Here is a 71333-nt window from a genome sequence, read left to right on the forward strand (position 1 = left end):
GATGATATGAGGAGCACCTCAGGATATGCCTTCACACTAGGTTCAGGCATGTTCTCTTGGGCTTCCATCAAGCAAAACACAGTTGCTCTATCTACAGCCGAAGCTGAGTATGTGAGTGCTGCAGAAGCAACTTCACAAGTTAAGTGGCTGAGATTTGTGCTTGAAGATTTTGGTGAAGAACAGATAGAAGGGACTCAAATTCTATGTGATAACACCTCAGCAATTGCAATGGCAAGGAATCCAGTTCATCACCAAAAGACAAGACACATCAGCAGAAAATTTCATTTTATAAGGGAAGCCATTCAAGCAAAAGAAATTGAACTGGTGTACTGCAAGACAGAAGATCAGATAGCAGACACTTTGACTAAGGCTCTGCCTAAGGATTGATTTGTGAGGCTGAGAAGCCTGCTTGGAGTGAAATCAGCTAAAGGATTAGAAGGGAGTTTTGAAATATAATCCTCCTGCAGATTTCTTAGAGCTGAAGTCATATTCTATTTATTCTGTTTTTCTGCTAAGTCTATTTAAATGATGTAATGAGAACCATTAGATCATAGTCTAGGTGGATTCTCTAGCTTAGATTTGGTATGACATGTGTAAGCATCTAATAGGGTGACAGCTGTAATTCTGTTAGAAGAGAATCACATTTCTCTCCTGGCAGTCACACTATGTAAGCTGCAGAATTGACAGATTTCAATAGAACAGTGCATTCTCTATTCTCTCTTCATTCTCTCTAGCTAAATGTTCTAGAATGTGCACCTCTCCCTAATCTGAAAATACAGAGATAAACTCAGAATTCTAACAATATGGGGGACAGGAATAAGAAATCCACAACAAGATATTGATAGCTTTGTTTCTAAACAATAACATACCAGCCATGGACTCTGCGGATCCGGAACATAATGAGAATGTGGCCAAACGCTTTACAAATGCAGCAGCCTTCTGCATGTCATGTTGTCTATCTTCACACAGCATTATCTTCAAAGCTTCAGCTAATACTTCGCCCTGATCTCTGTTCCATGAACACCACCAGTAGGTAATTTTTTTTAGGTAAGTCATTAGTTGAACCCGCCTAGAAAGCATGCATTTATACTAGTCTCTAAGGTGACAGGAAAAATCAATACACCCATTGCAGGAAATAAGCTTATCACAACAAATATTCTTAATAGAAAGATGCAAATTAAGTTCCAGAACTCCAGTAAATATGGGTACAGGAATTTGAGGTTATTTACTTCATAAAATGCATAAAGATACCAACTAGATGCCACAGAAGGTAGAGAAATGTTTTAACACCAAATTTTGGCATTAAAAAGTTTAGTGCAAACCTTCCAGGCCTATATTCAAGTATAATATTGTAAAGCTGAACAAAGAAGTCCTGCAGATCAACATTTAAGGCATCAAGATTGCTCTTCATCACTTTAAATGCAACAATGCAGCAACGGAGGCGCTCAGATACAGTCAAACATTTTGAAGTATTCTCAGAATCGCTACCACCAGAAGCAAGCTTTTTCAGATAGTTTATAAGATCCCCCATGAAATCCATGTCAATTAGATGCGAGAATTTTCCTAATCCTTTCAGACACGGAGCAAGTAAAGGGTGGGGCTCAGATGCACCAGTAGATAAACTAGCATTTGCTTCGGATCTAAATGGAGAATCACAGGAAATTATTCAATACATTTGAAATCTGAAATAAAGGGGAATTGCAAATCCATAAACTACCCAAAGAACAAATTATAAATGATTTCCACTTTCAATCAAGCATATCTATGACAGACTTCAAAACTGAATATATCTCCCATTTCAATCATCACTCTCAAAGTAGCCATTTACTGCTTTTGGATACCTAGTTCCTCAAAGCAAAGCACATGCATATTCATAAACAAGCTTATCTGAGCTTATGCCATTTAAAATATCACTCAGAAGATCATTCATGTTTATGCATTTATCAACGTTATGAATGAACTGTCAAAATATCAAAAGGTAAAAGATAGAAAATTCTAGAAATATGGTTGAACAATATGAAAATTACACGAAAAAAGAACTGTTTCACAATACAGCTATATTTAATGACAACGTAGCTTAAGTGAATTTTATAAAGGACAGAATCAGATACCTACGTTCTTTATGGGCTTATTTGAGCACTTGAGGTACATTCTCTTTAGCGTGATCTGATTGGGAAGGAGTTTTGAGCTAAATTTAAATTATTTCTCGTTAAGCATTTGTAGTTTTTTATGCCAAGATGGACATATTCTCCATCTTTTTTCTTGTACTTAATAGAAGCTAATTTCCAATCAGAAAAATTTACAAATCCTTTTGGTCTTCAATGATACAAAATGTGAAAATTCACTTCTACAAGGAGTTTCTTCCACAATGCATCCATTTACCATATCACACGCTGTATTTACAGAAAAAGTAAACATGAGTGCCCCATAGTGCCCATAGACAGAGAAGCCAGTTTTTCCTGATACCATGTGATCAGTGGTCTCTCAAGTCTTAAAACTCATGTATGCTAATTTATATGCTTAGTTTACAAACTTGTAAATCTTCTCTTTAAAAAATTAAAATTATTTGTACAGACTACACATAGTGAGCAATCTGCTCCTTCTTGCTCTGGTTTGTCTTTTAAGCTAAAGCAAATTCATAGGATATCACAGATCCAAAGTTATCAGAATCATGATGCGCAAACAAACCTGGAAGCTGATGACTGCATTGTATGTTTCAATATGCGAAAATATGTTTCAAATACAGCAGAAAGTGCCTCTGTCTGCATTCCTCTCCGCTCCATAACATCTGGGGCCAAAGCAACAGCCTTGTAATCAGCAGCAACCTGTGTATAGCATTACAAAATTCAATAGGTTGAGAGGAAAAACCACTGAAACAAGCAAGATCAAGAAGTCAATGGATTTTGCAAAACAGAAAAACACCTCCTCTCTTGTCTTCGTCAATAACTCTTGCCTACTCCTTTTTTTGTCATTTTCCTTCAATTGACGTGCCTCCTCATAATGCTTTTTCTTCTTACTTTTCTTGCTTTGTGGTTTATGTTTCTCATCATTTCTTGCAGCCTTCCCAAGATCCTCATCGAATGACAGAGACAAGAAAACCTGCAGAAGTACTAACAATAATAAGCATGGAGGAAAAACAAAATCCACACGAGTTCTTATTATACAATATGATTCCATCACGAAATTCATCTTCCCACTATTTGTAGATTACTAGGCAGAAAAGCAACAATTTCCTATCCACATTCATTTGTTTATGTGAACCTGTGTATGACACAAGTTATGGTAACATATACACTTTCAACTGACAATATGCATTATGCATTGCAGCAAAATTACCAGAGAAAAGCTATATCCATATACATTTCTGTACCGTAAAACAGTAAAGCTCCTTTTAAACAAAACTCAAGAAATCTGCCATCTAGTTGGCTGAGCATGGAGTCCAACGGTAGATGACGGACATAAGGAAATAAAACCTTTATCTTAACTCAATATAACCCTGATTGTATCCCTATAAACTACAGCATTTGATCAATAATTTTCTTTCGGCAGAGAGATATATGGTTAGGCAAAATGGTCCAGTATTGAGTTGATCGGCACAAAAATTGGTTAAAACAACATAAATAACAAATAGATAAGTAATCTCATGCCTCCACAGAGTCAGGGTGTAATTGGCAATTATGAGCTTTCACATGATCCTCAATTAATCGAACAGCCTCCACAGTTGCTTCTGTTGAAATGTAAATTCTGTTACTGGTTTAAGTTTGTCAGTTGACAGGTGTAAGGCTTAGATTAGTTTCTAGAGTGTAGGTCTCATAGGTCCTAGCTCATGCCAAGTGTGCAGCTCATATTGCTGACACTAAATTGTATGGCTGAGATCATATTCTCTGCTGTACAAATGGAATGTTCTGTTAGAAATGAAATCAGTGTGTGCATTGCATGATTACAATAATTTTCTCTCAGGAAACAGATTCTCTCCCTCTCTCTCTTTCTCTCTACAACTTTGTCTCATATACTTTGTGTGCAAGAAATCTACTATTATATAGAAACTTCAACATGGTATCAGTAGCCAAGGTTCTGATCTGAGACTGGTCGTAGTGAAATCAATCCAGCTGAAGGTAGCATTATCTAGTCTCACATGGCTGGATCTAGCATGAGTGAGCTTCGTGCTCCCATCTTCAATGGAAGCAACTACGATTTCTGGAGAATAAAGATGTGCACAATCTTCAAATCTCACAAGCTGTGGGATATGGTTGAGAATGGATATGAGCAACCTGTGAAGAAGGAAGAAGGAGAAGCTCTGACAGCAGCTCAAAAGCTTGTTTTGGAAGAAAATATTGCCAAAGATGCTAAGGCATTGGGTTTGATCCAGAATGCAGTTTCTGATGATATTTTTCCCAGAATTGCTTTGAAGGAATCAGCCAAGGAAGCATGGGAAATCCTGCAGCAAGAATTCAGAGGAGACAAGAAGGTAAGATCTGTGAAACTTCAAGCTCTTAGGAGAGAATTTGAATACACTCGTATGCATGATGATGAATCATTGTCTGGATATGTCACTAAACTACTTGAGCTAGTAAATCAAATGAAGGCTTATGGTGAAGAATTAACTGAACAGAGAATTGTTCAGAAACTCTTGATTAGTTTATCCAGAGAATATGATTCCATTGCTGAGGTTATAGAGGAGACAAAAGATACAGAAACTATAGGGGTTCAAGAGGTTATAGGATCTCTAAAATCTCATGAACAAAGGCTGCAGAGGCATAATGAGAGAGTGACTGAGAAGGCTTTCTCTAGTTTGAATGTGAGCTCTAAAGATCAGTCTAACACAGGGCAGGCAGGGGGTTCCAAATCCAAAAAGAATTGGAAATCTCAGAAAGGGAAGAAGTGGGACTCAAAGTCTGAAAACAATTTTAAAAAGGAATGTCAGACTGAGGGAGCAAAGGTGCCTTGCAAAACCTGTGACAAATTGCACTATGGTGTCTGCTGGTTTAAAGGCAAACCTAAATGTTATAAATGTGATAGGTTTGGTCATATAGCCAAAGACTGCAAGGGAAACCCAGAAGCTGCTAACTATGCATCACACAAGGAGGAAGAAGGCAACATGTTCTATGCTTGTCATGCTGCTGCCATAGTGAAAAATAATGGTGTGTGGTATGTGGACAGTGCATGCAGCAACCACATGACTTCACAAGCATCCCTTCTAGTCAATATTGACACCAAAGTCACTGCAAAGGTAAAAATGGGCATTGGAGACTTAGTGGAAGCAACTGGAAAAGGAACTTTGGTGATTGACACTAAAGCTGGGCCTAGATATATCAAAGAGGTTATGCTTGTACCAGGATTGGCTGAAAACTTACTTAGTGTAGGTCAAATGGTAGAGCATGGCTACTATCTTGTCTTTGGTGATTCTATGGTTGAAATATTTGATGACAGGTCAATGGAGAATCTGCTGGCAAAGGTTTCCATGACAGGAAACAGATGCTTCCCACTGTCATTGAAATATGCAAATTCAGTGGCTATGAAAGCAACAATTGAAGAATCCACTTGGGATTGGCATAGGAGGTTTGGCCATTTGAATATGCAGAGTCTGAAGTTGTTACAACAACAGGAGCTGGTCTATGGTCTGCCTGAAATTGGAAATGCAAACAGAATTTGCCAAGACTGTGCAATTGGAAAATCCCACAGAGAGGCTTTTGGTAAAGAGAAAATTTGGAGAGCTAGTTTACCTCTGGAGCTGGTTCATTCAGATGTTTGTGGTCCAATGCAGACCACATCAATAGGTGGAAACAAATATTTTTTGACTTTCATTGATGACTGCACCAGAATGTGCTGGGTGTACTTCATGCAATTCAAGTCAGAAGTTTTTAATATTTTCAAGAAATTTAAGGCGATGGTAGAACTACAAAGTGGATACAAACTGAAGAAACTTAGGAGTGATAGAGGTGGGGAATATACCTCTGCTGAATTTCTGCAGTTTTGTGAAGAAATTGGGTTGGAAAGACAACTAACCGTGGCCTATTCACCTCAGCAAAATGGGGTTGCTGAGAGAAAGAACAGGACCATTGTTGAGATGAGCAAGACAATGATGAAAGAGAAGAAACTACCATACAAATTTTGGGGAGAGGCAGTGAATACAGCTGTCTATATCCAGAATAGATGCCCCACAAAAGCTTTAGATAATGTCACTCCATTTGAAGCTTTTAGTGGAAGAAAGCCTGGGGTTAAACACTTAAAAGTGTTTGGTTCTCTATGTTTCTGTCATGTGCCTAATCAGTTGAGGTCTAAACTGGAAGATGCAGCTGTTAAGTGCATTTTTGTTGGCTATGGCAAATGTGAAAAGGGATACAAAGTGTACAATTTGCAAACCAACAAGATCACTACATCTAGAAGTGTGATCTTTGATGAGAACTCACTATGGGATTGGGACACTCAAACTGTTGATTCTGTCACAGTTCAGATGAGGTCTGAAGACACTTTCAGAAGTAGTGAAGAGGAGCATGAAGAAACAATGATAGACATTCCCAGTCCACCTCAAGTAACTACAGCTGCTACTAATGTTGCTTCACCAAGTGATTCTCCAAGTTCTACACCTGTAAAGCTTAGAGACATCACTGAGATTTATGCTAGATGCAATATGAGCATCATTGAGCCAGAGAACTTTGCTGAAGCATCAAAGGATAAAGCTTGGCAAAAGGCAATGGAAGCAGAAATGGAAATGATTGAGAAAAATGAGACTTGGGAACTAGTTGATAGACCAAGTGATAAACCTGTGATTGGTGTGAAATGGGTTTATAAGACCAAATTGAACCTTGATGGCTCAATACAGAAGCATAAAGCTAGGCTGGTGGTCAAAGGCTATGCACAAAAGCCTGGAATCGACTTTAATGAGACTTTTGCTCCTGTGGCCAGACTTGACACAATTAGAACTCTCATAGCTTTGGCAGCTCAAAAGGGGTGGAAATTATACCAGTTAGATGTCAAGTCTGCATTCCTAAATGGTGTGCTTAAGGAGGAAGTCTATGTAGATCAACCGGATGATTTTGTAACTACAAACTATGAAGACAAAGTGTACAAGTTGAAGAAAGCCTTGTATGGTTTGAAACAGGCTCCAAGGGCCTGGTATGAGGAAATCAATGCCTATCTTGTTAGCTGTGGTTATGTCAGAAGCACAAGTGAGGCTACTTTGTATTGCAAGACTAAGGAAGAATCTGGAACTCTAATAGTCTCAATCTATGTTGATGACATTGTGTATACAGGCAGCAGTGAAGAATTAATTGATGAATTCAAGACTGAAATGATGAGAAGGTATGAAATGACTGATCTAGGCCTTTTATATCATTTCCTTGGTATGGCAGGGATTCAAACTGAATCCTGCATTTTCATAAATCAAAAGAAGTATGCTCTGACTTTGCTGGACAAGTTTGGTTTGAAGCAATGTAAGCCGGTCAGTACTCCTCTGGTGGCAACTGAAAAATTGTGCAAAGATGATGGAAGTGATCCTGCAGATGAGAGTTAGTACAGACATATTGTGGGCAGCCTATTGTATTTGACAGCTACAAGACCAGACATAATGTTTGCAGCTAGCCTATTAGCTAGATTCATGCATTGTCCAACAAAGAAACACTATGGAACAGCCAAGAGAGTGCTGAGGTATATTCAAGGCACCATTGATTTTGGTATTGAATATCAAAAAGGAAAAGAAGCCATTCTAATTGGATATTGTGATAGTGATTGGGGAGGAAGCCAAGATGACATGAGAAGCACCTCTGGCTATGCTTTCTCTTTTGGCAGTGGAGGATTTTCTTGGGCATCAGTCAAGCAACATAGTGTTGCTCTCTCCATAGCTGAGGCTGAGTATGTCAGTGCAAGTGAAGCTACTACACAAGCAATATGGTTGAGGTTTGTTCTAGAGGATTTTGGAGAATTGCAAACTGATGCAACTCCATTAATGATGTACAACACTTCTGCCATTGCAATGACAAGAAATCCTGTTTTCCATCAGAAAACCAAACACATCAACCGCAGGTATCATTTCATCCGAGATGCTTTACAAGATGGAGTGGTGGACTTGAGATACTGCATGTCTGAAGAACAAGTGGCTGACATTTTCACTAAAGCTCTGTCTAAAGACAGGTTTAATTATCTTAGAGGATTGCTTGGTGTTAAACCAGTTAACAATTTAGAAGGGAATGTTGAAATGTAAATTCTGTTACTGGTTTAAGTTTGTTAGTTGACAGGTGTAAGGCTTAGATTAGTTTCTAGAGTGTAGGTCTCATAGGTCCTAGCTCATGCCAAGTGTGCAGCTCATATTGCTGACACTAAATTGTATGGCTGAGATCATATTCTCTGCTGTACAAATGGAATGTTCTGTTAGAAATGAAATCAGTGTGTGCATTGCATCATTACAATCATTTTCTCTCAGGAAACAGATTCTCTCCCTCTCTCTCTTTCTCTCTACAACTTTGTCTCATATACTTTGTGTGCAAGAAATCTACTATTATATAGAAACTTCAACAGCTTCACCACAGTGTTTTCCCTCGTTTGTAAACAGTGACTTGATGGTAGAACAGCATAGTTTCCTGTTAAGAAGTAGTTCATAGTTGGATGAAGTAGTAAAAGAAAACATTGGCTATGATCATGGACACAACTATCATGTGAATAAACCAAGAAAAGTGACATGTATCAACACAGACATGAGAGACGTGTTACACATGGGACATGGACATGAACAACGTGTTAAGTCGACTTCATCCCAAAAATGATGACACATCAATACATCTGCAATCTTTTATATTTATTCAGATATCTGTTCACATTCAAACATATCTTTATACAAGAACAACATTCTTAAAAATAATTATGAAAATTACAACCATGTGTAGTTTTTTTGACAAAAAAGGTCAACACCTTGGCAATGTTGAACTGTTTCTAAGCAAGAGAAGGTGTTTTAACACCCATGCAGTCTGCAGCCAGAAACATCATCAGTCCCTAACCAAGTTTAGAATATTTTTCCTTTGTCAGAGTTTAAATTGAGAATCTAAACAAAGAACAATATTTCCACCTGAATGTTTTGCTCAATCCTAAAGTATAATAAAAGCTGGCTAATGCTCATATTTAGAGTTAAACTGTGTACTGGACTTGAAGATACAATCATTTTACAAATTCTTGCGTCATCCTGACCTTCAAAGACACCTTGTAAGACTATTTATATGTGCTCAGTGTATTCTTCCAGTGAGAATTAATTAAAAAAACAGTAGACATCATGGAACAGAACAGTTGTCATACCCAGGAATAAGGTCTTTATAAACAGCCAACAGAGATAGGAGTCCAAGTTTGACAATGGCATGATTGTTATCTTTACAGATCTGTAATATCTCCTTCAGAGATTTTGTATTGGAAGTTAGATCAGCAAGCAGCGCAATTCCCAGTTCTGCAAGTTTGTTCTTCTTACTTTCAAAGGCTTCATCAGCTGTAAGATCTTCTTTAACCTCAGCCTAACCAAAAATAAATAAATAAATAAATAATAATTTTATATGATACACAGACAATACAGTATACTAAAACTCAGAAGCAAAACAGAAGAATAACCAATCCAATCAGATGATACCAGCACTGCTTCTTGTGGAGTTTGTTCAACTTCGGGTTCAGCCTCTTTCTTACTTTTCTTTAACTTTGCCCTCCTTTCAGCCTTTGTCAGCTTAACTATGCTTTTATCTGCAGCACCACTGGCTTCCTCTTCAGTGGGATCGTTTTCAGATGCTTTTGATACCTTCGTTGCTGCGGTATCACACGAATTTAAAACATGCACACTGTGTGTAAGTCCTAAGACCTTCCAAAGACAACTCCCCCAATTACCATTATCCAAACTAGAAAAAATAAAATAAAAATGAGGAACCTGTTTGTTGAAATGTAAGTGGTGAGCTGATAAGAATGTAATTAGGCCTCTAAGCTAAATGGTGTATTCACTTTGTCACTAAGATAGACAAGTGTTAGGCGTTAGTCATGTTAAGTGGTTATAGCCACGTGTAAAAATCCTAGAGAGCAGTTTTGGATGTAAGGCTGTGATTCTCAGTGATGTAAGAGAATCCAGCTATTCTTTCATACGGTCATAGCTCACACTGAGCTTGCTCTATTTGAGTACAGAGCATGCAATAGAAAAATACACACTGTTTCGATTCAGTCAAGCTCACTACTCTCTCTGTGTTTTCCTTCCTCCTTCAATCTATTCAAAACTCTAACATGGCCTCAGAGCCAGGTTGGGTCTTTTGATCTGGGCATAATCTGTGAGGTCACTGAGCTCAATCGAAGCTCAGCTAAGCATCTGAGAAGAGAAATTGTTTGATTCAGACCAAAAGATGGCTGGATCTGGAAGTTCAGAAGTAAGAACTCCGATCTTCTCCGGTGAGAACTACGAGTTCTGGAGGATTAAGATGGTGACGATCTTCAAATCTCTTGGGCTATGGAGTCTGGTAGAAAAGGGGATTTCAACCCCTGATTCGAAGAAGAAGACGACGAAAGTTGAAGAATCATCGGAAGAAGAAGCTGATGCAGAGATGTTTGCTGTGCTCATGAAGGACGCAAAGGCTCTGGGCATTATACAAAACGCAGTTTCTGACCAGATCTTCCCTCGGATTGCAAATGCCGACTCATCTCAAATGGCATGGAATCTACTCTACAGTGAGTACCACGGTGGTGATCAGGTCAGATCTGTAAAACTTCAGAATCTCAGACGGGAATTTGAGTATATGAGAATGCGTGAAGGTGAACAACTAACTGCATATCTTACTCGATTAAATGAATTGATAAATCAAATGAAAACGTTTGGAGAAGTGTTATCAAATGAGAGGCTGGTTCAAAATGTGTTAATCAGTCTTAGTAGAGTGTATGATCCCATCTGTTTGGTGATTGAAAATACAAAGAGTTTGGAGACTATTGAATTGCAGGAGGTTATTGCAATATTGAAGAGTCAAGAGCAACGTTTTGACATGCATAATGTGGACATAGCTGAGAAGGCATTTGGCTCTTTCTCAGTCGATACAAAAGGGCAGAACAAGAATAGTACTCAAACTGGTTCTACTAAGTCTCAGAAGAATTGGAAGTCTAACAACAAACCATGGGAGTCTAGACAGAAGCCACAGCAAGCTGGTGCTGCACAAACCTCAAATGGATCACAATATGTGCATCAAGATGGAGTGAAGCCTCAATGCAAAGTATGCTCTAAATTTCATTTTGGAGAATGTAGATATAAGGGCCAATCTAAGTGCTATAAGTGTGATAGATTTGGACATTGGGCTAGGGACTGTACTGCAAACAAAGGAGTGCAGAAAGCAAATAATGCAAGCCAAGTAGAAGTAACAGGGAATCTGTTTTTTGCAAACTGTGCAATTTCAGAGAAGAGTGCAAATGGAGAATGGTATGTAGACAGTGGTTGCAGTAACCATATGACTGGGAACAAGGAGCTGTTAATTGACATAAATTCAAGTGTCACAAGCAAGGTGCAAATGCCAACAGGGGAGCTTGTAAGTATAGCTGGCATGGGTACTTTAGTGCTTGACACAAGCTCTGGTACAAAGTATATCAGAGAAGTCATGTATCTACTTGGTTTGAAGGAAAATCTGTTGAGTGTAGGCCAAATGGATGAACATGGTTATCATTTGGTATTTAGAAGCAGCAAGTGCAGTATCTATGATGGTTCTTCTCTCGAGAATCTCATCATGAAGGTGGAAATGAGGAAAAATAGGTGTTATCCATTGTCATTGCCCTCAAATGACTATGTTGCACTAAGAGCTGGTATATCCAATTCTACCTGGATTTGGCATAAAAGAATGGGCCATTTGCATCTGAAAGGTCTACATCAGCTTAAGGAGAAAGAGATGGTACATGGTTTGCCATACTTGGAGGATGTAAATGAAGTGTGTGGAGGCTGTCAACTGGGAAAGCAACACAGAGAGTGGTTCCCTAAGGATCAAGCATGGAGAGCAAGTACACCCCTTGAGCTTATACACATGGATTTGTGTGGACCAATGCAAAATGAGTCTCTAGCAGGTAATAAATATTTTATGCTGCTCATAGACGATTTTACAAGGATGATTTGGGTCTACTTCTTAAGATACAAGTCGGATGCACTACAACTGTTTTCAAAAATTCAAGTCTATGGTGGAGTTGCAGAGTGGATACAAAGTGAAATGTGTTCGAAGTGATAGAGGGGGTGAGTTCACATCTAGTGAATTCAATAAACTATGTGAAGATGCAGGAATTCAAAGACAGTTCTCCATGGCTTACACACCCCAGCAGAATGGAGTGGTAGAAAGGAAGAATAGGACAGTGGTAGAGATGGCTAAGGCTATGTTACATGAGAAGGAGTTGCCTTATTACTTATGGGCAGAAGCTGTACACACTGCGGTGTACATTTTAAACAGGTGTCCTACTAAGGCTCTTAGAAACAAGACCCCTTTTGAAGCGTATAGCACAAGAAAACCAGGTGTTGCTCATTTGAAGGTATTTGGCAGTGTGTGCTTTGTGCATAAACCAAAAGAAAGTAGAGAGAAATTGGATGCCAAAAGCACAAGGGGAGTGTTTGTTGGATATGCAACATGTGAGAAGGGTTATAGAGTGTTTGATCATGTCACTAGGAAACTACTACTGTCAAGAGACATTGTATTTGATGAAGGAGCAATATGGAATTGGAAGGAAGCAACTGAAAATTCTGTGGTGATGGTGAATGATGAAGAGCAGCCTAGGAATTCTCAAGTGGAATTGTTTGAAACACCTGTAGGAAATCGAAATTCTGGTTTCATATCTATAGACTCAGTCTCCTATGAAGAATCAAGCAAGGCAAGCATTAGATTGGAAGACACTCAGAACTTCGATCATACTCCATTGAAATGGAGGAAGTTGGATGATATCTTAGCACAATGCAATTTGTGCACAATGGAGGCTGAGAAGTTTGAAGAAGCTGTGAAGGATGAGTCATGGATGAAGGCAATGAAAGATGAGTTGAACATGATAGGAAAGAATGATACATGGGAACTTGTTGACAGATCTATGGATAAACCAGTGATTGGAGTTAAATGGGTGTTTAAAACTAAGCTAAATCTGGACGGTTCAGTGCAGAAAAATAAGGCAAGACTGGTGGCTAAGGGATACTCACAAAAACCAGGGGTGGACTACAATGAAACATTCGCACCAGTGTCTAGATTAGACACAATCCGGACTCTGCTTGCACTTGCAGCTCAGAAGGGTTGGCAGCTGTATCAATTAGATGTTAAGTCAGCTTTTCTAAATGGCATCTTAGAGGAGGAAGTGTATGTAGATCAACTGGAGGGATTTGTAGTGAAGGGTTGTGAAAGCAAGGTTTACAAGCTGCACAAAGCTCTATATGGCTTGAAATAGGCGCCAAGAGCTTGGTATAGTGAAATTGATGGTTATTTTGCTGAGTGTGGTTTCACAAAGAGCCAAAGTGAGGCCACTCTTTATGTCAAAGCAAGAGGTGAAGCAAGCATCTTGATAGTATCCATTTATGTAGATGATATAGTCTACACTGGAAATGATCAAGAAATGATAGAAGACTTCAAGAAGGACATGAAGGAGAAATATGAAATGACTGATCTGGGGCTCTTGCATCATTTCTTGGGAATGGGTGTAATTCAAACACCAACAAGCATATTCATTCATCAGAAGAAATATGCAACAACTCTGTTAAGCAGATTTGGTTTGAATGAGTGTAAGCCGGTGTCTACTCCTCTAGTTACCTCAGAGAAACTAAGTAAGGATGATGGAAGTGGATTGGCAAGTGAAGAACAATACAGAAGGATTGTTGGAAGTCTGCTGTATCTCACAGCTACTAGACCTAACATTATGTTTGCAGCCAGTTTGCTTGCAAGGTTCATGCATTGTCCCACTAGCAAACATCTTGGAACAGCAAAACGTGTTCTTAGATATGTAAAAGGAACTCTAGATTATGGTCTGGAGTATGTGAAAGGAAAAGAGGCAGTCCTAATTGGCTATTGTGACAGTGATTGGAGTGGTTCTGTGGATGATAGTGAGAGCACCTCTGGATATGCTTTTTCTTTTGGTAGTGGAGTGTTTGCTTGGGCCTCAGTCAAGCAAATTGTGTTGCACTCTCTACTGCTGAAGCAGAATACATCAGTGCCTCTGAAGCAACAACACAAGCTATTTGGTTGAGATTTGTCTTAGAAGATTTTGGAGAACTTCAAACAGAAGCTACACCTCTACATTGTGACAACATTTCAGCTATTGCCATTACAAGGAATCCTGTGTTTCATAAAAAAAAACCAAGCATATCGATCGAAGGTATCATTTTATTAAAGATGCTTTGCAAGAAGGAACTGTGGATCTGATTTATTGTCCGACAAATGAGCAGTTGGCAGATATCTTTACAAAGGCTTTGGCTAAGGATCGTTTCTGCTATCTCAGAGAGAAACTTGGTGTGAAATCAGCTCACAACTTAAAGGGGAGTGTTGAAATGTAAGTGGTGAGCTGATAAGAATGTAATTAGGCCTCTAAGCTAAATGGTGTATTCACTTTGTCACTAAGATAGACAAGTGTTAGGCGTTAGTCGTGTTAAGTAGTTGTAGCCACGTGTAAAAATCCTAGAGAGCAGTTTTGGATGTAAGGCTGTGATTCTCAGTGATGTAAGAGAATCCAGCTATTCTTTCATACGGTTATAGCTCACATTGAGCTTGCTCTATTTGAGCAGTGAATATGGAATAGAAAATACACACTGTTTGATTCAGTCTAGCTCACTACTCTCTCTCTCTGTTTTCCTTCCTCATTCAATCTATTCAAAACTCTAACATTGATTCTGTAGGTTTACGAAATCAGATACTGTTGCTAGTGGCCACGTTCCCTGGAGTGAGCTTTAGCTGATATGACGGGCATTTTTCATTCGTATGGCTGTAAAGATCAGTCTATTTTGTTCTCTTTTAAATGAATTCTGTGCTTTTAGACTGATCAGAGTGTAAGGTAGTGGGCAACAAAATGTTTTTTTTATAGCATACTAATTGCTGCCAAATCGTATCGGGAATTACTGTTGATTATTTGGGGTGGGCACCGCTCGGTTCTGTTCGGTTTCTGTAAAGTTGGACAGAGAACCATTTCCTTGGCACTTGTTGCTGGATCCACGCATCCCCACTCTTTCTTGCGGCTTTTGTTTTTTTGGTCGTAATCAATTCAAGTTGATTCAAAATTCAAAAATAGGGAAGGAAACAAATGGAGAATACAAGAGTCGAAAATGCCAAATATAGGAGCAAAGCACCACAAATACGGGAAAAGTTAGACTTAAACCAGCACAGTTTAGTATGATAATCTTCTCCATCATAAAATCAAAACAAAATACAACACAAAGCCATCGTCACTACATAAGGGATCGAGACGGCACAGTCATGGTTACAAAGGAGAGGATACACACCCACTGCACAGGTCAGCATCGCTGCACATAAAGATCTAAAAAGAGAATTTCCCCAAAAAACAAAAACACATCCGCACCAGAATATTCCTCCAAAGGGACCTAGGGTTGGGAGTAAAAATCGCTCCTCTTAGGATTGCGTGGTTATGCGACTTTCTTGCTGCTTAAGTTATGCCCGAAAGCTTTGACAAAAAACCAAAAACCAAAAAGTTATGCCCCCAGTTCCCAACAGGCAATCAATAACCATTTCCGCACAGATAATAGTTGACTTGAGTGGCTTTTTAAGAGGGGGAGAGAGAGAGAGAGAGAGAGAGAGAGAGAGAGAGAGAGAGAGAGATGGCAGAAGAATTTCCTATGACGGGTGGAGATGGCCCAAACAGCTATGCCAAAAATTCTAATGCAGCGGTATCTTAATAGTTCATCTATTGCCTTTGAATTTTGAGTGCTGGAAATTTCTTCTTCTCAACAGCTACCTATATATTTCCAACTTTTATTAATTACTGCATTTTTTTAATTATGCTGCTGAAATTTTCTTAATTTACAAATTAAATAAGGTTTTGGCAGATTATATCATGTAAATTATTTACGGTTATTATATATGCAAAACAATTTTCTATATGCATAATAAAGTTAATGTTAATCATCAAATTTCCTGTAGGCCAAGGCAGCAGATGGTGCAAAGGCAATGTTGGTTGCAGCAATATTCGAAAACCTTGACATTGAAACTCTGCAGTCTCGGCCAACAACATTCCGGATTGCTGATTTAGGTTGCTCTGTTGGACCTAACACATTCATTCAAGTGGACAACATAATTGATGCCGTATCTCAAAAATACCACAAGAAGAGCAAAGTCCAGTCTGCTGGTGAACTCCCAGAGTTTCAAGTATACTTTAGTGATCTTGTGTCAAATGATTTCAACTATCTCTTTTCCACTCTCCCTCGAGATAGGCAATATTTCACGGCAGGAGTTCCGGGCTCTTTCCATGGAAGACTCTTCCCTGAGGCCTCTCTTAATTTTGTTTACTCGGCATATGCTCTGCACTGGCTCTCTAAGATACCAGACGAGCTACGTGACATCAACTCACCTGCATTTAACAAGGGCAGGATTTTGTATGGCAATGCACCGTATGAAGTTGGCCAGGCATATTCAGCTCAGTATGCCAAAGACATTAAGTCCTTTTTTCATGCTCGAGGACAAGAGCTTGCTCCTGGAGGCCTCATGTTGCTTTTGATTCCGGGGCGTCCCCATGGCACGCTTCCAGCACAGAATTCTCTTGCTCCTTATTTTCAACCCTTGGAGTCTACTCTTGCTGATATGGTGAACGAGGCAAGTCGCATTTTGCAATATCAAAATAGGGTAACATTTGTGAAAATATTAATGAATTGATATGTGCAGGGCTTACTAAGCGAAGATAAATTTGACTCTTTCAACTTGCCCGTCTACTGCCCATCTGTGGAGGAGTTGAGGTTACTAATAGAAGAAAATGGGTGCCTTGACATATTGACATTGGAGAGCATAGGTCAGATGCCTTTTAGCTTGCCTAGTGCACAAGGATGCAGAGCTGGGACGGAGAGCATTCTCAGAAAACACCTTGGGGATGAAATTATAGAACCGCTTTTCGATCGATACTCGAAGAATAAAAATATTGCTGCAGGAAGTGCCTCCCTTGTTCATGACGACAGCATGGCTGTTGGATTCTTTGTTCTTGTCAAGCGCAAATTGCTCTGATTAACATTCGAACTAATAAAACCTACTTTACAAGTAACTGAGTAGGATGAAAAAAACCTGTAAGTGATGGCTTTCTTTAGCCTACAGATCATTTGTTACTGGCTAAGGTTGTTTCTTTATTTTTCTGTCTTTTACTTTTTGCATGGATAAGAAATAGAAAAATAAAAAAAATCAGATTATCAAAATTTGTTGTGGAGCTACGAAATCTCCAATTCTCCATTGTTAATGACCTTCTTCAACTAATAAGTTTGAATCCAATTCTCCATTGCTGTTGGACATTGTTTTTCATTCTTACTCAAAACAAATATGGGAAAAAAAAATAAAGTGATATATCCCAGTTACTTTCCCGTCATTACCAAACGTGGGAAAAGAATCTTCCATTTTCTATCCCTTGGGAAATAACATGGAAAGTGATTTCTCCTCAAACTCGTTCCGTGAACCAAAATATATGGTGACAGAGGCGCCCATATACCAAGCATATCAATGACGTCAAAGCTATTAGCCATCAAACTACTTTTTGGCCACTCAAGAAAAACTGAAAGGACTTGTAACCCCGTCGAATCAGAGAAGTGAACTGGTAATAGAAGGAAGAAACCTAGGCTTCCATGATCGAGGTAAAAAAAAATATAGTTGAGGATTGTTGACATGTCATATTGCTAAGCCAATAATATGAGGCCATGTGGGCGTTATGAAAATTGAAATGGTTATCAATTACAGGCCCTAAATTAATCAACTTTGAATCTTCATTGATTTGAGAGCTATTATTAGGGCTGACTTGAAAGCTTAAAAACCCAAAAAAAAAAAATGGAAAGAGTAGGATAAATTTAGTTCATTCGTTCTTATACGCATACACAAGTGTAAGAATAATGAATATTAAGAATAACAACCCAACAGGAGTAAGAATAAGAACCTTATACATTAATACGATCATATGTAGCAATACATGATCAGAAAGAAACACAGGACATGAGATAATGATTACAAAGATATGTGTATGCCATAAACCCCGACATAGAAATAAATAGTGAAACAATTTAACTAAAAGAAATATTTAAGAATATTCAAGGATAGGTGGTTTTGTGGGGTGGAATGAGAGAAGGGACGGGTGTGTCCTTGGGGAGGGTTGGGATGGAGGGCAATGTGGGATTAGGTAGGTCAGCTGGGAAATGGGGAAGAGGTGGAATTTCAGGCAACTTTGGCAACTCAGGCTTTGGCAAAGTTGGGAAATTAGGAAGTGGTGGCAATTCCGGCTTTGGAAGCTCAGGGACATGGGGCTCTTCTGCCAACTTGAGACCTTCAGGCTTTGGCAAAGTTGGAACATGGGGTACTGGTGGCAATTTGGGTTTCGGCAACGTTGGCAGTTCGGGCTTCGGCAACTGTGGCAGCTCAGGTTTATGGAGTGGTGGCAGCTCAGGCTTTGGAAGCTCGGGCACTTGAGGCAAGGAAGTCTCGAGAAGAAAGCGAGCCCCGGCAACCATTGTTTTGGAGCTCATATATGAGAAGGTAAAGAGCAGGAATAGTGGTATGACAGAAGCCGGGAGGCGAAGATAGGCCATATTTTGGACGAGGTATGAAATTCTGAAAGCTTTAGTTCTTGATAAGTTTATGAGTTGTGATTTTGCTTGAGCATCTAAACCAGCATTTATAGAAAGAGAAACGTAAAGAGCTAGACTTGAAAAACATGGAGATCTCAAAAGGTTTTGGTCGAAGGGTATGTGTTGTTAGTTCAACTTCTGAACTACTGCATTCATATATATCTACTTCCCTTCTGTACTTGACAAGTAATCAATATTCCTTTTGTTTTTCTACCAAATTTTCAATTTTGTCTTTGATTACTTTTTAGAGTGATTATAAAATACTACGGTAGTAAGGTCGCGTTTTATAATATAAATGGATATTTATTGATATTATTCTTTAAAAAGGGAGAAAATAAACCATGTCGTCCACTCATATTATAACACGTGTATAAGATGTACCATGTGAGATTTAATTTTTTAAGTAGTGCTGTGGGGAGAACTACTGTCAATTATCCCAAATAAACACAACCAAAAAAAAGTATCAAAATAATTCAAACTTGAGGGAGATCTAAATTCAAGAAACTATATCTTCAAAATCACCCAAAATTTCATGAATGACTGAAAAGCAAAAGGAAGAGGCAGCAGTAGATGTTGGGGTTGCTGCCAACCACCAACCTAAGTGAGTTATCTACATTAAGCCCTTAATTTAATTACTTAGATCTAATTAGCCACAGAATAAAGCTCTCAATATTATTCTTTTGTAGGTCCTACATTGCCAAGACAACAGATATACAAAAGCTTATATAGGAAACAATTATCATATATTTGGCTGTCAATTTGTCAAGATATACTTGTGGAAATTAAGTAAAGAAACAAAGAAGATCAATATGTATGCAGAAGTTGAGCTACCAACACCAATACCCTTTGACCTTGATGCTTTTCAAATCTAGCTCTTTACATTTCTCTATCTATAAATACTGGTTTAGATGCAGAAGCAAAATCACAACTCATAACCTTTAAAACAACTATATATCTTTCATAATCTGATTCATCATCCTTTGTCATTAGCTAGCTAGCTCCAAAAATGGCATGTCTTCGCCTCCCCGCTTTTGTCCTACCACTACTTCTGCTCTTTGCCTTCTCACTTATGAGCACCAAAACAATGGTTGCAGGGGCTCGCTTTCTTCTCGAGACTTCCTTGCCTCAAGTGCCCGAGCTTCCAAAGCCTGAGCTGCCACAATTGCCCAAGCCTGAGCTTCCACAATTGCCAAAGCCTGAGCTGCCACAAGTGCCTAAGCCTGAGCTTCCACAACTTCCTAAGCCTGAGCTTCCACAGTTGCCAAAGCCCGAGCTGCCACCGATTCCTAAGCCTGAGCTACCGCAGTTTCCAAAGCCTGAGCTGCCACCATTGGCTAAACCCGAAATACCATCAGCACCTCATGTCCCAACTTTGCCAAAGGAAGGCCATAAGTTGGCTGAAATACCACATGCCCCAACCTTGCATGAGTTACCTCAACTTCCAAAGCCTGAATTGCCACCACTTCCCGCTTTCCCAACTTTGCCGAAGCCCGAGCTGCCAGCGGTGCCCAATGTCCCTACTTTACCAAAGCCTGAAGTGCCAAAGTTGCCTGAAATTCCACCTCTGCCACATCTCCCAGATGAGCTACCTCAACCCACATTGCCCTACACCCCAACCCTCCCCAAGGCCACACCCCTCCCTTCACTCATCCCACCTCACAAAACCACCCTTCCTTGATTCCCTTAAAATATTTCGAATTAATTTGTTTCACTATTTATATATATCTTTGTAATCATCATGTCTTCTCCAGTGTTTCTTTCTTATCATGTACTGCTACATTTGAGTATTAATGTATAAGAGTGCTTATAGTTACTTCTGTTGGATTACTATTCTTAATTTATTCTTATACTTTAAATTTCGTCTGATATTATCTTTACTAGCTTGTTTAACATAAATATTAAACTTGAAAGTGAAAACAATTTCAAATAGATTTCAGTTTATAGTTTTTGTTTTCACTTTTGTTACTCCTTCCCTCCTCCCCTCTCATCTTCTCTCCACTCTCATTCTCACTTTGATTCTCCCTCATTTCCTTCTATACTTTAGCACAAAAAATGAAAACTAAAAACTAAAATTGAAATGGTTATCAAACGGGCCCTAAATTGTTACAACTCGCATTATTAATGTTAATCGTTGGCAAAAACAGAGTACTTAAGACAACTAATCAGTAAGTGTTTGAGCCCCTGCAAGGGTCCCCTCTTCATATTGATTAGATACATATCGTTATGCAAACCGATGTTGCACATTCTTTAGAAATCTCCTTCCCTCTCAGTTTCTGTTACTCTTTCCAGTTTGTTGTTTTTAAGTTCTTCGGAAAGCCCTAATTCACTTTATTATAATAATGAGTTACATTTTAATTTTTCTCCTAACTTGAACTTTTGATCGGTAAGAGAATGCATTCAGTTACAGAATGCAGATAGGAGTTTGAATTGAACATATGCTCATTGAAAGAGAATGCAGGCAGTGGTGAACTTAGTAAACGGTAATTTCTTTGAATTTCGTATTGGTAACCCCGAGGACTCGTTTGGTTGTCTAAAAACAACATGGATTGGATTACGCTTAATCTTATTAGACCAAAAGGTTTGACACTATGTTGGATTGGATTGTCTCATCATACTAACCTATGTAAAAGCATGTTTCAATTAATCCAGTCCTTTAATCATGTACACATCATTTGATTAGTGTTATCCTCTCCAATACTAACCTATGTAAAAGCATGTTTCAATTAATCCAGTCCTTTAATCATGTACACATCATTTGATTAGTGTTATCCTCTCCAATCCAACTTAATCCAATACGATCTAATTCCCAATCACCGAACATTAGGTGATAGCATAGCAACGAAATGAAGAACAATGAAAGTCAAATCCTGAATTGGTCACCAAACATTAGGTGATAGCATAGCAATGAAATGAAGAACAGTGAAGATCAAATCCAGAATTGGTGCCCGCATCGCCATTTCTACGAATTGTGAACTTTAACATTAAATAGAACTCTATCAAGTGCAAAACACACCACACTTTACATTATTTTTTCAGTTTTACATTATTTTTTTCAGTTCTCTTAAATTTATGCCCCTTTAATACAAACAACTTTTTAAATAACTTATCTGAGGAATAAGATACAACAAGGCCACACATGAAATCAGGACCAAAACAAATGATTTTTTACAGAAATTCTGCCGTGTTTCTCCTTCAAGTTGTCTTCCTTATAATCCAGTGTCCATTTTTCAAATGTACAGTCAACAAAGTCATAATAACCACCATGCACAGAAAGAATACCATTCTTCACTTTCTCTTCTATCCACGGGTACGTGAGAAGGTTCAACAACGAACGGTTGATCGACTCCTGCAAACGGATACCATTCAATATGAGAAATATTTTATGAACCTGGTGCACCATTTTATGATATAAAACAGCCTCTATTAGTTGCAACCCAAATTTATGCCACAACAGGAGAACTTTATCATGGACTTAGAAAGAATTATTCCCAGATAGGTACGAGGTCAATGATGACTAAAATAAATTACCTTTCAAAATGAATTCAATATCTGAAGGGATGTCATCAGATGCAATTCTGATTTGTTTTGTTTCAACCTTTAAAAACTAACCCCCTTGCCCAATCATAATTTTTCCAAACCGTCAATCAGGAGATTTACTATACAAATAAAACAGAATGCTGATATGAGTTTCAAAATATACGGACTCGAAGGATTCATCACTTGAAGCAGTGTTGAACTTAGTAATAAGAGTAATTACTTTGAAGTTCATTTGGCTTATGCCAATGAAATGAAGAAAAATACAAATGGTGAACAATTACGTTACAGCAAGCAATTCCAAACACAGAATTTTTTACTTCAGTTAGAAGGACAAAAGAAATATTAAATAATTAGAAAAGATTAATGTTACCTTCTCACAGTGTTTGCATTGCTGGTCAAAACTGAGCTTGGAGGCAGCAGCCTTTGTCCACAACCTTGCATCCCTCCCAACAACAACCCAATTTTGGATAAAGCTACTGCATAAAAGAGTTTTTAGCAAAGTGAGAAACCATTGCTTGACTGTTTCTTGGACAAAAAAATTTAAAGTCAAACATAGGCAATGACCGCATGCACTACTTGAAAAGTACAGAACAAGAAATTTACTCAACCTTTTCTCTACTTCATCATCCATACTCATAAGAGCACGAATGCCTCCACAGCAGCTGTGACCAACGACCAATATGTTCTCAACCTACAAAATAATTATTGCTTAGAATAGATTTCCAACCGGCTTATCTTCTTCCCACTCTTCTATTAAGAAGCACACTAAACCTCAGAGATTCAACTTTTCCTGATACAGCAAAGACTAGCCACCTTTTTATGCCCGAGGTTGATTGAAAATGAATGGCTATGTCATATGAAGATTTGTTAATGCTGTTCTCTTCCCACAACCCCATTCAGAATTTCATTTCTTACTCTTTAAGAACCTATACTAAAATACTTGGAAGACCCTTTCTTATCAGCAATGTGGGTCTCTAGTGCCTACACATTTCCTACCTCCCTATTGTCACTCAATAAGCAGGGATGTGTAACCAAAAGTTTCAAGGGAGCTAGCAAGGAAATAATTGGCATTTTATTTTAAATTTTATTCACAGAATACTTACTTCCAGGGCGTTCACAGAAAATTCTAATGCAGCATTTGTTTCTGAGGGTCCACTCTGCAAAAACGGAAAAAAATAAATTGAATAATATTATCTCATTTGATTGGCGAGTGTTCGCTTCTTGTGGCATTAATGTCTAGCCTTCTGTGAAGCAGAGATGAAGACAATAATTCAAATGTATTTATAATATACCTCGAAGGAGGGCACCAAATTCGCAATGTTGCGCACTATAAATGCTTCTCCCGGTTGGAATCCCAAAATGGTTGAAGGGCATACCCTAGAATCTGCACAAGAAATCACCATGAACTGTTCTAGAAACATCAGTACACATACATATTCTCCCTGACACTCAATACCAGATTGAGGCAAACATCAAATGAATCTATCTAGATGTCCTAGATCGCTCAATACATATGGACATACACAGTTAATGACTAAATTTGGGAAGATGGGGCGAAGAAAGGAAAAGTACACATTTATAATACAACCTTTGGTGCTTGACCCTCTGCAAGATTTTGATAATGTTCCAAGTTTTCCCTATTCAAAATGAAAGCCAAATTAGGGAACAGAAGTACTTTACTTTAAGCTGAAGAACCTCAAGACCTGAGTCCTTGGACACTTACATATATTTATGCTTTTTGAAGCTTAGAAACCGACGTTTCATATCTTCAAATAAACAGCTCCCATCATCAGTTTCTACTACGCTCTCTAGTTTGTTGTTTTTAAGTTCTTCAGTGAGCCCTAACGGCTTTCTTGAAGCCTTTGCAGTTAAATCTGAACAATTGCTGCAAATATCAAAAGGAAAACATTTCAGCACCAACCAACTAACTATGAAATTTCGAGTTCTACAGGTTACTTAGCTGATGATTTAAACAAAAATAGAGACATTCTTATCTCTTAGGACCAATCCGAAGGTTGCATGTAGTCGTAATCTTATATTGTAAACATCTCCTATATGCAAACCATCAAACAAAGATAATTAGAGTCTTTATGATGCCACACAACAGATCTAAGTAAACCCATCATATTGATCTCACCAATATAGGAGCAGCCTTGAATTTCAGCGAGGTGTGAAAACCGAAACGAAAATCCCTCATTGTACCAGTTAATTTAGCCTTGATTCTGGATTTCTTTTTCTCACAGTAATTTCAAATTTCAAAATTCTCATGGGTAAACGACAGAAATTTAACGTTGTTTGTGCCTTAACAGTACTATGATCACAAAAATAGAACATTCAAACTAAATCCTACTTCGTCTCACTAACATTTTCTTTCTCAAATCAATCAAGATTAGTATATTTGGAGCTCAAATGGCCACAATTGGAAAGAACATAAAAGGCAAGGCAGAAGATTGGAAATTACAAAGTAAATCAAGAAACCTGAAACATATATATAGATATCAATGCAAATTAAGCGAACTTAACAATATGTTCAGCAGCATCGGTGAGAAATGCAGCAACTTACTTGGAAGCAGTCAATAATCTCAATGGGGTCTGCTCAATCTTTCCTGATTTCATCTTAGAACCAAAGATCTGCAGCAAAAGATTCAAGAAATCAACAAAACCAACGAAATGAAATGCTTGCGAGAGAAAGAGGAAAACAAAAGAGAATTTACTCTTGGAGGGTTCAATGAGATTCTCTGGAGATCCGAGGAGGAGGAATTGGAGGAGGTGCGGAGGGACAAGGGGTCTTTTGAAACAGAGGTTGGCGCAAGAATAGCCATGGAAGAGAGAGAGAGAGGAGAAAGAGAGCTCAAAAGGGAAATGGGGTTTCAGAGACAAAGCATAGAGAGTGCAGAAGAAGAAGGAGGTGTTTAATAGACGTTGGGTTTGGTTGAGTTGGTTGGTCAGATCAAGAAACATTTCAGTCTCCCAGAACGACGGAGAAAACGAAGATAAAATAGAAGACAATGCCAATGGACACCCACATCTATCTCTATGCAACAGTAGAAGCTGTTAAAGTTTGATGCTGAACTGTCTTTCGAAAATGTAATGGTGGAGGACAGAAAGACAGTTGGGAGTTAAACAAGACCACCATGTGCCACTTCACTGTATTTTGTTTTTGTTTCCTTTTTTAAATTCTCTAACCCTGTTTTTCCTAATTTGTTTATTTGGAAATAATTTAACAATACTACCTCAACTTTTACTCGAATTTAGGAAGGGACTCGAATTTAGGAAGGAAGACGGGGTATTCTCACACAGATGGTGTCATGGAAGATTGAATCGCAGACCACTAGCATGTTACATACCAACAACTCTACCACTTTCACCCAAATTTCACCGGCTCAACTTTTTTTGATGACCCGCACATGATTATTATTTTATTTCCTTTTTCACTAAATAAACTGTATTTGGGAAAATTAAATAAAAATTCCTTCGTTTAGTTTTTATCAAAATAATCTTGAAATTTTGAAAGAGCATCCTTCCAAGTTCCAAAAACTTATTTTAGTTTCAATTCTCAAGGTCATTTCATTTAATCGAGTAATCAGGCATCAAATAATCAGGGCTTTGAATTTTGAAAACTTGAAGAAGTCTTGGACAATACTTGGACTTGATTTTCTGTCCTAGCCCAATTGGATCTATGTCTTTGTGGTTCAACTATATTAAATTGAATATAAATATGGAAAATCGATTAAATTTGATGAAGTTTTTGTTTGATTTGGAATTTGATGGATCATGGCAAAGATTTTAAATAATTTTTTTTTTTTTTTCCTGTGAAAAGATACTTCATAAACAGCCAAAAGGCAAGGAAATAGGCAAAAAGCCAAAACAACAAACACAGTCAGAAGGCACCAGCTACCCTAAAGACATAGAGGGCAGCCAAACAAACAAACAAAGATTAAAGATTCCAAGTTAAATGTTTGTTTTTACTTTTTGCTACACTTTTGAAGGCACTAGAGGCTATCAAAGGTCAAAAACGGTCTGCTTTGATTGCTGAGGCACTAGTGACTATGAATGGCTGTGTGGAAAACAGGGCATGAACCTTATTTCTTCTGATCAATGAGATTAGAAGATTGGCGGCAGGTTTTCAGGAAGTTGAGTGCTGCTGAATTCCGAGAGGCGGCAAGGGCGGCAAGGATTGGGCTGAGAGCAGTGAACTGCAAATTTACGCCACCTCCGGTCTCTGGTTCGATTTTTGATTTCTGATTGCCTCCCTAACCCACCGGGGTAATTTGTTGTTAGAATGAGGAAGATCTTCTTTGCTAGGCTTTGGTTGTAGATTTGTTGTTAGATTGCGGAAGATCTTCTTTGCTAGGCTTTGGTGGTAGTTCAGCTAGATCTTTCTCTCGTTTTGTCTTTGTGCCCTTTTGTTGTTTCTTTGATCCCACAAGTTACGAAGGTTTCAAGGAAAATTTGATTCCGACCAAAAGAGTGACAATGATAAGGCAAAGGGCCGGAGACGAACATAATCAACATCACTCAAACTTAACGGAAACTCATTTTTCAAATCAATACAAGTTCCCACTTTCCCTTTATTTCATCTTATTATCATCATTCTCATTTTGGTTAACAAGAACCACGGAATGCCTATTCGCTACTTCATGAGCTTCACAAGACAAGTTTTTGCTCTAAAGAGTACATCTCCTCCACAAATCCACCGGCCTAGTAGTATCTAAGAACATGAAGAATTGCAATCATAGAAAAATATTACACCAAATCCAACACCCTACAAGGCTACAAATCAAATTGAAATCATGCTCCCAGACTATGAGAACAACTCGTTTTCTTTTCAAAACAATTCAGTTCAAACTTTTCCTCCATGAGTCTTGTTGGGACCTTTCTTTCAGTCAATAACTTCACAACTTACAATTAACTACTTAACCCAACTGAATCATTGCATGTCACCCCATCTGAATGACAGGCAATGATACCGTAGTTAGGTCTAAGGGAAATGCAGCTACTACAAACATCGATAATGCCGCTGCCATAACCATCCCCAGCATGAATAGTCCTTAAGTCAACAATATGAGGAACAATTTCACCGAAATCAATACGCATTTACCTATTTTTCTGCATAACATTGTACCACTAGGTGCTTTGTATCTCTGAATATTGCCACCAAAAATCTGTCTCCAGTTCTAATTTTACCACTGTGCATCCATTATGAAAAGACAAAATGACAAGGATGAACATATCACACACAAGATAACAGAAATATGCTAGCACTACGACTCAGTTCATAAAATCAACACACTACTTTTTTTATTTGGCAAGGAAATCTTACCAAAATAAATAAATAAAACAAGAAAACAAACTAACAACCAACCAACTTATTAAAGTACATATTCTACAATATGCACCAAATCAAGCTGGAAATTTAATGACAAATTCTAATAAAAGTTTAATTGCTGCTGAAGTACAGATTAATGGAAATTTATAAACACTATGATCTAGAAAACTTTATACCCTCATTGTTAACACCAAAATTCAATTTGAATCCTCAATCGAGTATCAACAATTTGACTATTATGTCAACTTCCATTAACTCACAGCAGTGATCATGAGGACAATGAAAATGATGAAATGCTCACAAGAACATCATTTAATTTTTTGTTCGTTTAATAAAACGTTCGGATGCCCTTCAACTATCTAGACATGAAAAAGGCTGCTCAAAGGCATAAAGCCATTTCCAAATAAGCTAAATGTTGCCAGAGATCATTCCTCGCTTGCTATGTATTATACACCTATTGTACATAACAACTGGAGAGGAAAGTGGAAACAAAATTAAAACTCAACTTCAAATGTCACAATGATGAAAAGAGAAGAAACAAAAGTGAAGACAACATTATATATAAGACATAAGGTACAACAGTAGCCATCAAACTCACAATAATAGGCTCAAGCAAGGAGAAGACCATGCTGCAAGTGCAACACAGTAAATAAGTTTTCCATGTTTCCTAGAACAACAGACACACAAATTCAGAATCAAATTGCTGCTAAGCATCCAAGATTATCCTTGTAGAAATAAGATAAAAAGTAGCCAGTATTTTGTTTTAGCAAAGATAGTTACATATATTTCCACAGAGAAGCACTAAACACAATTGAATGGTTAATCAATTATAGGTGAAAATTCAGAATAACGTAAAAGGGAGATCATGTTTTTTCCACATTCAAATTAGGGCTTGGGAAACTTTAACAGTTAATCCTACTCACTCTTTGACGACTAAGAGAGGGTGTATAATAAGAAACTTAGAAACTATAATAAATAATGATTTAAAAACAAAACATAAAATAAATATTAAAAAGAGGGCAGCGAAGCAAATTCTCTCTTTCCATGTGAATCCCCCATCCACAACAAACAAAAAATTACAAAGCAACTGTAGCAGGAAGAGAGTACATCAAATTCAGCCCTCTGCCGCACATTAGCAAATAAGGAATGTAAATGTATAATGTACGTAGAAGAAACGTATTTTATTAAAAAAAACTTCCTAAAAGTATATATATATAAACCTATCCACAAGATAAAAGCAAAAACAAAAACTTCAGCAAACAAATTAAGAAATTAACCTGCAGCTGTTTTCCAAACTAGGATAATAGTGGAAAGACAAAGAACCCTAAATAGAAAGCAAAGCCATGGGAATCTCATCGTCTCTCAAAGCTTCTCCACCCCCAAAACCCTCCTCTTTATAATTGTGAAAATTCCTCTAATTCATATCCATCTGAATCACCAGTTTATTGCCGAACTCAAGAGCAGCGTCACCGAAGACTTTTCTGTGTCCTAAGTTGCTTTCCCAATACACACAGATTCTCTTGAGCTTGCTCCTTGCAACTGGGTTGAGCCTAAATTGGTATATAAAGCAATCCAAATCGAGAACTTGATGGATTTCATCTATCAAGTGAGTGAAACAATCGAAGCCCACATGTTACATTCCCATTCTAATCCCAAAGAATATAAAATACTTATAACAAATTAACATCAAGAAATGTAATGGTCTCCAAACAAACCCTAAAACCAAGCTTCAACCATGATTCACGAAGAAACCTCTACATTATAGTATACCAAAATTTCTTAACTTCAACACAGGGGAAAAATGAGATTATCACCAGAACTGATTCCCCATGTTAGTCCAAATTTTAGCCATCAATGCTAGCACCGTAAGATAATCTACAGAAATCAGACTAACATTTTTAAAAGCTACAAGCTGAATTAAGTTTACATTGCTGCAGATTATGTAATAGATCCAAAGAGTGAGAGCCATGAAACAAAATGCCTAGAAGCTCTACATCATTCAATACAACATGCATCCATAGATCAAGTACAACAGCTGAAGCAGCAAAAACCAAAAGGAAAGAGTCTTACTCTTACTTTACTAATTAGCCTTAACCTTGTCATCACCCACAACATTGAGTATGGGCAGACTACTCAAAAACTCATCAAGACCCTCAAAAAACCCAATCCCTTCAATGTTATCCTCCTCCCCGTTTGCAGTCCCATTCCCTTCACTCATTGTCTGAGCTGCAGGCTCTTCCACTTCATTATTACTGAACTCCACATTCAAATCCAACTTCCCCAAAGCAGCTGCACCTCTCTTTCTTGCACTAGAACTTGACTTCTTACTCGACTCCGGCTTCGACAGAGACGCACCACCCAAACTCCCACCATTTCCTACCTTCCCCTGCCCACCCACATTTTGATTACCCTTCCTTATTCTATCCGAAGCCCTCACTGGAGTTTTAGCCACTGAAGCTTTACCTTTTGCTTTCGCTGCCCTCCTCTTCCTCCTATCCGTCTGCCACTCATCGTCAGATTCCTCACTAGAATCCGAAATATCAAGCAACGCCTCATCATCGTCAATATAGACCCTCGGCCCTGAATTAGCGTTCTTAGTTCGTCCAGCAATCTTCTTCTTCCCTTGTATTGGGCAAGCAAACATGGTCGAAAACGGCGTCCACTCAGCTGACCCGCCTGTATCTTTACCATTATCGGCAAACCCCAACGGGAAATACCCCCAACAGCAGAAGTTGACCTCACCGTCACTCCCCGTCACAGGCGGTGCCTCTATCACCACCGCATTGAACGCCCTCTTGCAATTTTGACACCGAAGCATGCAATCCTCGTAAACGCTCGGATACTCAAAGAGATTATAACAGTAGGGACATGCAGTCCAGAAACTCTCCGTTCGGGGCTCCGATTCCGGTCGAGTCGACTCAGAAGGGGGAGATGCCTCAACGGGCCGAGTTGACTCGGAGGGAGGAGCAGTCGACTCGGTCACATTGTTAAGACTCGGCCTTTCCTCCTCCATCGCCACTCTTCCATCCTTACTCCTAGGGCTTTTCCTCACCGGTTGCTGCTGCTGCGGCTCCGGCTCCTGTGGTGGCTGTTGATGCTGTTGCTGCTGCTGCTGTGGTGGTTGTTGAAGCTGTTGTTGCTGTTGTTGCTGTTGTTGGTGTTGCTGCTGCTGTTGCTGCTGCTGCTCTTGTCTTAATTGATGTAGATGAAATTGATGTTGTGCTCTCTGTACTTCTTGTGATGGTGGTGGTGGAGGCTGGAAATGTAGTGTTTGTGGTTGCGGTGGTGGCGGTGGTGGCGGTTGCGGCGGCTGCGGTGGCTGCTGTTGCACATTATGCATTTGCAAGAATTGCCTCTCGAACAACTGAGTCGACCCGGAGGGGGCCGAGTCGAACCGGTTGAACATGCTCAACTCGTGGTCATAGAGGGCCTTCTTGGAAGGGTTAGAGAGGACGTTCCAGGCCTCGGAGACGAGCCGGAAGGCGTGATCGGCGTACGGGAAGCGGTTCCGGTGCGGGTTGAGCAGGAGAGCGAGTCGGCGGTACTGAGTCGCAACGAGTTCGAGGTTCTGAGTGTAGTGGGCGAGTTGAAGGATCGCGTACCAGTCGGGCTGCTGGCTATGGCTGCTGATCCGGGAGTCGCCGGCGAGAAGCGTGTCGGCAACGGCGATTATTTGCTCGGTGGCCTCCAATCTCGGGTCGGACTCTCGGGCTCGGATCGCGAAGCTCTTGGTCCCGTGCAGGTCACGTGTCGTCAGTAGCTTGACTGCCGTGCTCAGCCACCGCTCCGCTTCCGCTCTGCTTGTGTTGAAATGGAACTCCATTTCACTCTCTCTCTCTCTCTCTCTCTCTCTCTCTCTCTCTCTTCACTCTATCTCTCTCTCTCTCTCTTCTCTTTCCTTTTCAGCTCTCTTTGGTTTGGGTGGAGTTAGGACAGAGTTGAAGGGTGGGTTTTTTTGTGGTTGACGAAATAGGACCTGGGGTTTGACTGAAATGACGGGGACTGTTCGGTGGATAGGGTGGGAGTATGGGAACTGCAGTGTGGGTATTTTGGAGAGTTTGAAAAACTCTGATCTGATAAATCTGCGATGGACTTTATCTGATTGGGTTTTTTGTGCAGTGAGAGTGACACGTTGTTAATGGCTTTGGGCACTTGTAAAAAGGAAATTTACTATCCAACTGCTACGGTCTTGACTTTCATAAATGTGAAATGGGTCGGGTCATTTACCGCCAGCAGGACCCGTTTCGCAGCTTTAAGGACAAAATATTCACTGTTCATAAAACAGGCTGACGTCTCTTATCTATGGATATTGAAATTATTTCAATTCATAGTTTTACTATGCTTACAAACACATAGGTATTGAAAATATTTCAATTCCTAAGTATTCTTGTGTATACTATACAGTCCTGATTTCTTGAACCACATGGATCCAAGAGATTGTGGTCACTCACCGTTGAATGTTAATTTAATAGTTCAAAAAAGTTTCTTAAAAGGAGTGCAAGAGTGAGTGAACCGTTGAATTTACATCCAACGGTAAATGACCACAAATCTCTTAGACTCATGTAGTCCAAGAGATCGGGACTGTACTATCATATAATAAATTTAAAAAAATTATGGATTTTACGTTAAAATCTGTAATTAAATACTCTCAAAATCAGGAATGTGATCAACAATTCTAATTCATTCATTCCCCTATTATTAAGTGTTTTGATTCATGGTTTCTTTTTTTTTATTTTTTTAGTCAACCATGGTTTCTCTTATTCCTCATAAATAAGTAAACATGCTTTGGAATGAGAAAAATATTAATTGGGATGTTTGGGATATTGGAAAAAATGAATTAGAATTGGATCAACTACTCCCCATAATCAATTTAATTCCTCTTTGTTTAGGTGTTATATTACGAACAGTGATGTGTAACCCACATAATGTTTTATTCATGCGTATTAGTAAATAAAGGGAAGGTCAGTAATTAGAATAATTTCAATACACAAGGCTAATTTGGTGTTCATAAGGTCGATTTGGCACGACTTCTCCATCTAAACCTGTGACACCCCGACCCAATTTTAATTATACATTTAAATTATTTAATTTATTTAATTATGAAATTATAATTTTGCCCTGAGAGTAGGTTTATTTTGGTTACTTTTTAATTCGGTAGGATTTTGGAGAATTGAATGGCATCATTGCGTAGAGAGCGTCAATACGAGTTCGTAAACAAGTAGTTGGCTCAAATCGGAGTTGTAATGAAGAAATTATAATCAACAGAAGTGCAGTGGCACAACCGTAAATATTTTAAATTTGAATTTTAAAAACCCAATCAGATCTCTCTCTCTCTCTCTCTCTCTCTCTCTCTCTCTCTCTCTCTCTCCTCACGAACCTCTCTACCTCGCCCAAAGCCCACCGGCCACTGTTTTGGCTGGCAACAGCCTCTTCCAACCACCATTTGTGACGGGGCCAGCTTCCTCTCTCCGTCCCGCACCACTGCCGACAAAACCGGCAACCACAGCCGCCAGAAAATGCAAAAAAAAGGGCTAGTTTTTACCCAACTTTCTGTCTTTGTATCTGGCGATTCCGGTCACCAAATTTATCAATCTAGGTACGCTTTCTCATCCTTTGAATGTGAGAATTGATTTTGAAGTTTTGAAACTCGTTTTAGGATCCAAAGTTTTGGCTGGTTTTCGGCTCGAGTTTCCGACAAGCTCTGGCCACTTTTTGGCTTGGCCCAAGAACAAAAGTTGCTCTACTAGTTGTCCTGATCACGTAGGTATAGGTGTTGTTGGGTGTTTTCAGAATTTTCTGGTCACCGAAATTTTATTTAGACACCCATGTGCTGCCAACTCATGTGGCGAAGCGTGGGCCATGTTTGGCTTTGGTTCTAAAATGTTCCCCATGTTGTTCCGAGCACGACTGTATGCTCGGATTTGAATTTGGTTATCGTTTGACGGTCGATCAGATTTACGCATATTAGGTGTTATCCGGGTTTGATATGTTCGGACCGTTAGATCGACTTCGTTTCCAAATATGTTGATCTAGGTACCTCTAGGATCATGTAGGAATTCACGGATCGAGAATCGAAGTCCCGAATGCTCTGATTCAATGACTCAAAGTTGGCATAAAATAGTGATTGTCTGAACATTCTATCTTAACCGATCCGACTGCTTGATTTTGACCAAACTTGCAGGACATGTTTATTAAACTTTGTTGAATCCGTAGGAACTTTCGGATTGGAGATCGGAGGTTGTGGGCCCCGAGGACCCGGTTGACCAAATTTGGCAAGTTTGACCACTCAGTTGACCGAGTGTCTTCTGAGTTATTCCACCATTCGAAACACGTAGTTGGACCTTAGGAACTTCTCGTTAGTCGTTCACACACTTGGAATCTCGGGAAAACCAGGAATTCATTTAAAGTTCTTGTTCAAAGTATTTTATTTTAATCTAGTTTTTATACTCTTAAATAGGTACTCTGACCCAACGTATTCAACAGGCGGGACCCTCTCAAGGTCAAACAGCTTTGGATTATTTGTGAGTTGACTTTGTTTTTAAATAATAATCATTAGTTTCAAAGACGCCAAATTATGTAACGATTTATTTGATTATTGAGTTTATTATATATTTAATTGCTGAAATATAATATTTTTATGAAAGTATTGGAAGTATATTTGGATATTTGCGGATTGTGATTATCTTAACTTGATATATACTATTTTTGGAGAGTACTATATATACTTGGATGTGTGTGGGGTGCATGGGTTTGTTGGAAAAGGATTATGGAATGTGAGTTGGGTTGTGGTTTATGTCAGTTTGAAGTGCTATTAGCACTACCCTATGTACCTCCCTGGTTTTGAAATACTTAGATTGGATACTTGGAATTTTGGGATACTTGAATATGTCGGAACCCGGGCATCCTTGATGGGGTGTTTCATAGACCCTTAGCGGGATTAGTCTGAGCGCGTGGGACTTATCACAGGTGCACGAGTATTGAGGATTCTACTGTGCTTGCTGGTGAGCCCAGTCCCTCTATTGGACGGCTCGTTCTCTAGCCACATGGTCAATTCAGGATTCTTTCATGTGATCTAGTCAAACAATTCCCCCGATTAGATTGTTTCCCCAGTACAAGTTTGGTAATGGTCATGTTATATATACTTATATATATATATATATATATACCTTTGTTCTTGTTTATCGGTGAGGATCCTTCTTAACTCGCGGTGTCAACGAGCATGCGTTATGAGTGATAGTGGTTTAAGAAAAAGAGAAGGGTGTTGTGTGAATTTGGGTATTAGTAAACTATTATGGGATACAAATTATATACATATTGGGTTTCAATTGCATGTTTTATGCATCGTTTTTCAAACGGTGGGTTTAATATGTTGTTTTAAATTATAACAAAACTTTATTTTTGTCAACTCACAAGTTTTCTGTTTTGCACCCCCTAGGCAGTAACTAGACTTGAACCGAGCGGCCGAGCTAAGACTTGCGCTACAGAACCCTGAACTCCAGTAGGATAACTTCTATTTGTTTCAATCTCAGTTAAACTTTTTTTTTGCTTGTAAACTGAAATTCTTTAGATATGCTCTATTATCGCCCATGCTAGGGTTGGATTCAAGGTCGAAGGCCCATTATGTAAATTGTGTGTTATTACATTGTGCTTGTTGTTATTGCGATGATTTTAATGTATTTTCCACATGTTAAAAATTTTGGGAAATGTCCGTTTTTTAGGGGAGACTCTGCCGAAATTTTGGCAAAAAGTCTCGTCACTTTTTAGTAAGTGTGCCCAGCATTAGATTGATGTTGGAAAAATAACATATTTGGTTACGAATTCCGAGAAATTCGAGGAAGAGCCTATCAAAAACTTTCTACAAAATATAGGAATGTGGAAATGAGAGCAACTTGACGCTTGTCTTTGAGATAAAGGAGTAGAGCAGATTACAATGATTTGGTAAAAACGACAACAATCTCACTTTGGAAAAAATACATATTTGAACTATAGTGCTTGGTTAGAAGCTAGCTCCTAAAAAAGTGATATTCCAATGTAATGTGTTTGGTCCTTCCATTGAAAATTGGATTAGAAGCTAAAGACAAAGCACTAATATTGTCACATCATAGACTAGGAGATTGAAGCGAAAAAAGCAAATCGTCAAGCAATTGACATATTCAGCCAATTTCACTAGTGTTAGGTTTACAATTTCATATATTTTCATGTTAATGAATACTTAACTTATAGTTTAATTCACAAAGGACCCACTAGTGTAGTGGTTTGGATTATTTACTCATTCAGACAAGGTCCTGAGTTCGAGTCCTAGTATCTGTATGGTGTATGTGAGTTTAGTATAATATCGTCCCTCTCAATAGGAAAGATCCTAAAAAAAAACTTATAGTTTAATTATATGCTGTATTTTCTTTGTTTGATTGATCATCTTAGATTGTATGCATCTAGCTATAGTTGAGAAGTTGTGTAGGATAACTAAGAATATAATTTCTAATTGACAACAAGTAGTATGAAATCATAGTTCTCATAATTTCTAAGTAATATGGATTCATGAGGTAGACATGATGTTTTATATATTTATTTATTCTCACAAAGCTTAATGGAATCTATGCTTGCTAACTTAAAGGATAACCAAGATTAAGTTGCAAGCATAGGTAATTGGCTAGTAACCCTAACAAGGTATAATTCTCATTGACTGAGGTTAAGATAAACTTCATTAACTGTTTCAATGGCTACATGCTTGTATCCATGATTGCTTAGTTGCTACACTAGTGGTGGATTCTAGGCCATAGTTCTCATCATCATTGTATTCATAATAATTCAATTCTTTGTTAGTCGTTACCAATACTTGTTTACTTTCCTAGCTGAAGTTTGTTTTCTGGTTTCAATATATAATCAAAACTCACTTTCGCATCTGTTTATTGGTGTGTTTTCTAGCTAGTTCTTGCATATTAGGGCAATACATTACATTAGTTACAACTGTCTCTATGGAATTATTGTGAAATTATTGCAAGCGCAAAATCTGCACAAGTAATATAGAGATAAATGAAGTGTTGTTCTCACGAAAACTATAATTTTCTCTTAATTACCAATTATGATTCATGCAAAAGTTTATTTGAACAGTTGATTAAGAAAATTGATTGATTTAACTAAATTAAAATAGTTATGAAAAATAACAATTTAATTAACGATGGAAAATCAAGTTGATGAGACACTAGAGCATCCGATTTCATCATAACCAATTTCACTTAATTCTTATAGCCAATTAACCGTAATTTATACTCATGTTAACAGTTGGTTTCTGCTAATTCATTCGATATCCCCTCTCGAGCTCAACCAAAAATATTCTTAATTAACAATCTATTCCCTCTTGAGTAACCTATTTAGAAAATCAAGAACCCTATAAGTTCTATGAGAATCTGCAAGAAAATTGCATGAGTCATGTTAGTCCCTCTCGAGCACTCATTCAAGATATGGTATTTGTTAACAGAAGCAAACACCAAACATCTCCTCTCGGTCTCCTTTTGGATCATCAATTAAATATTAGCTAGATATTTAAGGCATTAAGAACAGTAACAAATACTCAACGTGGAATAGTAATCAGAAATTAATATAACTATAAAAATTAAGTATTTATGGCTAGGCTACATCATAGCCCTAACAAGAGAAATTAGTTCATGACAAAAGAAAATATAAACAAAAGAATTGTTGTCATAAAACTGATTTGGTAGATGGATTTGATCTCTAGATTCTTCACATCAACACCTTCGTAAGCTCCAAAAGCACCGCGACAACAACTCTGGGCTCTCTCTTATATATTTGTGAGTGTATTAAAGTTGTATATGGGAAGATGATGGCTCTGGCTCTTAGGTTAAAGCTTTATATTTATAGGCCAAAGGAATCCTCCAAAAATAAGGAAAATATATTTTAGAGAGTACTTAGGAAATATAGGAATAATGGGAATAATGGGAAAGTCCTAATTGGAAAAGGAGAAAAGGAGCGGCTGAGGCTCTTCTAATTCTTTTACAAGTCTAAGGCTGGACTTCTCCTATTAGTTGAGAGAAAAAATGATGTGGCAAAGAAAGCCTAGTCATGTAATATTGAATCTCATGATTAATAAAGCCTAGTTGTTGCTTCAACAAATGCCAACACTTCATTCTGCGACAACTCCTTCTCTGGTTCCTCAAGTCGTGGCACAAACACTCCACATAAAGAAGAAAGCATGCGGATGCCTATCTAACATTTGGCTTGGAACCTCCGCCTAGTTTTTCACATACGCACAACAACACCTTAGCCCTTTAGCAAATGGGATGGCAATAGCTGAAGTCTTGCTAAATCATCTGCCAACACACTCACACAAATCAACACAACCCAGCCAACACGCCTTCTTCAGCTCCACCAATTAAATACACATGGTTCTTCTCCAATTTCAATAGTTGTAAAATGATTTCAGTTCCCAAATTGATGGTAAACTTCTCTAACACTATCTTTCTGGTGTTGGTCACAGTGACCAGTTGTGGGTATATATTGACACTTGCACAGATGCACTCGATGGGTTTGATGAAATGACAGAGTGAGTTTTTGAGATTTCGCCAAGTTGATAATTCCACCCATTTTGCTCCCTTAAGCTTCGAAAATTATTGTTTTTGCTCCATAGCGTTGCTAGGACTGATTGTTTACAAAATCCTCACTAAACACATTAACCTAACCAATTTCACACGAAAACAATGCAATTAGAGATAGATTATATATGCAAAATATGAATCTATCAAACTACCTCAAACCTATCTTTGCTAGTCATTGAGTAAAATTAGAAACAAAAATAAAAACAAAACAAAAAGCTAACTAAACCACTTTTGCAGGAAATCTTGATGGCGCTTAGCATGTGCCACAAGCCATTAAACCTCTAAGTGTCCCTAGTAGGAGGAGTTGTGTTTCCTAAGGGTTTACTAGTTATGATACCCACGAACGTTTTACCACAAAACAAAGTCGTTAAAGACACCACTTTAAACAAGCTAACATGTTGCAACATCAAAGCTTAAAAACAACCACACTCGAATGCCATGGAATTATTTCGCCTTGACTCTAATCCACACTAGATATCAATCTATGATTTTGTCCCGGAATCCTAAGCTTACACTCAAATGTCACGTACGTTTATGAAGTTATGTAATGGGTATCAAATATTAACACATATGCTTAGCTTGAAGAATGTCAATTTCTGAAAATAATGTCTCATGAAAAGAATCAAATACTAAGAACTAGAGTACATACCTCACCACCAAGCAAGATTTCCCAAAGATCAGTTAGGCCTTTTACTTCGGTTGTAATGAAAGGCTAGGCTCGGGGTAAGAAAGAAAGGAATGAAATAACAAAAACTTCAGACATACCAAAGCATTATTCATGATCACATACATGGCCAACTCTTTTTCAACTTTATGTAATACTCAGCATCCAGGAATTGTGCAACTTTCTTACTCCATTTGGAGTGATTTTGAACTTTTATTCTTTTGAATTGCAAAATACTTTTCTTTTCTTTTCTTTTCTTTTTCTTGCAATTTTGCACAAACACCTCGGTACAAGCCAATTCTTGGGTATAGAGCTCGACCTTCTTATTTTCATCACTTTGGCACATCGTAAGCTATAAGATATAGCTTAGAAACAGGTTGTATAGGTTATAGATAATAAGGGTGGTGAAAGAAAGGCTAAGTATTTAGTTACAAAGGGGTTAATGGCGCACTTAAAAGGGTAGGATGAAAGGTCTTTTAGTGGGTGAAAATATGCATAGCCTAACATCATCTCTCATGGTCCATCCAACTCAGAAGTGACGTACCTACAAAAATAAGAAAATTCTTTAATATCCAATACAAACATAATGAGAGCAATCTAATTAAGAACAAAATCGAAGAATGTTTAAGAGTAGAAATAATAAAACCCCTCTCAAAGAATGGCTTTTGGCTCAATATCTCACAAGGGTAGTCTCCACTAATATTCCAAAGTCATTTGAATTCGACCATAGCAATTTGTCCACCAATATATTATGAGTATGGTATTGTGAAGTGCAAAAATTATAATGCTATAACCAGTAGCGGATCCAGGAATTTTTTAGGGAAGGGGCAAATTTAAAAGGCTAAAATCTCCATCAAATTATTTAGACAATATCCAATACCCTTGAATTTAAACAATACTAATATCATTCATAATTCGTAGAAAGAATAAAATTACAAACAAATCTTCGATGAACTCGCTTTTAATATCTAAAGTGGGAGAGAATATCTCATGTTCTCATATATCTAAAGAGATCTCATCAACTTGCTTTTAATTTGTTTTGCTATGTTTGGAGTTTCTTCAATATAAAGTGACAATAGACTGACAATATTTTGAAAGACGAGGTATAGAGGGTATGCGTTTTTGGTCCCTTAAAGTGAGGCATAAGCCTTGAGACATTGAGGCGTAATTCTTTTGAACTTGAATTATTTTAAAAATGAATATATAAAAAGATATGTTACTCATCTATTTAACACTACAACATGAAGATGACATAGCTATTAAAAATAAAAAATAGAGATGACCTTTTTTTTTTTCAAAGTAAAAAATTTAGAAAAGAAATGGCCTATTAATAAGTATTATATATGTTATTAAGTGGGCGAGTCTTTTGCCCCAAACCAAACAAAAACTTACGCATATTTATAAGAAGGCCCATCTTTTTGGGCTTTGCCACCACCAAAACCCACCGCTTGGAGAACTAAACTTAAATGAAACAATGTGTTTCATTAAAAGATATCAAAGAAAGAGAACAGTGTCATTCTATCAAAAGAAATTAGGTATAGTAAGTCTTCTTCTTCGTAAAACCTTACGCCTGACTCCATATCCACTGGTTGGCTGTGCCTTTTTTGCGCCTCAGACTCTATGGAATTTTCCAGCGAACGAACGTGCAACTGCACCTCCTTGCGCCTCCTCCACTGGCTATAACCTTTATGGAAACATGTTAGTAAAGCATTCATGATCAAAACATGACATATACATCTCTATTAGCAAGAAAAAGTGATAGCTTTAACTAGAATTCACATTTCGGTAAAACTGCGTCTTTTCAATATCAACCTAAGATAAGTTTTCAGTAACTATCGCACAAAGTACTGCACGAAATTTGGCAAGCCTTATATACTCAAATAATAGACAAAAATGTGCACAACTTTTATACAAAAAATATTCCGAAAAATAGAAATGAACTGCATGAAGCTGACATTAAAAACAGATAACAGTGCAAATCACATAAAAACTTTAGTTCCAGACCCTTGTTCAGAAAAATAGCTATAACTTCCAAACGAAAAGTCAAAAAAATATGAGCCTCATATGGTTGGATTCAGCACAAAAAATTTAAGAAGTAGCACAAGCCAAATCTTCAAATATGACACAGATGAAAACAGTTTCAATGAAACATAAACCCCAATGTTTTGCATGACTCGAAAAATACTAAAAACAAATTTTTTTTAAATAAAATGAATGTTACCCACCTCATACCTAAACCAAACATTGTCCTCAATGTTTAAAAAGAAAGTAAAAGCAAGGACAAGGAATAGTAAAAGGAATGAACACGAGAAATACACAAATGAAAAATTAAAAAGATAAGGAATGAAAGTACCTAGTTGGGTTGCCTCCTAACAAGCATTTAGTTTAGAGTCAATAGCCCGACTTTTGGATGCATTTACTTGGGATCATCGAGGAGGATGGTGGTCTCCTCCTCAAGAAAGGAAGCTGCCACATATGATTTTAGTCGGGACCATTAACTTTGAAAGTTGTACCGTCACGATCATTCTTGATTTCAACTGTCCCATAAGAATACACTGTTAACAATGTGAATGGCCTGGACCAACGAGAGTGAAGTTTCCTAGGAAAGAGTTTCAACTGTGAGTTGTAAAGGAGAATGCTTTGACCCACATAAAATTATTTCTTCAAGATATGGTTGTTATGCCAGTTCTTTGTACGGTCCTTATAAATTTTTGCATTCACATACGATTCATTCCGAAGTTCCTCTAACTCATTCACTTGCGACTTCCTTCTTTGAGCGTTTTAATAGCCCAAAAAGCTTTATGTTCCAATTTCTATATAGTGACGTCCCAATTGGCGTCTTGAACGCCGTTCTATAAGCCTATAGTGCATCATCCAATTTCAATGACCAATCTTTCCTAGATGCATTAACTGTCTTTTCCAAGATTTTCTTCAATTCCCTATTCGAAACTTCAACTTGCCACTAGTTTGCAGATGGTAGGGAGTGAAAACTTTGTAGGTAATGCCATATTTTGCAAGAAGAGACTTAAATTGACGATTACAAAAATGAGTTCCATCAACAATAATTGCATGCGGGACCCCAAACCTTGTGAAAATATTTTTTCATAAAAATTTAACCACAACCTTGGCATCATTAGTGGGTAAGGCAGCCACTTCGACCCATTTGGATACATAATCCATTGCAATCAAAATGTACAAATTTTCATACGATGCCGGAAACGGACCCATGAAGTCAATAACCCCAACGTCAAACAATTCTACGTCCAGAATTTTATTCAAGGGCATTTGGTTTCTACTAGAGATATTTCCCGTACGTTGGCAAGGATCACACCTTGCAACAAAGTCTTGAGCATCTTTAAACAAGTAGTAGGCCAGAAAAACACAGATTGTAGAACCTTGGCTGCAGTCTTGGAAGCACCATAATGGCCTCCACAAGCCAAAGTGTGACCATGCAATAATATGTCAACCATCTCTGTCTCAGGTACACATCTTAGAGTTGGATGTGGAAGTGGTGGTGGTGTCATTTTTAAAAATGAATGATGGTATTTTGGGAATTAAAAAAATTCATTAAAGGTTCATCTCTGCTTCTTTTGAAAGCAGCTTTGAAAAGCAACCCAGACCTTGCTTTTAAAAGCTGCTGTCAAAAGACCACTGCTTTTAAAATAATCAGGATATTTTATTTTTACCAAACACCTTAAACTGCTTAACTTTAAAGTGAAGCAGGTTTTTGGCCAAAAAAAGCAATCCCAAACGGGGCCTAACACTCAAAGAATAAACTTTTGTAGTAAGGTTAGAAATTTTTGCTGTTAGAAAAGCCATAGCATCGACTTCCAAGACCCCAGCTGGCTTCGAATTCATTCTCTCACTTGGCTATTGGTAACTGTTGGACGCCATGGTCTCCAATAATTCAAATGCTTCAGTAGCTGTTTTTGCCATTAACGCTCCTCTAGCTGCTGCTTGTTTGACTAATCTCATTGTAAAAAGTCTAAACTTGAATCCAGGTTGGTACCTCATGGTGAGGACACTTGTGCAAGGAATCTTTGAATCGTTCACATGCTTCATATAGAGGCTCCCTATCATGAACAACATAACATCTTGCCCTAATTTTGTAGTTTTGGCTGAGGGAAAAATTTAGCAATAATCCCATAATGTGTCACATTTTGTCTAAGTCTACAAGGTCCATTTTCTATCAATATTTTAAGTCATGTAGGACTAATACTAAAATTCCATAACTTTAATTAATTAATTAAGTTAATCTAATTAGTTTAATTGATTTAATGACTTAAATAATTAATTCATTAACCTTAGTTGACCATGTCAAGTCTCGGGTCAACGGTTTTGACATTTGACTTTGACTTTGACTTTGACTTTGTCCAAGCCACAAAAATCATTTATTCTCTTTTTAATTCTCGATCCATATCTTTTCAGTGTGTAATCTTATAAGTTCTAGTTGGCAAGGTCGTGGGTAAGAATGGTTTCTTCTAAATCGAATGTGAATTATGTCCCTCTATACAATTTTCCCTATTGGCGAAGGCTACTTGTAATTAGTCCTTACAGGGCTTCCACATACTATAAGTGACACCTAGCAGTATATCATGGTTACCCAAGTTAAATATAATTCATTTAGAGAACCTAGTCAGTTTGTGATTACAATGCAATTCGGTCATTCTCTATTACAATATTGCATGTCATGTTGTTGGGATATGGTTAACTTGTGTCAAATTCCTAACATAACATCTATAGGTTATATGATTCACTTGGATGCAATTGCAAACTTTCTTGTTCAATTCCCATATTTGGCCAAAGATTTAACGAATCATATCTTTAAAGTATTATCTCTTCCTACTAAGAGTAGAGATTCCTTGTTATACGTTCACATGCCTCTGTGCACATGTTGAATATCCTGAGAAACATCTGTAGGTAAAGAACTTTTGGCGAATTAAATTCCGCTAAATGAGAAAATAATTATGGTTTGGTGGATTAAATTGCCAGCCTCATGATTCACCCACATGGCATATGACTCATCAAAATTGAATTAGTTGTCAAAAGTGACAAGTGTCGACATCCGGGGGAGTGCATTAAACAATTCAAAGTGAAGACAAAATTAAATGGAAGAATCTTTAGTGATTGACTTTGATTTAAATCAAATATTAATCAAGTCAATCAATTAAAGATAATTTGGTTAAATTGCCAAATTATCGGAATTAATTTTAAATCAAATTAAAATCCCACAAAGTAAGGTCTTAAAGAAGCTATTTAGGTCAAGCATCCTGCATGAGCTTATGAATAGGAGGCCTCAAGACAAAGGAAAGAAGCTTAGCCACACCAAGCACTCAGAAGAATCAGAAAACTCTCTGCATTCTTAACCTCACTTTGGAAGAGCACCAAGCACAACAAATACGTGTTGATTCATCCGCCCTAGAAAAATCCAATATCCAAACAAGCATTGTACTGCCCGTTTGATCAAGATCAAGTATCTACAACCCTTGTATCAAACAAAAATTTTCTTTAAAACACTTTGGAGATCAAATCAAAGGATTTCATACAAAGATTGTAATATAGAGATTGTAACCATAAATTTCATTAATACAAAAATTACTTTGTACACATATTCTTGTTTCATTTGTCTGAGAATTTTCGTGTTCTTGTTTCCTTAGACCTAAGACATCATAGTTGTTGACAGGATCCACCCCAAATTTCCCAAAACCCGAAACGAATCTTGTGGAATTCCCGACATCACCCCGATGCCGGGCCCACTTACTAAAGACTGAGACTTTCTGCCGAAATTTCGGCAGAGTTTCCCCTGTAAATTGAACATTTCCCAAAATTTCAACATGCACAAAAACACATTTAATATCCCAACAGGCATCATGCACAATATAACTTCATGCAATTCACATAAAACGGCCTTCGGCTTTCCAATAATTCGCAACGAAACCACTAATAAATTCTAAACACAATTATAAACGCCAAATGCGATTTCCATCATCTGAATTCCCAAATATTAAACATACAAAATTTAAACCTCCTAACAAGACTGCATCTTATTTTCACCTAAATTTCAACAAGAAGGTCCGAACCAATCTTCATAAAACAACATGACTAACATTTAGTCTGCGGCTGCACCTAGTAACCTTAGGCTGCCCACATACCCTTACTGAAGGATCAAGCCACACGTAGTTCTTCCCCTAAAACCCGATTCCAAGCACATACAATACTTTTATTCATCTCTGTTATTCATATAAACTCCATATACTCCGATACAACCAACGCCACGTATGGGGTATATCAACACGCTTGATAACCTACGCCACGTTCGACCTCACCATATTATTACATAATCTCCCCATATGCCGGTACAACCAACACCACGTATGGGGCCTGTCAACACGTTGAAAAACATACGCCACGTGCGACCTCACCATATTATCATACTATCTCCCCATACGCTGGTACAACCAATGCCACGTATGAGGTCTGTCAACACGCCGGATAACCTACGCCACGTGCGACCTCACCACATTATCACAATATCTCCCCATACGTCGGTACAACCAACTCCACGTATGGGGTTTGTCAACACGCCGGATAAGCTATGCCACGTGCGACCTCACCATATTATCACAATATCTCCCCATACGCCGGTACAACCAACGCCACGTATGGGGTTTGTCAACATGCCGGATAACCTATGCCACGTGCGACCTCATCATATTATCATAATATCTCCCCATACGCCGGTACAACCAACGCCACGTATAGGGCCTGTCAACACGCCGGATAACCTACACCACGTGCGACCTCACCATATTATCACAATATCTCCTCATATGCCAGTACTACTAACGCCACGTATAAGGTCTGTCAACACGCCGGACAACCTATGCCACGTGCGGCCTCACCATATTATCACAATATCTCCCCATACGCCGGTACAACCAATGCCACGTATAGGGTCTGTCAACACGCCAGATAACCTAAGCCACGTGCGACCTCACCATATTATCACATAATCTCCCCATATGCTGGTACTACTAACGCCACGTATGGGGCCTGTCCGCACATCAGATAACCTACGCCACGTGGCACCTAACAATCACAGGGTGGTACTTATAGTGTAATCAAAATCTGGGGAGGTACCTAGGGTAGTGTGTATAGCACTTCAAACTGACATTCTAAACTCTCTGCACACAATTATACTTATATTTAATTATATAAGTTAAACTCCAATATTGTATAAACCTCAACCACATCCCAAGTACCCCGCCCATCACAATTACTTTACCAAAAATGCTAAATTAACTATTAATTCTAAAAATGGATTTCCATAAATCAATAAATTCATATGCCTAAAAATTCCATCACCAACCATGCTATTCATTTAAAAATAAGGTCCGAGAGTTTCATGCGATAATAATTAAACACTCTAAAAATCCCAACCTAGTCGACATGCCTCAACAACACTCAAGACCTGTCACTAGGGTCATTATAATCCTCCTAGGAAGGTAAACTACCTCAGAAGACTCAAGGTCAACTAAGGGTCAAACTACCCACACTTGGTCAAACGGGACCACGGGGCCCACGACCTCCAAATTCCAACCCAAAAGTTCTTGTGGTTTCTACAAGGTATAGGATACTCGTCCTACAAGTTTGGTCCATATCGGAAGGTCGGATCGCTCACGATCGCAAGATCTGATGGTTATTACAAACATAAACTATAAATTATTAAATCGGAACATCCGGGGCTCTGATTCACGATCCGTGAATTCTACACGATCCTAAAAATACCTAGATTGACATATAATAAATTCAAGACCATCCAACGGTCCCAACCTATCGAACCCGGATAGCGCGCAATAGGTGGTATCCGTTCGATAGTCAAACGACGTCCGAATTGAGATCTGCGAAATCCTACGCACTCGTGACAGTCTAAGGAACTCAACCAGACAAAGTGCAACTTCACCACCCTCGCCACGCCCCGGCAGTGTTGGGTGCCCAAAGCGATTACGCATCGTCGATAAATCTCAAAACCACAGCTCCAAACTCGTACTCTAGGTATAACACCATATTTGGAGTCATTTTTGTTCTTGGACCTACCCCAAAAACTGACTGGAGGTAGCCGAAATCGAGATCCCAAAACCGGCCGAATCTAAATTCATAAATCGAATTACCTACGCTAGGAATCGATCGAATCCTACCCAACAGACAGCTAGAGCATGAAAAATAGTGAGAAACCATACCTCATTCATCGGAATCGGTGGCTAGAGGAGGAGATCGATGTCGGAGAAGTTTAAGCAACACCGGCCGCTTCTTATTCATTTTTCGGCTAAACCGCTGCGGCTGGCGACGAGACCTGGCTAGGGTTGGAAGAGGACGACGGCCTGGTCATTTTGGCACCAGCCCCGTCGTCATCGATGGCCGGAGGAGAGAACGGCAGGCCAAAATGTGGCCGGTTGTCGCTGCGCGAGCGAGAGAGGAGAGAGAGAGAGAGAGAGAGAGAATTCTGATTTTTATCAAAACCCTTTTCTCCAAAATTACGGTTATGCCATTGAGGTTATTTTGATCATACCTCTCTCGTTACAACTCCGATTCGAGCCCACCACGTGTCTACGGACTCATCTCACTGTGCTCTACGCAACAGTACAGCCGAAATTCCCAAATTTCTTCCAGGTCAAAAAGTCAACTTAAATCCTAATAAAATATTTTGGGGGTAAAACGATATTTTCTCTCAATAAATTAATATTTACTAATTTATTTAGGACCGGGTCATTACAGTTGTCTTGTGTATCGTGCTCCCAAAAACAAACAACCCATACACAAGACAACCGTGATGTCTTAGGTGTAAGGACTAATTTGCATTATCATAACTTAGAATTCTTTGTTTGACACTTGTGAGTAAAACTTACATACAAGAATTCTTAAGTTGATCGCGTTCAGTGAACTCCATCTCTATAGAGCGCCTACACACTTATCTTATTGTCTCTGCACGAATAACTTGAGACTAGTCATCCTCCCAATTGAGCAGACATAGTATGTACCAGTCTTTATAGTTCACCATTGTCCAGGAACCTTTTAGGATACGATATTCGTATGATGGAAAGGCCTCGTGAATCTAACTTCTTTAGACTACTTTCCATATTTGTATCTTTATCCACGGACTTGTTACTTTTTGTATATTATGTATCTTAAAGTAACATTCACTCCCCTTAATTATACTAATTATATTATGTCCTTAGAGTATTCCATTTTATACTGACTTATAGGGCATAATCTATTACTTTGGGTATGCTACACCATATGTAAGAGAGAAATCTCTTTTAATGTGCTAACAACTTAGTGAGCAACATGAAAGTTTGTAAGTTTTTTTTTCTTTTGTTATCAGTTACATTTCTATTTATTAGTTGCTTCAAACATCTGCATCTGTTCAATTTTGGAATTTCTCTGCGAGCAAGAATATGAGATTTGTTCTCGACTCATTTGTATATATAACTGAGAGTGTAAGTGCTTGGGTATCTTTGGGGTTTGGGTTGATAGAGTTAAACTATGTAATTCCTAGATTATGTGAGATTCTTAATCTCCTCTGTGATCTCCTTTGTTATTAGTGGATTTCCTCGTCTTTAATACTGAGTTGCTTCTTCAACAACAATTTGGTCAAGTCCTTCTTGGGCAAAATGAGGATATTGGCCTAGACCATGTCATGAAAGCAGCCCTCTCACTACAACAAAAAAAAAGTGTCATTACCGACCAACCTTTTCCGAGGGCCTCGAAATTCCCTCGATAAAAGTGTTTTTTTCAACCAAAAAATGTTATCCATTGGAAATATGTCATGGGGCTGAAATTTATTTCCGACAAAGGAACTACCCTCGGTAAAAGTTTATAAGGTCGTCGAAAATGTAATTTATTTGGCGGGAAAACTTGGCGCCAACTTTATTAGCGACAAAAAACATTTTTCTTGGAAATAAGATGATTATTTCCGAGGGGCTTCTCATTCTGTTGGAATTGTTTGCCTATTTCCTAGGAGCTCCTCATTTCCTCAGAATTGTTTGACTATTTCCGAGGAGCTTCTTATTCCGTCGGAATTGTATGATTATCTTTTAGGCTCTTCTCATTTCCATCGGATTTGCCTATGAACAAAATTGAGTTTTTGTTATTACTTTGTATTTTATAATTCAAAATTAGATTTTTTGAGCTTTAAGGTGAAGAGAATGTCACAAGGAGTTCCTAGGAATTTTCGGTGTATTTTTTTATTTTAAAATTATTTATTATGAATTACAAAAGTTAAATCGTAAAGAAATCATATGAAATAGAATGGATTGACATGTGTCAGCCTCTTAAAGGCACTTCGTTAGCGTTTCTGACAATAGGCCTATAATATGGCGACACGTATTATTTTCTTAATATTTATTGCTTTTTTCTTAAACAATTCAAAAATAAATAAATAAAAAGCGTAAAGATGCACCAAAAATTGCTACAAACTCTTTTATCTTTAGTCTACTACCTCATAGCCACACATAGCACCTTTTTTTCTTCTTAGCCAATAGAAAGGGGCAAGATTAGACAAACACAACTTACAAAAAGATTTTAAAAAAGAATAGTAAAACATTATAACATTAAAATAACACAACTTACACTTATTTTCATGCTCCATTATTGTTTGTGGTTGGTCAAACTCAAATACAACATTAATATATTAGAACATCATTAAATCAATGGCACCAAGCTCTGAATCTTCCCCAATTTGCATGCAATCTAAGTTATTACCTCACCTTTATTTCTCAAGTTTCTGATCTTTATTCATTGGTTGTTTGTTTGCTAATTAATTGGCTCCAAGTTTTAGTTCTATTGATTTGTTTGTTTTTTTTTTTTTGGTTTGGTTGTACTTATCTGTGTTCGTGTTTCGAAAAAGAATTTCTAAATTTATCTAAACTAAAGGCCTTGTTCGCATTTAGTTATGTTGTTTTCGGGCTTTAGTGCCCTTACCAAAAATAAATAAATTTCTAGACAATTTGAATCATTATATATTATATTATAAAAGAAGCCAAGGGAAAAAAATTTACTCAGGCCTTAAACAAATTCCTGGTTCCAACATTGATTCCATACGTTTGAGTTAATGATAATCATTGGATCCAATCAACTAGTGTTATGTGATAGAATGTTTTGATTTGTCTATGCACAAAGTTGAGTTTTGTTATTACTTTGTATTTTTATAATTCAAAATTTAGATTTTTAGAGTTTTAAGGTGAAGAGGATGTCACAAGGAGTTAATAGGAGTTTTAAGTGTATTTTTCTTTTTTTTTAACTTTATTTGTTATGAAATTAAAATAAAATTAACTATAAAAGAAAATTTGTTATAAAACTAGAATAATCAGAGGATGAGAAGTACCACTGTAATATTGGGAGTGGAATTATATTTCTCTTTGTGGTGTTTACACTGACATAATTTCTCCTCAGATAAACTCTACTCTTTTCTCTTCTCTCTAACTCTCACTCTATTCTCTTCTTTCTTCCCTCTATTCTCTTCTTTCTTCCGTATGTGTTTACAAGCAAATATAATGCCTATTTATAGGGAAAGCAAATGGCTTTTAAGGGAGACATAATGATTTCTCCCCAATATCATTATCCCATCTTTTAACTAATACCTTCTAGCTTTATCTCCATCTTTTGACTAATTGCCATCTAGTTTTACCTATGTGGGCTTCATTTCTTTATAACACTCCCCCTTGAAGACCACATGTCCCTAGATTGGTTGCCTCATTAAAACCTTGCTTGGAAAAACCCAGTGGGAAAAAACCTAAGTGAAGGAAAAAGAGTACAACTTTATTTGGGACATAAGGGTAATGCACTCATGTTGCCTTGTTAAAACCTTGCTAGGAAAAACCCGGTGGGAAAAAAACCCTAGTCGAAGGAAAAAGAGTACAACGCGCATATGTCTTGTGTTAGAGGACTCTTGAATGCTCCCCCTGATTTTGCATGCTCCAACTTGATTGCTTGCAGAGTTGTCGTAATCCGATGCCATGCACTAACCTTTGGAAAGTATATTTCGGCAATGATTTAGTCAATAAGGGATGTCCTTTAGAGTTGGTGACGATCCTGCGCATCATGGTGGATCCAGGATGACCCAACCTGTCATGCCAAAGCTTAAAAGCATTTGAGCCAGTGGACTCTTGGTCCATGATACTATGTGCCTCAATTGTCCGTATGGTTGTGTAATAAAACCCTGATGAGAGCTCACAAAGCTTCTCCAGTATACGCTTTTGGGTATCACTGGAGGTAATGCAAAGATATTCCATGTTTTCCTCTTTCTTTGTTTCAACATGGTAGCCATTCAAACGTATATCTTTGAAACTCAACAGATTCCTTCTGGAGTTAGATGAATACAAAGCATCTGGAATGGACAGTATTGTTCCATTTGGTAACATAATTTGGGCTATTCCTGAGCCTTCAATCAGATTTGCAGGACCTGATATGGTTGTTACCTTTGCTTTTGTAAGCATTAATTTTGAGAAATACTTACGATCTTGAAGGATCGTATGAGTAGTTGCGCTGTCTGCGAGACAAATATCTTTGCCATAGCCTTTGTTTTGAGGGTATCCATAATTTACATCCATGCCACCAAATAAGTAAAATAAGCTGAATCAATAAAGAAGAAAACATTACCACTTTTATTGGATTGAAATTTAAACAACACTTCAGCTAATACAAATAGTACATTAAGGAATTTATTCTAATTCGGACTCATAAGCTTCATTCCCTCTTTTAGTAACAAAATCAGAAACATCCAGATGCGTCTTGTTTAGCTGACGCGATATTTCTGATGAGCCATTTGTGGCTGGCGGAGCATGATCAATGTAATTTATCTCCACTTTCCTGTTCTTAAGTGAAGCTTGATAGAGATCCCCCAAATGCCTGGGCGTACGACATGCGCGCACCCAATGTCCCTTTGCACCACATCTGTGACAAGGGCTTTCAACATTTCTAGGCACATGGCTCATCTGTGACTTTCCCTTATTACGGGATGCATTTTTGCCATTCGTGGATGGACCACTCCTTGGACCTAAACCCTCTGAACGAGCACCACGATTTTTTCTATTTCCTTGCCAGTGGCCACGCTTGCCCCATCGCCCGCGTTTGTGGATATTACCACGAGATGAAGTGGCATTCACTTCCTGAGATGCAGCATTTATTTCAGGAAGTGGTGCTGAGCCCGTTGGGCGAGATTGGTGATTCTTTAATAAGAGCTCATTATTCTGCTCAACTAACAAGAGGCAAGATACAAGTTCCGAGTACTTCTTGAAACCGCTATGTCTGTATTGCTGCTGAAGGAGGACATTTGAAGCATGAAAAGTGCTCAGAGTTTTTTTCGAGCATATCCTCCTCAGATATATTTTCCCCACATAGCCTCATTAATGAGGTAATTCTGTGCATAGCAGAGTTATACTAGGACACTGACTTGAAATCTTGAAATCTCAAGTGAGTCCATTCGTATCTAGCTCTTGGGAGAGTCACCATCCTCTGGTGATCGTATCTTTCACCTAGAGCTTTCCATAGAACCAACGGTTCATCAACCACCACATATTCGCTCTTCAGCGCTTCATGGATGTGGCGGCGAAGAAAGATCATGGCCTTCGCATTCTCTTCAGGTGAAGCATCATTCTCATCTACAATTGTTTGTCCGAGGCCATTGGCTCGTAGATGAATTTTGGCATCCAGGACCCATGATAAATAGTTGTCCCCGGAAAGGTCCAAGGCAGCAAACTCTAGTTTTGCCAAATTTGCCATCCAAAACTTTAGGCTCGAGATCTGGGACATTAAGCCACTTATTAATAGGAATTTCAGGCCCTCATTATTCAGGTATATTAATTGATGATAAAAATAAAGTGCTATGAATTTGCTGGTATGGACGATAAACCCGCACCATACCTTAAATAAAATTAAATGTGCGGTAAAGTAAATTCATAAAGTAAATTGCTTGTTGTATGGACGTTAATTCCGCACCATACTTTAAATAAAAGTAAATATGCGGTAAAGTAAATTTATAAAGTATGAGGGTTAATTCCACATCATACTTTAAATAAAAGTAAATGTGCGGTAAAGTAAATTCATAAAGTATGAGGGTTAATTCCACATCATACTTTTAATAAAAATAAATGTGCTGTAAAGTAAATTCATAAAGTATGAGGGTTAATTCCACATCATACCTTAAGTAAGAGTAAATGTGCTTGTATGGGCACTAATTCTGCTCCATACTTTTTTAAATAAAAGTAAAGGCAGCTGTGTGGACGATAAACCCGCGCCACACCTTTAAATAAATATTGCCGTATGGGTAATAAACCTACACCATACCATAAATAAAATAAATGTGGGGATAAAAACCTCCACCTAATATATATGAAGTGCATAATATATCATATATTGTGGGCAATATAACTGCGCCACTATTCAAGATATAATAGATGGGTTTTAAGATCACACCATCATTTTATTACAATAATTTGTGTTACAACGCGATGGGTAAAAAAAAAAATTACACCACCATAAAATAACAGGACGGATTAAACAACATAGAAATTACAAATTACGTTACAAAGAAGTAAATTAAACAAGCATGGATTAAACAACATAGAAATTGTGAGAATACAAAAAAGAAAGTTTGCATGTCGTTGTAGTAGTAAAGTGAGAGTAGACATATGACAGAGAGGAGACAGAGAAATAACCACATAGTGTTGAGTTGGAAAAATTTCAGAAATAAAAGGAGAGACTATCGTGCTGATAACGTGTTATAAAACTAGAATAATAAGAGGATGAGAAGTACCACTGTAATATTGGGAGTGGAATTATATTTCTCTTTGTGGTGTTTACACTGACAGAATTTCTCCTCAGATAAACTCTACTCTTTTCTCTTCTCTCTGACTCTCACTCTATTCTCTTCTTTCTTCCCTCTATTCTCTTCTTTCTTCCGTATGTGTTTACAAGCAAATATAATGCCTATTTATAGGCAAAACAAATGACTTTTAAGGGAGACATAATGATTTCTCCCCAACATCATTATCCCATCTTTTGACTAATACCTTCTAGCTTTATCTCCATCTTTTGACTAATTGCCATCTAGTTTTACCTATGTGGGCTTCATTTCTTTATAACAAAATTGACTATAAAAAAACAAATATTTGCGACGACATTTTTCTGAGGGACGCCAAATACCCTTGATAATAAATTTTGTGCCCGATTTCCCCCAAATTTTTTCTCGTGGCACCCATTTTTTTGGCTCCATTTAAATTTTACGCCTAACACTTTGCAAAAAATAATAATAAAAGAAACACAAAACAAAACCCTAACTCGCTCTATCTCAAGCTTTCTGACCCAAACCCTCACTTCCTCCTTCTTATCTACAAACTCTCTAGTTCTCACAAATATCACTTTGAGTTGAACCCACACCCACCATCGCTCCATTTTTGCCGTCGTTGCTCCAATTGAAGAAGTCATTTTCCGTCACCATCGCCGTCTCTTCTCATCATCTTGTCGCCGCCGCCTCTATCTCAATTTCAAGTAAGTTCCATCTTGTCTCATCTCATCTCAGTTATTTAGATACAAATTTATGAAAGGTAGACCGAAGATCTAGGTAGATCCTCCATCATATGGTATTGTGGGATCGTGAGTTCCAATGATTTTTATTAGGGTAATTTTTGGAATTGGTCTCTTCTTTGGTTTTCATTATATTTCCTTGAGAATACTAATGGGTTTTCAGTGTCTTTTATTTGATTTAGATCATCGGTTTTTTTGATTGAATCAGGGCAACATCTCTAGTTATCTTTTTTACCTCCGATTTTTTATCTGATAGGTTTTCCATGTTTGCCTTTTGGTTTAGTAATCTTTTTGATCTGATGGAACCAGACCTCATCTTTGGTTTTCAGATTCTCTCTCCTTCTTGCCTTGCAATCTTACAAGGTTGTTTGCTCTTCCAATCAAGGTAACATTCTCAACCTATCCTTGCTCTTTATTTATTTAATTTTTTATATATAGCAATTTATGATTTCATATTATACATGGTGAGAACCAAACCTCATCTTTGGTTCCTTCTGTATATTTTTCATCGCTTTTTATCTTGTAATTTTGGTCTATATTTGAGAAGAGGAATTGGATCTGATTGCTTCACCAACTATTTAGAGAGGAGTGCTTGTAGAGAACATTATAGCCTTGTTTGCAGAGAATATTATAGCCGTGTTTGCAAAGAACATTATATAGTCTTTATGTATTTGATTTTTCATTTTCATTTGGGTGTATTGGTTGATTTTGAGTTATACATTTTTTTTTAAAATAAAAGATTTTATAGAAATAATAAGATAAGAAAGAGAGACCAAAACATAGAATAGAAGGATACATGGTCATCCTACAAGTTAATAATAGTCAAATTATACATGGTCATCCTACAAGGTAATAATAGGATACATGCTGAACATCTTCTTTTTTATTGTTTGACATAGTTGCCTTGAGTTTGTATCTATTTTTCTGTTCTTATTTCATTACTGTCTGTTATATTTGATTTAACACATTGACTAAAAGTTTGTTTTGGTAACAGAACTAGCTTTGTTCTTGTTTTGGCAGGATTAACAAACAATGTAATTGTTAATGGGAAGTAGCAGCAGCCCATCATTAGTGAAGATTCAAAGGAAGCTATGAAGCATTCATTCGAACTCTTTAATATTCCATTGGAAGTAGATTTTGGGACTAGTGATATAGGACATAGCTTAGGATTGTAATGAATATTTGTAATTTATTACATTTGCCTTTTATTAATGATGATATATACTATTCTTTGAACAACAATTTCTCAATTGAAATATTATTTATATTTTTTGATAATATTTGTACGTTTAATGCTTATAAGTGTAGTTGGAAAAATATTTTTTCGACAAACTTCCATGTCGAAAAAGCACAATTCCAACGAATTATATTTATCACAAGTAGTATCTAGGCTGGAAATACTATTTTCGACAAATAGTCATTGGTTGAAAAAATAGAATGGTGAAAACAAAAGATCTCGATCAAAAAGTATTTCCGATAAAAACAAGTATTTGCGACCACATTTATTGTTGGAAATGAATTTGTATGGTCGTTTTGAAAATCTATTTCCGATAAAAATATAAGCAATATCGACGAAATATCGGTGTCGAAAATACATTATTTCCGACGGAATGGTCGGAAAAGAAGTATTAACAACCAGCGTTTTACCGACGACTTTTGACCAACTTTTGCTATCGGAAAAGCGAATTTCCGACGGCAAAAGGCTTTTTGCGACAATAAAATACCCTCGCTAAAGGCATTCTATTTTGTAATGTCTCTGTTCAAGAGTATCAAACTCTGATTGTGGTGAACTGAGTTGACTCTTAAGTATGATTATGAACATAATCATCATTTGTTTTAATCTAATTAATTCCAAGATGTGGACCTAAAAACTATTGCATTCATCAGACAGAGGCAATAGAGTTTAGTTATTTAATTAACCTTGTTAGCTAACTACCAATTAGTGATTGATTACTACTTTAATTTAATGAGAAATTGATCTAATCATTTTAATTTAGCTCAACCTTTTCTTCCTTTCCTCTGCATGCCATATATTAACTAATGTATTCATTGTGCTGGGAATCGACATGGCCACTGAGTCTACTTGGGAAGACTAAGATCCAACATATCAAATAAGAGTGGTGGAGAATCACAATATCACTAGAACAAAATATAATGCAAATGTGGCTTAATAATTTTGTACACTTGATGTTTGTTAAGTTATTAATTTAGTTGTCTATATTTGGGAAAATACATAGTTATATGTAGTTGTATGATTTAACATGACATATTTTGGTTAGCAAGGTTAGATGTTTCTTTGCACAGCCAGTAAAATGGCATGTCTTTGGCTAACTAAGAATATAAAAGATTATGAGGCATATTTATGATAAACTAGTTGCAGACATCCTACATACATGTAAACAAGCGGTAGATTTCAGTCCGATAAGTACAAAGAGTACAAATCCAACTTAGACAAACATTAAACATTCCAACTAGTCTTAGTTGTTTTATTTGAACAAGCGGTAGATTTCATTCCTACTTTTTGCGACCACGCTTGTTGGATAAAAGAAAATAAAAGAATAAATTAAAATAAATACATCATAAAAATAAAACAAGCAATTATTATATATAAAAAATGTGCATACATGTGGGGCACATTACCATAACCACTACTATCACCATCACCAATGTTAGAAGTGCTTTCTTCAATTCTATTGTTGCTTTCATTTCAATGTCTTCCATGATGGTTAAACCGACGTGGTTTCCCATATTCTATGCACAATTTTGAACATCATATTCTGCCTGGCGCAGGCGACGACGGGCATTTTTGATGCCATTATCGGCACGGATCAGTTCAGTGCGATTATTAGCACGGATCAGTTCAGAGATTCTAGCCATTCGTAGAGAGAGAGAGAGAGAGAGAGAGAGAGAGAGAGAGATTGTCAATTCAAAACCCTAGCAGGTTTTGCGAGTTTTGGGGGAAAAATTTAGGTTTATTTCAATATTATGTATAGACTCTCCCTTTGTGTTAGCTGTGCCCAAACCTTTGAATTCTATTCTCTGTTTTGTCCTTCATTCTTCTTCATTTCATCACAAAAACCAACCAAGAATCAACGATCTTGTGGTCAGTTATCACCATCATCAGCAACAAGGGAAGGGTGAACAATCACTAGGATGCGGATCAATCCATAACGATTTGAAACACTCTAGAAACTTATGTCTTTCAGCAGTAATTCAGCCAAGCTCCCACTGATGTGCAGCTCTTTGAGCACATGGTGAGATTGAGTAAACCCTTTCATTGATTCATGAGAGGAATATGTCGAATTCAGTTGAATAAGTCTCGGCCTTTCCAACCTCAGCACAACTAGATTGGGAGTTGCCTTTGTAGATTCTGTTGTGTCAGTACCACGAATTGGAAAGAAAAATCGCGAGTGCAACATCTTCCAATGTGAGATAAGAGAGAATGTGAGCTAGGATGTCAATGTTCAGTGCGGTTAGTTTGTCAGTATCAGCCATGATCATGAATCACCTAAGAAAGAAAAAGAAACTTCTGAACAAGCAAAATAAAAGAGCTAACAAAGATGTACAAAATCCTAATTTGAATATAATCAAGAAAATCTCAACATAACAATTAATTAATAAACCAACAACACAAACAAAAAAAGGAATTTTCACAAATAAGGAAAAGAACACCATCAATCCAACCAGAATTAAAGGATAAAAATTAGTGATTAATCATGTAAGTACAATTGAAGAAAAATACAAAAAGCACAAAGAGTACAAATCTAACTAAAACAAACATTAAATATTCCAACTAGTCTTAGTTGTTCTGTTTGAATAAGCGATAGATTTCATTTCTATTTTTTGCCACCATCATGGCCACTACGCCCACCACGCCCACCACGTCCATGGAATAAAAGAATAAATTAAAAATAAAACAAGCAATTTTTTTTTTTAAAATGTGCATATGTGTGGTCGAAACATTCGGATTTTGATCGCCTTATCTCCCTTCCATCACCATCACGCCTTTTTTTAATTACGCACAAAAGAGCCTCATATATGCATGATTAATCACCTTTCCACCATATTTTTCATGGTAGACGTTTAGTGATAAACAATCACTTCTACGATGCTCACAAATGAGGAAAGGATACCATTAATCCAACCATAACTAAAACATAACCATTAGTGATTAATATAACCACAATTGTAGAAATATTATGTTCTTGTTGCGCCAATTCATTTCCGCAATTTGATAGCTCTCTCTTCGAGGCTATAAGTTGCATTGGACTTAATAATATTTATGAGCCTGGGCAAGTTGTTACCTTTTTTTTTTTATGGTAGACAAAATACTTCATTAGAAAGCCACAAAAACAACAAAGAAAAAGGCACAACAAGAAAAGTCAACCATTTAAGCATAGCAACGAAAATAAAACATAAAACAAGTAGAGCAATGATATATTACCTTATCTCCGGTGTATCTGGTATACTTTGTGACTAATTTGGCAGCTTCTACTACCACTACATCTGTGTAATAGAGAGGATCATTGGTTTTGAACACTGATCCAATTAAGCGAATATATGTATTGAGCTTTTTCTTTTGCTTCTTGTTGGATTCGAAAGTTCCCAATTGCTTAACCTTCTTTTGAAGCACAAGTCTCTTGAAGCTGTCGTCAGTACCGACTTCAACACCTTCCATGCACGACAAACCATTGTGAAAGAAGAGGAAGAAGAATGCAAAATGGTGGGAGTGGGGGTGAGAATGGAGATCGATTTGGTTTTTGCTTTTGAATAAGAAAACAGCATTAGTAGAGTAAAAAATGAAGGAGATGGTAAAGGGGTAGAGATAGAGTGAGTAGGGTGGTTGACTAATTTATTCCACCTTCAACCCAATGTACAGTAAGGTTTTGTCTCAGAATCAAGAGAAATATCCTTTACACTTTCATATCAGAATCGAATTTTAGTCAATTAATCATAAAACACAAATTATATGTTTGTTTAGTTAAGGGCAAAAGATGTTAATGTATATCAAATACCATGATGACCACACTGATCTCGCCGACTACACCCATTGGATAAAAGAAAATAAACCTATCATAAAAATAAAACAAGCAATTATTACAAAATGAAAAAGAAGGTGCATACTTGTGGTCGAAGCGTTCGGATTGTGATCATCATATCTCCCTTACATAACCATCACCAGTGTTAAGAATTTTTTTTCCTAACATTGTAATAAAACAAAACAATTAACTCTTTAACTTTTTTGGCCCATCTGCATACCCTACTGGGCCTCTTCGTCGGCCTATCTCTATTCCTCAATGGAATCAAATCTTACTTTTTCTGCCTCCTCTATAACCTTGCCACTCCACTTGGTTTGCACCCTGACGTGTTCGACAACATCTATCGTCGTTTCATCAATGCAGAAGAGGGGTTCTTTGCCCTTGAAAACTTTTTCAATGGCTTTGATGTCACAGCGAAGCTTCGAAACTTGCTCGAGGTTGCTTCCGAACTTCCTCAACTCATGCACTTTCTTTGTAATTTGAATAGCCTTAATAGCTAACTCAAGCATCGATTTAAGTATCTTTCTCAATGAGCCTATTGTGGAATTCAATGGCAATGATAAGGAGAAAAATGAAATGGGTAGAACTATCTCTCTCAAATGTGGGAGTGGGAGGGGTTCTTCCAACCCCACATTTTATGTTGAAAAACATCACGGTGGTAGTGGAGTGAGGGATTGCCGGAAATATAGTCTAATAAGAGTAAGTTTAGATAGCTCTAATCGGGCAATTTGATAAAGATCTCTCATCTCTCTGTCTTTATGTGAGCGTTGGGCATCTCAGGTTACACGTATGCTATTTATAAAGTAACTAGTCTAATAATATATATATATATATATTATTTATGAGCTTAGGTTCCCAAAAAGCTTTGCACATGTGTGAGTAAAAAAGAAAAAGAAAATTGGTTTGTATAGGAAATTGATATGTCCTTCAATTGTATTTAGCGAATGAATGTTACGTTATTGTTGCGCCATCAATCCAGCCATAACTAAAGGATAACTATTAGTGATTAATCACATAAGTACAATTGAAGAAATGTTACGTTATTACCGCACCAATTCGTTTCCGCCACCACCCATTTTATTCTGAAAAACATGTATTCGGTGGTAATGAAGTTGTATACACTACATTTGTCAACTGCACAAATTTCACACCATCTTGTCCATTTGGGCCTTTTGAAACCCACAAACCCAACACTAATATTCTTTTAAGTATTGCCTCCATAGATTCAATTGTGTCCATACCACGAACTAGAAAGATAAATTATGGGTGCAACATCTTACAGAGAGAGATAAGAGAGCATGTGATCCAGGACCTCAATGTCGAGTATTGTTAATTTGTCAGTGTCACTCATGATCATGAATCACCCATGCAAGAAAAAGAGACTTCCTAAACAAGCAAAATAAAAGAGCTAACCATGTTGACCACAACAACGAGAAAATTTTTAAAATTAATGCACACTTCACTTGCAATTAACTATTTCTTTTCACCACTGCGTCCACTGCGCTTTCCACCACTGTGTCCACCATTTGCACTAGGACCACCACGAGATGTACTTGCTCTGCTGGATAAAATAAAATAAAAGTAGAAATTAAAATAAATACATCTTACAAATAAATAAATAAAAAGGTGCATGCTTGTTGGCGAACCTATTTGTCTTCTTATTTTTTTCCCCAAAAAGAAACAATCATTCAACCAGAGAAATTCCAAAGGCGCAAACACACAAGATAACTGCAACCAACTACACTGTCAATGAAACCACATAAAAGAAGAAAAAATAAGTCAAACACCAAAGAAAATAGCAAAACTAGCACAAGCACAAAAATAAACAAACCCAGCACCTCCCCTCAATAAGTTTTTATAAAAAAAAAAGTCAAAATTTAACAAAATTACTAAAATCAGAAAAGAAAAGAACTTAGACTGCAATTTATAAAAACTCCCTCCCAACCCAAAACTTAGAGATACAGAGGAAAACTCGGAGATACGAACCTATTGTTGTCAAACCTTTCTGATTGCATCCGCCTTACACCCATTTATCATATCCACCACCACTATGTCCATCATCAAATATGCTATGTCTTGCATTGTAATAAAATGAGATAAAAGAATATTAAAAAATACATAATAAAAATAGTAAAATAAATTATAAAAAATTACATACCTGCCATGTTGGGCCTTTTTGTTGGCCCACCTGTATTCCTTGATAGAATCAAATCTTTTTCTTTTTTCTGCCTTCTCTACAATCTTGAACCTTTTGGGACTGTTTGAATAAATGTCACGTTCTTGCCGCTCCACTTAGTTTGAGCCTTGACTTGTTCGGCAGTATCCATCATTGTTTTATCTATGTAGGAGAGAGGCACTTTGCCCTTGAAATCTTTTTTGATGGCTTTGATGTCACGTCGAAGCTTCGAAACTTGCTTGGGGTTGTTTCCGAACTTCCCCTGCTCATGCACCTTTTTTCTTATTTGAAGAGCCTTAGTAGCTAACTCAAGCACTGATTTAAGTACCTTTCTTAATGGGGCTATTGTGGAATTCAACTGGCGGGGAGAGGGAGAAAAATGCAATGAACAGAAGTCTATCGCTCCCAAAGGTGGGAGTGGGATTGGGAGGGGTTCTCGCCCCCCCTTTTTTTTTTTTTTTTTTTTTCAATGTTGGAAAACATCTCGGAGGTAGTGAAGTGATGGGTTGTCGGAAATATGGTCTAATAAGAGTAAGTTTAGATAGCTCTGCTCGGACAATTTTATATAGATCTATTCTCTCTCTTTTTGTGGCGCGAGCGTTGGACTTCTCAGGTTACACGTATGCTATTTATGAAGTAGCTAGTCTAATAATATATATATTATTTATGAGCTTGGGTTCCCCAAAAGCTTTGCACATGTGTGAGTAAAAAAGAAAAAGGAAATTGGTATGTACAGGAAATCGATGTGTCCTTCAATTATATTTAGCAAATTCATGTCAAGTTATTGTCATGCCATCAATCCAACTAGATATAACCATTATTGATTAATCATATAAGTACAATTGTAGAAATGTTACATTATTGCCGCACCAATTCGTTTTTGCCACTCCCATTTTATTTTGAAAAATATTTACCCGGTGATAATGGAGTTGTATACACTACTCTTGTCAGGTTCACATATTTCGTACCATCTTGCCCATTTGGGGCTTTTGAAACTCATAAATCAAGGACCAATGGTTTTTTAAGTGTTGCCTCTGCAGATTATGTTGTGTCTGTACCACGAACTGGAAAGATAAATCGAGGGTGCAACATCTTATAGGAGAGATAAGAGAGGATGTGAGCCAAGACGTCAATGTCAAGTGTTGTTAGTATGTCAGTGTCATCCATGATCGGGAATCGCACATGCAAGAAAAAGAGACTTCTTGAACAAGCAAAACGAAAGAGCTAACCATGTCGACCAGTCATAACCATCATGAGCAACATGTGAATGGTGAATAATCACTTGGATGCTTACAAATTAGGGAAGGAACACCATCATAAAACTCCTGCGACTGTATTCATATTTAAAGTACAAATAAAGATATTGTTCATATTTAGTTGTTTTTTGTCTTACTCCCACATCCTCATCCACTTTCACCACCACCAATACCACCACCAATAGGAAAGGTCCTCAAAAAATGATATCAAGAACATAATATCTTAACTACTAACTTATTCTAAAAATATAAAATAAAACGTTAAAGTAAATATAAATCCTGACATAATCCTTAATTGCTTCAAACTTCCTCAATCAATCCGAAAATCTCAATAATACGCATTCCTTCATTTCATAGTGACATAATTGACATTTAATCGGAAATTTTCTCTCTTGCATGATTTCCTTCGAACTTTGAGCCACTTTATTTTAATTATTTTTTCACACCATAATTGACCCATATTTCATCCTACATCAATTGTCTATATTTCTTCAATTATCTGCTCAAATTCTTTGAGTTTCCTTTACAAATTTTGGGTGAAATTTCAGCACAATATCACTCAAACGGAGAAGCTTAACCATTTCCGATTATTTCTTAAGGTTATGTAGTTGAAATTATTCTTATTTTTTTCAAATTTTTTTTTTGGGTTGGTATTTTCAGAATTTTTATTTTAATTCTTAACGGGTGAAATGAGTTCTTGTGTTATTTGTTATTTTAACAGGTTGTGTTCGTGTTTGGTAATTTTCATCCGTTAATTTAATAGATTGTGTCATGTTAGTTAAGAAAAAATGAGTGGATACGAACATGACAAAGTGTCAAGATATGGGGATGGGTTATTTTAAAAATATCAGGAAAGTTTTGTCGTCGGTTTGAAAACTATAGAACATTTGGGGGTCAAGTGTAAGTTTTAAAACCTTAATTTGTAAACGACCCAGCCTATTCTTCTTCACTCCACAGAGGGTATGTTTCTTCACACTAATTGGTTTCGGTGACAGCAACAGAAAAAAAGAAGAAGTACCCAACCTTCTTCTCACTGCGTCTAAGATTTCGCAGCACCAGGTCCAGCGGCTTCTTCTTCGTTGCATCTGCTCTCCACAAGGTATTCTTCTTCTTCCTCTTCGTAGTTGTGTGGTTAGTCTATTAATTAGATACACTTTGAAATTAGTGTGTGGTTTTAGGTGTATAAGGGAGTATTATTTTGTAACATTAGTCTGTTGATTTTTTTTTTGCTTCCTTTTTTCAAAGAGTTATTAGGGGTTTCTTTTTTAATTGCTATTAGCCGGCACAACATAGGAAGCCATTAGTAGTTCCAGGATTCAATAACCGATTAGGCAAAACTTACATACTAAACTCGACGGTATGAGTGAATTTCATTAATAAACATAAAATGATACACCTAGTCAGGGGAACATGATGAGCCTTACCCTCAAATGCATCTTTATCCATAAATAAAAGTTCAACAAATACAAAATCTATAACTAAAACCAAAATAAATGCAATGTAATACAAAACAACACTATTCAAATCTAAAATTTCACCCTGCGATGCTTGGAACTCTTAAATTCCTCAATTATTGATGCATTATCGATATTATTAGCAAACTCCCTTTCAATGTGGAGGATTATACAGTCAACAAGAAATTCATCACTTTACCAAGAGCTCTCCTCCTCCTCCATTTTGAGAGTCCCTAGCTTCTCCCCACCATAAATGGGTGTTTTTCTCTGAGTTTTGTCTTAGATTTGGGGCTCCTTGCCTCCATTTCGGTTTTATTTAGCTTTTTTTTGCTTTTCCCTAAGCTAAGTCCACCTTGTGATACCCTATATCTTCCATCTCTCACTCTCCTTTCTTCCCCAACAACCTTCACTTTTCACCTTCCACTTCTTACATCTACACTCTCCTCATCTCTCCTCTGTTGTGATGTCGCCCACCCATGGCCAGTGATTTCATTTGGTCACCAATTCTCAACCACCACCCTGTGTTCCTCGGTTCTGCCTCCGTCGCTCCCGTTGTTCTTCCTCGGTGATGTGTGGTGGTTCGAGGATGCGATTACAGTGCATACTACACTTGAATCTTGGATTATGGGAGTGCTTCTTCCCAGGTGGCTTGCTCACCCTCATCTTCTGTTAGCATCTTTGATACCCCTTGGTATCGATTACTCCTCCTTGGTGGTGGTCGATCTACTCTGGTTGTGTTGTTGACTTGCTATGTAGTGCGACTGCTCCTATGTTCTAGATCTAGGTTTTTATTTATTATTATAATGTTTTATGGGCTTTTGTTGTTTATTTGGTTTTGTATCTTTGCTTTATTTGTTGGTGTTAGGCTGCATTAAGATTGAGCTTTCCTCATTTTGTTAATGAATAGAGTTACCTTGACCCAAAAAAAAAAAGAAAAAAGAGAAAGCTCGTTCTGTTGTTGCTATAGAAACAGGAAGACTCAACACCAACCGAATCAATATGTCAAGAAAAATGTAGTTTTTTGCCAAAGTTGTTTCCACCAATTGTTAACATAACAGAGGAATAGTAGTGGTTTCCTCAAAGTAAGGAAGACGATGTATATCATTTTGAAAATACCTGACCTTTGTTTCTAAAGCTTTCAACTCATGTGGAAGGAAATCAGTATGATAGAATTTCTCGACAAGTTTACATATATGCTTAATATTGAATGACTTGAAGGAATTATGATGATCCAATATATGATGAGCTAAAGGTAAGAAGTTCAACTGTTTGCTTAGGAAATCTATCATTTAACTCTCTCAACATGCAATCTATAACATCATTAAATACATCAACGTGATAGACATGCTCAATTGTCATTTCTTTTTGTTGACAAGAACGATGTGTGCCCGTCATATCACGAGCACCAATATCAGGAACATTAACACCATGTAGTTCACAAAATGATACCATACTCATGAATAAATCATCCCAACCATGTTCCCTCATATCTTGAAGTTGCATTTTTGTGTTTTCAACAAAATTTAAAGCACTCACAATATCTTGAGTTTTAGTATGAAATTGCTTTGATTGCTTATCTACCACTTTTTCAATATGAAGAGATGAGTTTTTCTAGGATAATCCACTTTTGCATAGCAAGATGATTTGGTGAATTTAGCTTGCCTACATGATGTTGAAATGTAATTGATTCCCACCAATTCTCTTCCATTTTTTATTCCCTTCAACAATAAAGGTTGGGTTTGACGGATTCATGTCAAAAAGGAAGCAAGGAAAACAAAATACCTTATTCTTAGCAAATGAATATTCAAGCCAAGTGAATTGGCCACTTTTTATTAAATCAACGAAAGTCCCGCCCTTCTAAGTGACTTGGATAATCTTCGCACATTATCTTGTTCATTCACAGGATATTTGCATATTAAACGACGTAATCCTAGATCATGCTCAAGATAATTTAATATTAAAATCATGATCATCATTGACTCTTTGAGTTTCAACTCTTTCAACTGGAGGCTCGACAATGGGAGCCTCAGGAAGATTTTGCACATCACATATTGGAGTAGATAAAGAAGTGGTAGAAGGTAATGTACTAGATGATGACCCATAATTTTTTTTATTAAAAAAAGACAACAAATTCTTTGTTTGCTTGGGATTCCGATTGTGATCTGACATAATAAAAGATAGCTTAAGAATAATATGTAGAAATTTTTTTTAATCAAACATACCAAGAAAAAATAAAATAAATTCTCGTGATAGCATCTCAACAATACCAAACCAAAAATTATAATTCATCCATAATTAAACCCTAGAATACTCAATTTTAACAAAATCTAAAATCAAAGCCTTATAATAATTCATCCCTAATCAAAGCCCTAATTAATTTAAACAAAATCTCAAAATTATAATTCATCCCTAATTAAACCCTAGAATACTCAATTTTAAATAAAAACTATTATTAAAGATATATAGCAAAGGAGATAATGAGAATAATACCTTGTTGGTGACAAAATAAGAGGAGAAGATGTTGTTGCTAAGTTGCCCGAGTTTTTATCAATAATAGCCAAAATTTAACCCCCAAATTCATAAATGTCAATTTTTATTAAAATTTTCAAATATAGCCAAAAACCCACATAAATAGATGAAAATGCCCTCAAAATTTAAATCACCTAAAAACATAGTTCATCTCCATGAGGACCATCTGTTCACACCATATCAGTTTTTATTCGATGTGTCTTCTCTGCTTCACAAGCTTATATTGCCATCTTGCTTATAAACTGAATTCATATTGAGAGTCATAATGGGAAGAGTGACAAAGAGATTTATAAGAAACTTGAAAAGGATTTTGGGGAGACAGTTCTTTGTTCCCCAAAGTTTGATATGCACATTGTACTTGCGGTACCACTGCTTTTGATTGCTGCTTTTGCTGGTGTTAGAAGTGTTCCATTAACCCCAAATACGAAGCAAACCATGTTAGACCTCCCCACACTGCCGCCTTCACGAGGTAATAGTCCATCGTGATGGATAGAACAATGATGTGCCTTCTTCCACATGCTTTCTTTTCATTTTATACTTTGAACTTAGGGATGAAACTAAGAAACTATGGAACCATGGTGTGCCTTCTTCCACATCAGACATTCTTTATATCAATTCAAGGAAGGTCAAAATGATTTGTTTTATTTATATTTGTGATTCATGACAAGCGATACAAGCTATAGATGCAGTTTTTTTTAAAATTTAATTTATTTCCTTTTTTAATGTAGATTTATTTGATTTTTAATTTAAAGGGTATTTGAGTATATTTAAATGGGGTTTTGGCTATATTTGAGAGTTTTTTATTTATTTATAAAAACTGACATTTATGAATTTAGGGGTTAATTTTTAGCTATTTATGATAAAAACTCAAGTTGCCCACCCATGATAATAGAAGATGTAGCTAATAGAGGGAGAATTTGACCCCAAAAAAAAAAGAAGAAAAAAGAAAAGAAAAGAGTGAGACACTTGTTGTTGTCTGGTAACAAAGAGAGAGAGAGAGAAATAAGAAGTTCGAGGCCATCTCCAACCTACCCTGGCAAAACCCAAAATTTGAATTTTTTAGCCCAAAAACCTCTCCAACCCTTGTATAGGAGCAGGCTAAAATTTCCACAAACTGGTTTTTGGGGACAAATAGTAGTCTGTGTTTCAGTCGGATTGATAATTTAGTGGAGCCGACGCCAATATATGATGCAACTCATGTGAAGCACCTACAGCAAGGGGCCGTGTTGTCAGGTAACATGGCATGCTGGGATGAAGGGTAGTAGGAATCCAATGGGTTCCTTCAAACTATTGTTTCTTTTTCCTTTCCAATTTATTTTCAAAGGTTATATAATATCTAACGGCTAAGATTTAATGTGAGCAAATCCAACTATAAAAAACAATCTTCAGAAAATTGTATTATGTTTTGGATTTTTTAGATTAAAATATTAAAAAAATTAATTTATCAAAGTTGAAACAAAAATAATGTCAAGAAAAATTAACGAGAAAATAAATAAATTAAGGATTAGCCTTTTTAAACAGTTTAATAAAGTTGCGGACTCAAATTATGAATCTGCATGGTTAGAGGAAAAAACTTTTTGAGTCTGGTCAATACATGAATAGTTGTATTTTGAATGGGAGAAATTTGAGTTTAGCCATATTTGGGTTAGAAATGGCCGAAGGCCATCCTCAACCCTTGGACTCAAACCCAAAATATCCCCCCAAACCTCTCTCAACCCAAGAAAATGAAGGACCTAAAATTTGAGGAAACCCAAATTTGGACCCAATACTATTCACTGGAGCCCCACGCTGAGGTGGCAGAGCCCATGTGCTTCTGAAAAATGGTGGGACCTGCACCATGTTCTGATGGGTTAAATACCCATCCATTTCTCAAATAATCTACCAAAAATATTTTATCTATTTCTCAATTTATTTTTCCTTTGTCAATCTCATCAATCTCCTTTCATTCTTGTTGAAGATGTCCACAAAACCTCAAAGAGGTGTGAATTGGAGGCCCGAAGAAGATGAGGCATTGTGCAAAGGGTGGGTTTCTGTCAGTGAAGATGGGGCTATTGGCACCAATCAAGCAAGCGACACATTTTGGAAGCGTGTATATCAAAAGTTTCTGGAAAATTATCCGGCATTAGTGGACCCGAGCGACGAACATATCAAGCCATTGCTTCTCGATCCAAGACTATTGACCAACAATGTTCTCTTTGGAAGGCATGCTTGACTAAGGCCAATACGAACCCACAAAGTGGCTCAAATTTACATGATGTGGTAAGTAACCATTCTTATTAAAGCTTTAAATTTATATTTGTAATTTTATTCAACTCCAAACTTAAATTTAATTTTTCATGTGTAGGAAGTGTATGCAAAAATAATATTTCTTAATGATAATAAGCCTCCAAATAGGCCTTTCAAGTTGTACCATGCTTGGTAAATCTTAAAAGATTGCCCAAAGTGGAACGATATAAATGAGCCTCCCGCACAACGTTCTTCTAGAGCTAGTGCAAGTATGGTGAATTTGGATAACGATGCAGATTAAATCATCATGCCTAGTCCAAGGCTTGAGAGGCGAGATAAACAAAGGCTCCAAAAAAAAAAAAAAAGAAAAGGGAAGATGGCTGACCCTTCTCAACAAAAAAGGGATAAGTACTTGGAAACATTGGTGGAGCAAGGTATTTCTTTCAAGGATGACAGGAGACGAAAGCTCAACATATTGGACAAGTTTGTCCAAGATCAAGCTGATGCTTATGCGTATCAGAAGCAACAAGATAAGGAAGCCCAATAACAAAAAATAATGTCCATGGACGTGTCCAAATTTACTCCAAGAAAGAAGAAGTATTGGGGGGATAAACAAGATGAAATTATGTATGAACATGCAGGGGTCAACAGTCTACCATTAATCCTGAAGATAACTCAGGGGACTATTATCCAAGCCCCTATGATGGTGGTTATTAGTTTTTTCCTATTGGCATTCATGTATGGTGAATTTGAAGTATTGTGTGTTTTCTTTTAGAATTATGTTGTGTGTTTTCTTTTGAAATAAAATTATATTTATGGAATTTTAATTTTTTCAGGTCAAATTATTCAAAAAATTTAATTATGAAGTTATTTAAAAAGATTGAATGAAGAAAAGTTATCCATAAAAAAAAAAAATTAGACTTAAACCATTCTTAAATAATTTAATAAAGTTGTGGACTTAAAATTTGAGTCCGGAGAGTTGGGAGAAAAAACAATTTGAGTTTGGACAAAATCCAAATAATCAATTTTTGGAGGGAGGAAATTTGGATTTAGCCTCTCATAAATTGGAAAAGGCCCAATAGCCAAAGAGAAGGAGATAAAAGAATCATAGGACCACATGATGGGCAACGTATGGGTAGGTTTGTTTTTAATTTTTGTTAATTTTTGGGCTGGGCTTATAACCCTGTAGGGTTTGTTTTGTGTTTTTTCGAAAATTTTTGGGCTGGGCAAGCACTCAGCCAGCCCTGTGCACAGCCCCGCCGCTCGCAGCTCAAAGCATACAAGCAGTGCTGCTAGGTTTTCTCAGTTAGGCTACCATGGCGATAGATAGCGGAACCAAGGAGCAGTCGCACAAGGAACATCGGTCCAGGCAGTCGGGGGCCAAGGCCGACAAGAAGAAGCGTGACACTTCCCAAAATGGGAAGAAGCAAAACCCTAAAGCATTTGCTTTTAGCTCAACTGTGAAAGCCAAGCGTCTTCAATCTCGCTCGGTCGAGAAAGAGCAGCGCAGGCTTCATGTCCCAACCATTGATCGTTCCTATGGCGAACAACCTCCATATGTTGTTCTGGTGCATGGACCTCCCAAGGTATATATAGTACATCTAGTCAGTGCAATAACTTACCTGCATCTCACTCAGACTGCTGTTAATTTGTTCGAACTAATATTTTTTTGTTCAATTCCTTATTTTTGATTTCTAGGTTGGCAAGTCTTTGTTAATTAAGTCGCTTGTAAAGCATTATACCAAACATAATTTACCAGAGGTTCGAGGCCCGATTACCATTGTTTCAGGTGCCATGCTTCATGTTTTTCTGATATTGCAATAATTTGATTTAATTTAATATTAGGTTGAGCACTGTTCGTTAAATGCTTGATTGATTGCTTGTGTTAGGGAAGCAAAGGCGGGTACAGTTTGTGGAGTGCCCAAATGATATCAATGGTATGATTGATGCTGCAAAGTTTGCTGATTTAGCATTGCTTCTTATAGATGGAAGCTACGGTTTTGAAATGGTGAGACTTGTGACAATTAATTTTGTTATTTTTTCTTCTACTGTTTCCACGTGGATGGCTTAAACTTCAATGGAAATCCTGACGCTAACAAAATGTTGTACCCTTTTGTTTGTTAAAAATGTCTATGAATTTAACTCCTGTCATACATATCAAACAAACACACGTGCTCGTG

The 71333-nt window shown here is 37.3% G+C and overlaps 8 protein-coding genes and 1 non-coding gene across 10 annotated transcripts in view; 4 read left to right on the forward strand and 5 right to left on the reverse strand.

Moving 5' to 3' along the window:
- Positions 1–795: 795 nt before the first annotated feature.
- LOC117638383 (nucleolar complex protein 3 homolog) lies at positions 796–10107 on the reverse strand. Its single transcript, XM_034373513.1, has 8 exons — positions 10102–10107; positions 9605–9892; positions 9283–9491; positions 3648–3744; positions 2923–3099; positions 2689–2825; positions 1323–1640; positions 796–1009 (listed from the first exon to the last, which is right to left on the reverse strand). Exons 1-8 carry the CDS (start codon positions 10105–10107, stop codon positions 796–798), a joined length of 1446 nt encoding a protein of 481 aa, XP_034229404.1.
- A 5526-nt stretch (positions 10108–15633) lies between these two features.
- On the forward strand, positions 15634–17382 carry LOC117637652 (loganic acid O-methyltransferase-like). 2 transcript variants are annotated; one of them, XM_034372593.1, is made up of 3 exons: positions 15634–15829; positions 16083–16751; positions 16821–17372. In XM_034372593.1, exons 1-3 carry the CDS (start codon positions 15761–15763, stop codon positions 17151–17153), a joined length of 1071 nt encoding a protein of 356 aa, XP_034228484.1. In that variant the 5' UTR covers positions 15634–15760; the 3' UTR covers positions 17154–17372. The 2 variants fall into 2 exon arrangements, with proteins under 2 accessions (XP_034228484.1, XP_034228485.1); XM_034372594.1 differs by having other exon boundaries at positions 15750–15840; positions 16821–17382.
- Positions 17383–18214: 832 nt separating this feature from the next.
- LOC117638384 (protein PELPK1-like) lies at positions 18215–18709 on the reverse strand. Its single transcript, XM_034373515.1, has one exon. The coding sequence runs from the start codon at positions 18707–18709 to the stop codon at positions 18215–18217; it is 495 nt and encodes a 164-aa protein (XP_034229406.1).
- Positions 18710–19754: 1045 nt separating this feature from the next.
- Positions 19755–20426, forward strand: LOC117638385 (protein PELPK1-like). The gene has a single exon (XM_034373516.1). It carries the CDS (start codon positions 19755–19757, stop codon positions 20424–20426), a length of 672 nt encoding a protein of 223 aa, XP_034229407.1.
- Positions 20427–21736: 1310 nt separating this feature from the next.
- Positions 21737–25379, reverse strand: LOC117612177 (beta carbonic anhydrase 5, chloroplastic-like). Its single transcript, XM_034340932.1, has 9 exons — positions 25000–25379; positions 24849–24916; positions 24009–24170; positions 23874–23922; positions 23578–23691; positions 23389–23442; positions 22894–22976; positions 22656–22761; positions 21737–22094 (listed from the first exon to the last, which is right to left on the reverse strand). The coding sequence occupies exons 1-9, from the start codon at positions 25105–25107 to the stop codon at positions 21891–21893; spliced, it is 948 nt and encodes a 315-aa protein (XP_034196823.1). The 5' UTR covers positions 25108–25379; the 3' UTR covers positions 21737–21890.
- Positions 25380–29485: 4106 nt separating this feature from the next.
- Positions 29486–31686, reverse strand: LOC117637587. Its single transcript, XM_034372519.1, has one exon. It carries the CDS (start codon positions 31435–31437, stop codon positions 29695–29697), a length of 1743 nt encoding a protein of 580 aa, XP_034228410.1. The 5' UTR covers positions 31438–31686; the 3' UTR covers positions 29486–29694.
- Positions 31687–42898: 11212 nt separating this feature from the next.
- On the forward strand, positions 42899–43005 carry LOC117612348. The gene has a single exon (XR_004583387.1). It is a non-coding gene; the product is annotated as a small nucleolar RNA R71 (small nucleolar RNA).
- Positions 43006–51610: 8605 nt separating this feature from the next.
- On the reverse strand, positions 51611–59151 carry LOC117638386. The gene is made up of 2 exons (XM_034373517.1): positions 58918–59151; positions 51611–52138 (listed from the first exon to the last, which is right to left on the reverse strand). The coding sequence occupies exons 1-2, from the start codon at positions 59149–59151 to the stop codon at positions 51611–51613; spliced, it is 762 nt and encodes a 253-aa protein (XP_034229408.1).
- An 11212-nt stretch (positions 59152–70363) lies between these two features.
- LOC117637096 (ribosome biogenesis protein BMS1 homolog) overlaps positions 70364–71333 on the forward strand; it is a 10737-nt gene continuing 9767 nt past the window's right edge. Inside the window, exons 1-3 of the mRNA XM_034371882.1 lie at positions 70364–70739; positions 70852–70942; positions 71043–71161. Of these exons, the coding sequence (XP_034227773.1) occupies positions 70470–70739; positions 70852–70942; positions 71043–71161 (480 nt within the window). The 5' untranslated portion in view covers positions 70364–70469. The remainder of the gene's footprint in view (positions 70740–70851; positions 70943–71042; positions 71162–71333) is intronic.

The sequence above is a fragment of the Prunus dulcis genome, chromosome 8 (genome assembly GCF_902201215.1).
Source record: "Prunus dulcis chromosome 8, ALMONDv2, whole genome shotgun sequence".
Lineage (NCBI taxonomy): Eukaryota > Viridiplantae > Streptophyta > Magnoliopsida > Rosales > Rosaceae > Prunus > Prunus dulcis.

Coding starts and splice junctions, on each gene's coding strand:
- LOC117638385 (XM_034373516.1), top strand. CDS start 19,755: ATGGCATGTCTTCGCCTCCCCGCTTTTGTCCTACCACTACTTCTGCTC.
- LOC117637652 (XM_034372593.1), top strand. CDS start 15,761: ATGGCAGAAGAATTTCCTATGACGGGTGGAGATGGCCCAAACAGCTAT. Junction 15,830..16,082: donor CCAAAAATTCTAATGCAGCG/GTATCTTAATAG, acceptor AATTTCCTGTAG/GCCAAGGCAGCAGATGGTGC. Junction 16,752..16,820: donor TTGCTGATATGGTGAACGAG/GCAAGTCGCATT, acceptor TGATATGTGCAG/GGCTTACTAAGCGAAGATAA.
- LOC117637587 (XM_034372519.1), bottom strand. CDS start 31,437: ATGGAGTTCCATTTCAACACAAGCAGAGCGGAAGCGGAGCGGTGGCTG.
- LOC117638384 (XM_034373515.1), bottom strand. CDS start 18,709: ATGGCCTATCTTCGCCTCCCGGCTTCTGTCATACCACTATTCCTGCTC.
- LOC117638383 (XM_034373513.1), bottom strand. Junction 3,745..9,282: donor TATAAAGACCTTATTCCTGG/GTATGACAACTG, acceptor AACCAGTAACAG/AATTTACATTTCAACAGAAG. Junction 3,100..3,647: donor TACACCCTGACTCTGTGGAG/GCATGAGATTAC, acceptor GTACTTCTGCAG/GTTTTCTTGTCTCTGTCATT.
- LOC117612177 (XM_034340932.1), bottom strand. CDS start 25,107: ATGGCTATTCTTGCGCCAACCTCTGTTTCAAAAGACCCCTTGTCCCTC. Junction 24,171..24,848: donor AGATTATTGACTGCTTCCAA/GTAAGTTGCTGC, acceptor TGATATTTGCAG/CAATTGTTCAGATTTAACTG. Junction 23,692..23,873: donor CAGAGGGTCAAGCACCAAAG/GTTGTATTATAA, acceptor TTTCTAGAACAG/TTCATGGTGATTTCTTGTGC.
- LOC117638386 (XM_034373517.1), bottom strand. CDS start 59,151: ATGGAAGGTGTTGAAGTCGGTACTGACGACAGCTTCAAGAGACTTGTG. Junction 52,139..58,917: donor CCAGATACACCGGAGATAAG/GTAATATATCAT, acceptor TTAGTTGAGCAG/AATAATGAGCTCTTATTAAA.